This window comes from Schistocerca cancellata, chromosome 6 (genome assembly GCF_023864275.1).
Source record: "Schistocerca cancellata isolate TAMUIC-IGC-003103 chromosome 6, iqSchCanc2.1, whole genome shotgun sequence".
NCBI lineage: Eukaryota > Metazoa > Arthropoda > Insecta > Orthoptera > Acrididae > Schistocerca > Schistocerca cancellata.
Window position 1 is genome coordinate 386,028,452 of NC_064631.1, and position 72,089 is coordinate 386,100,540.

Sequence of the window (72,089 nt, forward strand, 5' to 3'; positions counted from 1 at the left end):
ATCTGGGTCTGATGGGAGGCGTGTTTGGGCAGTCCTTCCAGATGGCTCAGTGGACGCCAGCACGATAGGTCAGTGTGTTCGGTGAGGGAGTTGGCTGACCTCTATAATAAAAAAAAAACTGAGTGAAGGGATCAACAATGAGCTTCAACGGATGTCAAATGACATCCGCTACGACCAAATCCAATGAACAATTAATAATAAAATGCAAAAAAAAAAGTGGTCAGAGCATCTGTCACATGAGCAAGTGACCCAGGTTCCCAGTCTGGCGCAAATCTTCAATTTTACCCACTGACGTGAATCAGTGCCCACCAGCAGTTAAATGTCGTTAATTCCTTCGTGCCTTGATTCATAGTGGCTGCAGCATCAAAATGGTGTCTGTTCTTTCAGACATGCCTGAAAAAACAGACCCACATATAGAACTGTTATACGTAGTTTGAAGATGAATAAATCAAGTTAAACGATTTATTTATTTATTTCCGAAGAATCTGACCAGGCGTTATGGTTAATTTTGTGGTAAACAATTACAGTTACACCACGTACAGTCAGGCTACTGCATCGATTTTTCTAATAAGTTGGCTATCTTACCATACTGTGGGAGACCTGTTACAACTGCGATTGCACAGAAAATCTAAGTTGTAACCTAACTATACTTGGTGTAATTGTAATTGATTACAAGAAAATTAACTATAAGACCTGGTCAGATTCTTCTGAAGTAAAAGATGACATCCTTTGAACTGATTTATTCATCTTCAAACAATGGAAATCGGGTAAGACCCTACAAAGCACAATGGGTACGTTAGAAAGAGCGACCCAACCGCATCCTGAAGAGGACCCAGCCCGTTCCACAAACGTGAGAGGAACTTGCAAAATATAGAACTTTTTCTATGGCTATTGCTACGCATGAAGAGGAACAAGGCAGACACGAAGACGTCTTGCGTCAAACAAGGAAGCTCCGCAAAACTCAACCAGTATGTGAGGGTAATGTCACGAGAAAAATTGGTTTATGCAGTCACTTGAGACTTACACATTAAATGAACAGCGTACATCAAAATGTACACCACGTATGTTCAGAAACGACTGATGTCCGATGACTACTACTAGAACTACTAATAGTGCTACTAACAATGTCATTGCTACTTCAACGGCAACAACCACCCTGCACTGTAAGTACCGAATCACTTAAATATTTCTGTATTCCGTAGATTGCTTTTCTGAATTACGCTGTTAAACCAAAGGGAAAAGCGCGTTAACGATAGGCTGTCGTAGGTAACATAGTTCTTCTACTAGCCTGCTATAAAGGGCAGTCAAATGAAAACGAGACACGTGGGAAAAAAGTAAGAACAAGTTCGCTAAGTTTTCACTACAGGATTTCGCGAGAATCACGTAGCCTGTCTTCCAAAGAGTCGCGTGTAAGTTCCCTAAGCGTTTCTGCTACGCTTTCGTATAGGCTCTACTGACCTTCTACGACCACAGCAGCGTATCTCTGAACTCGTTACAAGTCTGTTGTTATGCCTACCATATAATGACACCAACAGGAACAATACTGTAGCTTCCTGTGTGTGACTTTCTCTACAAATCTAATCTCTCCTGATACTGATTTTACACGGTCCAGTCACGTTAATGTGATCACCGCTAATGTTCGGCCTCAACGTGCAATAAGAGTTCGCAGACGGCAGGTGGCTGCACTGGCAGTGGAGTGTGTATAAAGCCTGTGGGGGGACGCTGAAAATAATCCGTCTCCATGATTTTTACCTCACCATTTACGGTCGTCCCATCCAGTTCACCCCCACCCTGAGATACTTTGGCCTCACCCTCGACCGTCACTTCACCTTGACCCCTCACCTTCTGACCATCCAGCAGCAAGCCCATTCCCACCTTGGCCTCCTGAAACTCCTGTCTGACTGGACATGGGGATTGCATCCTTCCACCATCCTCCACACCTTCAAATCCCTCATCGATCCTATCCACTGATGCTAGTGTTGCCTGGATCTCCGCACCCACCCACTTTTACTAGGCCCTCCAAATCCTCGAACGCCATGCACTCCGCCTCGCATTCCATATCCGCCTTCCTTCCCCCACATGGCTCCTGTATGACCTCATCCCCTCCCCCACCTCATCGTTTTCCTCCAACATCTCTGCATCCTTTACACTGTCTGCAGGCTTGATCTCCCTACCCCCTAGTTTCCTGTTCCTCTACACCCCCCCCCCCCCGCCCTTTTCCGCGCCTCTATCGCTGTATCCCTCCCTCTCTCCACCTCCACAGCCTCCATCTCCTTCATCAGGGCAATTTTCAGCGCCTCCCCCTCCTGGTTGTTGAACTTCGCCGTCACATCTACCCTTCCTTCCAACTGTAACCTAGCCTTGTCTCTCCCCCCCTCCACAGGTCCCCCTTTTCCTTCTCCCTTCCTTCCCCCAGAGCGGATTTTTCTCCTTCCCTCCCTGAGTCCTTGCACCCCCTCCTCGACTGCTTCTCTCCCACGTCCTTCCCTCCCCGGCCCTCTTCAGCGGGCTCCCCGCCCGTCTTGCCCCCTCTCCTCCCCTCTTTCCCTTCTTCCCTTCTCCGCCCCTCTCCTCCCCTCCCTCCCTTCTTCCCTCCTCACCCCCTCTCCTCCCCTCCCTCTTCCCTCCTCCCCCATCTGTATGCCCCTGCCAGATCCCCTTTGTGTTTGGTACTGTTCTTCTGTGCATCCAGAGCTGTGGTTTTAATTGTGTGCTGGACTTGTACATAGTGCTATTGTCAGTGACTGTTCTGTGCTACGCTCTCCATCGATACTTTTATGATCCAGTGTGTGGTTTGGTTTTGTGTGTGCTAATCTTTTACGGTTTTTGTCTCCATTTTACAGTCGTCCCCCTTTTTTGTTCTCTTCCATGATGTTCCCCCTTTTGTATATCGATGTACACCTTATTCTCTCCTTTATGTTATTTTAAATGTCTTCTATTGTATGATTAATGTCTTTTGGCTGAAGAGCAGCGCATATGCTGCTGCCAGCCCGACCCAGATGGGAAATATAATAAAGGAAAAAAAATGCTGAAGACAATCCACTCGTTGTCGTAGTGTGGTTATTTATGTGACGTCAAAAAGGGCTTGATCATTAGCGTTTGGCTATGTTGTTACATTTTTTGCGTGCCGCCATGGTTAAAGTATATGGCGCATGGCAAAATGGCGTTATCCAAAACTGGCGCCAAGGAAACCGTGTTGCACCACCATAGATGGCAAGAGTGAATGACAGCTGTGGAGACGTGTACGAGCGAATTGATCTCTAACTGTTGAACAAATGACCGCCCAGATGAATCAAGCAGCTACTAGCAGTTCAGCGAACGTTGCTGCGTATAGGCCTCCTCTGCAGACGCCTGGTTCATGCCCACTGCTACCCATCTGCGACGAACGCTAGAATTTACAGGGAAATACTACAACTAGCTGTCCACTGAATAGTGGCAGGTGGCCCTTTTGGATGAATCCCGTTTTATGCTGCATCGGACAGATGGCTGTAACGTGTGTGGTGTGAAACGTTTGAAAGAAAAGGGTCCAGGCACTAGGAGGGAGTGTTATGATCTGGGATATGTTGTCGTGGCGTTCCATGTGTAATCTCGTCATTTTAGAAGGACAAAATGGTTCCACAAAAGTATTTTTCTATCCTCTGGGACCATGTCCACCCCTGTACAAAGTTTGTTTTTCTTCGGCACTGCGGCAGGACGACTGAACGTGCCAAACAGCTCTCAATGTACGTACGTGGTTCGAAGAGCACCGGGATCAATTTACCGTACTCCCATGGCCACCAGACTCCTCTGATTTAAACCGCCTGCTTAGCTGGGTGGGAACGTGCTCGCCTCCCATGCAAGCTGGCCCGGGATCGACTCCCAGCGCCGGTCGCTGTGACTGAGCGGTTCTAGGTGCAACCGCTACGGTCGCAGGTTTGAATCCTGCCTCGGGCATGGATGTGTGTGATACCCTTAGGTTAGTTAGGTTTAAGTTGTTCTAAGTTCTAGGGGACTGATGACCTCAAATGTTAAGTCCCAAAGTGCTGAGAGCCATTTGTACCATTTGACTCCCGACCGGGTCGAAGATTTTCTCCGTTCGGGGACTGGGTGTTGTGGTGTCCTCATCATCATTTCATCCTCACCACCGCCGCGCAAGTCGGCCAATGTGGCGTCGACTGAAATAAGACTTGCATTTGGTGGCCGAACTTCCCCGGGTGGGCTTCCAGGCCAACGATGCCGTACGCTGATTTCCATTTTTTCCCCTGATTTAAACGCACTCAAGAATGTATGGAACCACATCGACAGGGCTGTACTCGCCATGGATCCCCAACCGAGTAACCTAGCGCAGCTAGCCAAGGCACTGGAGCTGTCATGGCTCCACATCCCCGTCGGTATCTTCCACGTTCTGAGTAATCCTCTTCCTACACGGCTCGCATCGGTCAGTGCTACAAAAGGTGGTTATTCAGGCTTTTGACAGGTAATCACATTAATGTGACTGGACAGTGTATTTGCTTGGCCGATTTCGCACCACTTTTCAGTATTACTCTCAAATATTTAAAGACTATGAGGTGTTGTAGATGATCGTCACTAATCTTATGAACTCTTTGATATAGACAATATCACGCATTTATCTCTTTTAAAGAGAGCTGCCAATCATTATATCACTTGCACCTTTATTCAAGTCATCCTGAATTCAAGTGTCCTAAGACTATACTTCCCTGAAGACAGCAGCATTGTCAGTAAATAATCTGATCAACATATGTACTCTGGAAGCATTCTCACGCTATGTGGAAAAGGGTACGTCTGCTACCAATCTGTTTTCTATTTTCCCTGTTTCATTGCGAATTTTGTGCGGGAACAACTGTTGTTAAACATCGCGTGAGCTCGTGATGGCTTCCCTGCCGAACCTCTTGTGGGGAAAGTACAGGCGGCTTTCAATAAATAGTGCAACACATTTCTTTCTCACCCAGTTTCGGTTAAAAAATGCGGAATTTCTTGTAGAGAATCGCAGCGTATTCCCGCTTGAGCCTCTATAGTTTCATGAAGTTCCTATACGTGCCGCCACTACACGTAGCCTTCAAAATGGCGTCTGCAACAAAGGTGGATTCCGAGCAGAGAGCTGTTACTGAGCACCTTCCTGCTCAACTGTACGTCTCTGTTGATGGCGCTGACACACTCGTCGACCAGCTGGGGTAAACAAAGATGTGTTCCTAATGCGCTCCTCGCCGCCTAACCGAAGACCATAAAGAGCAACGAAGGACCATCTGTGTAGAGTTGCGTCCGCGTTTCGAGGTTTATAGTGCAATTTTTTGTCCAACATCGTCGAAACAAAAAGGCAATCCGTGAAATGGCGCCACACCACCTCTTCCCCGAAGAAAAAGTTCGAAGCCACACCCTCAGCCGATAAATTCGTCGCAACGGTCTTCTGGGACTCTGAAGAGGCTGTTCTGTTTGACTTCCTTGTGCAGCTATCAATTCTGAAGTGTACTGTGCAATCCTCAGGAAACTGAAGAAACTACTTCTGCGTATTCATCACCGCCACAAAAATGCAAACGAACTCCTCTTTCTCCGTGATAACGCAAGGCTTCACACAAGTCTCTGCAACGGAGAGGAGCTCACAAAACTTCACTGGAATGTTCTTCTTCGTTCACCTTACAGCCCGGAATTCGCACCTTCAGACTTAGTGCAATGAAGGATATTGAACGGACATTTTGTTTGGGTTTTGTAGCCGAAAGTGTGAGAAATAATAAAAAGTTTCATATGGCTCTAAGCACTATGGGTCTTAACATCTGAGGTCATCAATCCCCTAGACTTAGTACTACTTAAACCTAACTAACCTAAGGACATCACACACAACCATGCCCGAGGCAGGATTCGACCCTGCGACCGTAGCAGCAGAGCGGTTCCGGACCGAAGCGCCTAGAACCGCTCGGTCACAGCAGACGGCTGAGAAATAATACGCTGCATTCAAATCCGAAAAAAAAAAAACTTGGTTCTAGGAAACAAAAAGTGGTGCACTACTTGTTGAATGCACCTTGCAATATCTTGCCAGCCACTTCTTGGAACGTAGGCTGTCGATGTTGCAACAGTAGATCTTTCCACGATGCACAGTGTTTCTCTTGCTGCGTCTGATACTAGAGTTCCTTGAGTGTCTCTTTAAAGCTGTCGTGCCGACTAAACAATTCCGTAACGGAATGTAATGCTCTACGTGAGAATTTCAGTCTATCTTCCACTAATTAAACTTCTTAAAGGTTCCACAATGCTCAAGAATAGGTCGAAAACGCCGTCTTTCGTGGATGAACTGCTTTTGCATAAGATTCTCCCAAAGAATTTCATCCCAGCATTTGCTTTCACTACAATTAATCTTTTGTGGTCATTCGCCTTTACGTAGTCCGGGATGCTTACTCCTAGACGCTTTACAGTAATTAGTGTTTCCACTTACTTGTGTAATCGAACAGGAGCGGATCTCTTCGCCTATTTGTGCGCAATACGTTATGTACGTATATGTGCTTTCTGAGTCAACTGAAAGTCCCTGTACTTGTCGGAGATCCAACGCAGGCAATCCTGCAGTTCACTGCAGTCTTCTCCCGTTTTAACCATCAGATAGACAGCATTGTCTGCATACAGCCTCACGGAATCTCTGCCGTTAACATATCGATCGTTAAAATAAGTTGTAAGCAGTAACAGCCCTATAACACCACCCGAGACACTCCCGAAATTATATTTACATCTGTCGGTTTTGTTCCATTCAGAATGGCATGTTCTATCTGCAAGGAACTCCTGAATTCAATAACAAAACGGTTCTGAGACACGGTAAACTCGTATTTTATTCACTGAACAATAGCATGGAACCGTAAGTAAATGCCTTCTTGAAGTCAAGAAACACTGCATCAACGTGGGTGTCCTTGTCCATAGCAGTCTGGATCACGTGGACGATCGTAGGGAAATGAGCTTCGGAAGTTCTTTGTTGAATTTTATACCGAAGATTTTGAGTGCTCCAAAACGGTCACAATGTGTGAACGTGAGAAACGTGTTCTACAATACTACAAGTGGATGCCGGTGACAAAGCCTATAACTCTTTGCATCAGGACGACGGTCTTTCTTGAAATGGGAACGAACTGCGCTTTCGTTCAGTCACTAGGTGTGGTGTACTGGGATACCAGACAAGTACAGTTTGCGACATGTGGTAGCAGAAGTACCGTGGACCTTCGTCCGCAGGAGTGACATCGCTGCACGCAGACCTGTCACCCTGCCAGTGCAAGAACCCGACCACTGCAGCAACAGCGCCATCAGGAAGAGAGACGCGCGCTTAAATAACCGTGCATAAGCAGAAGTCGTCAGTTGTAAATTGTAAGGCAGTCCGAGTCTTTCTAGGGAGTTTCTGTAGAGCGTTTCTCGTGACTTCAAGTCTTCAAGTCGTCGACTGAGATAGAAACAGTGGTTAGTCTTCAGTAGAAACAGAACAGTGAATAGAATTATCGTGTATGGACAGATACCTCCTGCCTAGACATTTAACTGAGTACTGTTAGTTTGGAAGTGTTCTTCGAATAGTACATCGAGAGAGAAGGTTAGTTATCTTCCGAGAACGTTATATAGTCTGTGTTCATGGAGGTCAACGCAGAACAGATAGGCTAAACCTGCAATCTACAATTGACGTAACCAGGATTACCAAAACTGTTCAATAAATTTTACCATTCACTATTCTGTGTTACTTTCATTGTGTGTGTGTGTGTGTGTGTGTGTGTGTGTGTGTGTGTGTGTGTGTGTGTGTGTGCAGCTTCCAGAATCCACGAATCCATCCTAACAGGACACCTTCATTAGTCTTTTTCAGCGGCAGCGAGATTTTCATCAAAGTGGACGCACCCCAGTCCACAACATTAAGTCCAAAGGAGTCTCCTGCGGGACACATGTCTGTGGCAGCCGAATATGATAATAATATTAGCGTAAACTAAAATTAAATTAGTATATTATAAAAGATGCATGTCTCTCATAGACTTTATAATGCGGATCGATGACTGTGCACGACCGCAGAGCCACAGATACTGCCTCTGGTCTGAGATAGTAGTGTTGGAGTAAGAGACAGCTGGGCGCACAGTCGTAGGTAGCTGTGTATGAGCGAAATGAGATAGAGTAGGCAGTTTTTGTGGTGTGCTCTGCGAAGCCACCAAGTGTTAGATTAGTGTAGGAACTACAAGAACATATAAGCAGAAGAGTTCATGCAAATAAGTTATAGATGTTAAACAATTATGACTTTCGTTTTGCCAGCTCGTTAGTGTAGATGAGTTGGCAGACAATTTGTAATTCTTGAATAACCCCAGAATGTACATAAAATGATTGATGAAAAAGGCTAGTTAGATATTTCATTTTTTTAATGTTTCTAAGATTTGTTAACAGAGCTATATGTAATTTGATGATTTGCATAATGCTGGTTTAGTGAGGTTAAATAATACCTGCTGTATAAACCTCATTGCTCGTGAATCAATTAGCAAATATGATTTTTTCTGGCTAATGTAACTTCAATTGTCTTTTTGAAAAGACAAACTTAACTTGCAATATAATTTTGCTTAAAACTCAGTGTTAGTAATTCACCACAATCAGTACCTTCCTATCCAGGTCAAATGTTTTTTAAAGCTGTTGGATTTTTCTTAAATGTTTTCATTTATCAGCCAAAAGAATGTCTTGTGCATTTCAAAGTGGCCAGCATTGCACGCGGCTGTTTTTGTTTTTTCATGAGAGACCAGAATATATCGCGTTCCACCGTAGCTGCTTTAGAGGTAAGACAATTTAATTTATTTCTTATGCGCCCAGGGACTAAGGTTATCAGTTTTGAACAGGGCCAGAGGATCCAGTGCCTAAGGGGCTGAATGTATTTTGCAGAGACTGTATTTCTTCATTGATATTGGGAGTTGCATTGCCCGATCAGTTCGTGTAAAGATTTTCGTAACAATAACACCGAGTAAGCATATACTTGTAGTTACAATACGCTACACGATAATTCTAGTTATATATCCATTTCTCAGTCTCGCATTCATTCAATAATAATTTTTTTAGAGAACGTTACAAGGTACCTTCAGTTGCTCCGGCGATCTGCGATAAACTACTGCTGAGAGGAGAGTTGAAAGTGCTCCTGCTCCTGTCTCACAAATCGTAACGAACATTAAACGTGCTATTACGCTCCTTGAGACAACACAGGCCGAATATTACTTCCGCGTCTGGTGAACTCTCAGCGTCTATGTAGTAAACGCATTATGTTCTATGTGTAAAAAAAATCTGTTGATCATTCAGCATCCATTACAACGCACAGGGTTCTGCTTGCCAAAAAATCATCTTGCCAACGATGTATCTACGCAGACAGCATATATCGTCGTATATTGGTTATTAGCTGACGATGTGATGCACTACCTAAACTTTTCTGAAAGATCTGTGTGTGCGCCAAATATGGACAGATATACTGGGGTTCGACAAAAATGTGGAAACACTGCAAGACATGCACCCTTACCAAGCCTCCAGGTTGTGCCGCTCTATTTGACCACGAATGATACCTGTGCGACGTCCACAATACGTTGCAAATAACAGTCGTGATCAGAATAGTGTTCTGTATAGCTGTTAGTGCATTACGTCGGAGCTAAGCGAATTCTAACGTGGGCAAGTTATTGCTACTTGTATGGTGGATGATTCCATAGAACAAGGGATTCGAAGAATCTAAGATGTAGGCTATACCGCATACAGGGAAAGCAGAAAATCATCATCCGCCAAGTCAAAATGCGGATAAAACTGTATGTTGAGTGACGGGGACAGAAGGTCAATGAAGAGAATTGCAAATAAAAATAAGAGGACAACAGCTGCAAAATTCACTATCTAAATGAATGTCACACTCGTGAACCCAGTCAGTACCGAAACTGCAGTGCTAGGAGCGGAAATGGTAAGATGCTGGGCCGAAATTACTCTACACATTTTACTTACTTACTTACTGCGTTGGCCACACAAGCCGCTGTATTTGTCCTCACCAATCAGCCTCCTCCAGCGTCCTCTGTCCATGTATTCTTCTTCAGACGGTCCCAGTGCACTCGTATTCTCTCTGACCTGATCAATCCATCGGAGTCGTGGTCTTCCCCTTGGTCTTTTGCCTCTAATATCTTCCTCCACTACCTGCCTGATGATCTGGCCTTTTCGACGCATTACGTGTCCATACCACTTCAGTCTTCCTTTTTTGATCACTGCCACGATGTCCATCGACTTGTATAGCTCCTATAGTTCACAGTTCTTTCTTTTCCTCCATTCGTCTCAATCGTTCACTGGCCCAAAAATTTGTCTGAGGATGGCATTCTCAAATGTCAGGAGTTCCCCTTCCATCTTTTGGGTGATAGTCCAGGTCTCTGATCCATATAAGACTACAGGTTGTATTACTGTTTTGTAGATCTTGGTCTTTGAGGATCTCGATAGAAGCCGGGACTTTAACAGCTTGACCTGTTTTCTGCTTGTATTCGTGTGGTAATTTCCTGGTCTATCTCGTTCCTTTCAATGAGTATAGCCCTAAGACATTTAAAGTCTTTTAGCCTTTCAAAGACTTTGTCCTCCATCTTCAGGGATCTGTCATCGTTTTCTCTGCTAACTTATCCATATTCAACTTCAGGCCTGCTCTTATTGCCTCTTTCGTTAATGTTCTTGTCATATGAACCAGGTCTTGCTCTTTCTCTGCTATTAAAACCACATTATCCATATAGGCCAGCGTGTTGAGCCTTCTTGCCAGCTGTATTCCTGTCTCTAGGCTTACTACCTTTCTCATCTGTGATTATCTGTCCTTCTTGACCTCTGATCACGTCAATCATTTGATTGTATCCTTTCTTGAAGAACCTGACTGTCCTGTAAAAGTCTCTTGTATTTTCTACTGTCCGGTCTTCTTCTGCCAGTTTTATTTTACTGTTTATGAACTCTCGCTTTTCTGTTTGGAAGACTTGTCTTGCTTCTCTAGCTGCTTCCATGTATCCCAACCTTGTTCTTTCATCCTGTTTGTTTGTCAGCCATAACAGTTCCGATGCTTTTCTCTTGGTAAGTGCATCTCTACACCTATCATTAAACCATCCTCTGCTCTTCCTCCTTTCTCCATTGGTTTTAGCACCTCACTCGCAGCATCTTTTAAACCTGTCTTGATTTTCGACCAAAACTTTTCAATATCATCTTTGTCTTCTTCTTCTTCTACGGAAGGAAACCTGTTTCCAATTTCAAGAGCATATCTTTCCTTAATGTGGTCCTCTTTCAGTAGGTCTGCATTTATTTTCTGGTCTGCTTCTCTTCTCCTGCTGTTCCGGCTTTCTTTCCTCTCCTGTATGGTTGTCACACCAACGTAATGGTCTGATCCTATTTCTGCACCTGTCTGAGATTTTACATTCTGGGTAGCACTTCTGTGTCTGGCATCCACAAGTATGTGGTCTATTTGGTACTGAGTCTCTTGGTCAGGTGCCTTCCATGTTATCTTTACACATTTTACCAAAAAATATTTTATTACATGACGATTGGATTTTAATATTAAAGCTCAAAACTTAGTTTTGCTTCACAGTTAAATGTCACATACCCTTACCTCACATTACAGTTTCTAATGACACCATGCTACAAGAATAACAGCATAACAGTTTGCTCGCAAGGCACATTAAATCAATTCTGATCACAAGTTTTACACATTTGCTGTGGCTCAGGAAAAGGAAGTTTGAAAATTAACATTTGTTTCATAGAACATAGGTAACAGTTACATAAATTAATGCCCGAGTTTGAAACTTAGTTGCGCATTTTGTAAATTTTGATGAATCCAGTTCCAGAAGAATGAATCTACCAATAAAAATTATTTGAACTTGTAAAAAGCGTCACAGCAAAGTTCACTTCAGTGAACAGATTTTTGAAAGAGCAAAAAAAGTGGTTCAAATGGTTGTAAGCACTATGGTACTTAACATCTGAGGTCATCAGTCCCCTAGACTTAGAACTACTTAAATCTAACTAACCCAAGGACATCACACACAACCATGCCCGAGGCAAGATTCGAACCTGCGACCGTAGCAGCAGCGCTGTTCCGGACTGAAGCGCTTAGAACCGCTCGGCCACAGCGGCCGGCTTTGAAAGAGCAACAATTACATAACTTTAGCTTGTGAACACTTTAAAATCTAGGTATGAATACACAAACTCCAACCTCAGGAACACAGCCTTTCGAAAATCTACCTGTAGGAGCTGACGCACCTCATTAGATGAAGTGGTAGTTCCAAGAAAACGGTAGTGACATCTTAGAATTGAACAGCGATTTTCTGTAGCTAACACCAAGTAATAATTACCACTGACTAGCTTACAACACTCAAATAAAGACCCAGATTAATTAAGAGCCTGCCCCCCAAATGAGTATAAGGGATGGCACTTATACACTTGTTACATGAAGTAGCTATTGAATTGAATGTTAAAACAACGCGATAAACTTGAGGTCAAAGCAATTTTCAAATGTTAGCAAGCGAATAAACATATCTCGGCTTTCAGATGTAACCAGGGAGCAGGAACATTAAAAGAAGAACAAAAATTCTTCCCGCTTTAATAGAGTTGGTAGAAATGAACCACCGGCAGATATCTTAGCCCTCTAGACCAGCTAGAATTAAGACGGTGGCGGTAGAATAATAGAGTAAGAATAATTGATAAAGTGGCCACAATAGTCTCCAACAGTGTCAAATTCATAGCAGGCTCGACAAGATTTCGCTCCAGAGAATTCCAAAATAGGACACAGTCCCCTGATATGCTCTTCAGGATGCTAGTAGAGCCCTTCGAGACACACGTGCCGCTAGCATTGGCAAGCCCGGCCACGCTGCCACACAAGTGACAGCCACCTTAAACTGCAGCAGACTGCCCCGGCGCCTGTCGCCACAGGGAGTGCCGCTCGCTGCACCTCGCTGAGGGCCGCCACACGACGCACGGCACTACTCTCGCAGCGAAAACCACGGCAACGAGCACGAGCCCAAGCAGCCTCCCGCTCACTGCACAAGAAACCCTCCGACGGGGCAAATTTCGAGAGAAAAATCGATTTGTCCGAGACGTCAGAAGGCGCAGCAAAATCACCCCAAAAGAATTTGATAAAAACAAGGCGGACGGCACAGGAACAACCAGAAGGGAGCTCCATAAGCAGAGTATTGTAGGCTAAGCTAGAATTCCAAAAGCACTCATCAGTGATGCAAATACCTGTAACGGAAAAAAGTGGCGCCGAAGCCATTAAACTTGGATAATGGAGCTATGTGAGAAAGGGTGACATGGTGGCATGGTCTTTGTTTCACATCGAATCCAACTTCTGATCGAGCTTACGTCCCAAGAGTATAATATGGCAAGGGTTCGGTGATGATTTTGGCAGTCATATCGTGATATTCCATGGGCCCCATGCTTACTCTCCAAGTTCGCATTACTGCCAAGGATTACATAATAATTTTCGATGCTCAGGTCCATCCCATCGTACAACGTATGTTCCCCAATGCTGATCGTGTTTTAAAAAACGACACGGCTCCTTTTGACACAGCTCGCAAAGTCTAGGACTGGTTTTGTGAAAGTGAATAAGAATTTTCGCATCTCTCCCAGCCACCACAATCACGAAATCTCAATACTATTGAGCCTTTGTTATCTACGGGATAGAAGAGTACTTCAAAGCTATCCATTCCATCATCGTTACCTGAACTTGTCACTACACTGCAGGAAGAATGTCATACGATTCCTTCGAAAACCATACAGGATCTGTAGCTATCCATTCTGTGGCTGTGTTGAATGAAGACGGGCATGTTACACTGTATTAGACATGGTAAGGTGTTGTGTTTTTGGTGTTTCCATATTTTTGTGCAACCCCTGTATCTTAGTACTCTGTCCTAGAACTCTATTCCTCTACTTCGCCCAGATGGGTTATATAAATCTTATAATCTCTCAATTATATAACCCATATTGAACCATTCACATGGTGACCTTGGGATAAGCGATACCTTTCTTTTTAACGATCATATTTCACTTCTTCATAAGAAGTAATTTACTAATATACCGGTCTAAGTGTTCACATGTCTGAGATTCCAGCCTCCGTAACTCTACATTCTTCCACTTGACACACAGCACGTCCACCGCACAACAGAAGCCTTGACCCACAGCAGGCGCTTGCCTGTCCAGTAACAGGTAGCCTACCGTGTAGCACTTGCAGCTTTCCCAGCTACTGACCGGTTCAGAAACACGAAATTCATTTGAAAGTGAAACGGAGTTTCCCGTATCAGTTATAGACTGGTAGGCCTTTTCTTGGAGGCTACCACTTATATGTCGAGACGTTAGTTGGTCACCTTCCGATTAGTCTCTCATGGCACTTATTTAACATACTGTCATACATCCTTTGCAGGTGAAGTGAAGGCTGGAACTATTTCTTAGGTTTGTTCTCATCAAAAATGAGCTTCATTGACCATCTTGTACATATCCAGTGCATAGATGTCAGTATTACGACATCATTAAAAATATGTGGGGCTGCCTTCTTGCGTCATTATATATTTTGCAGATAGACAGCATATCAGTCCTGGTGACATTTACGGGTTTTGTAGCTACAGACTTCTGTATTAATAGTAATGCATATTATACCGTATACACTGATTTATTCCTCTATCGTATATCTGCACTAAGCTTAAGCTCAAAAGTCTTTACAAACCAGGAGTAATCGCATCAAAAGTAATTCATAAAATGGTGTAAATTGCGCCATTATTCTTACTCCATAAGAACATTTCAATTTGTAAATACACAAAGTAGCTCTCCCGATCTTGTTCTAACTTGTCAGTTAAAAAACAACGTCAATAATCTACGAGGGGCGTTCAGTAAGTAATATAACAATTTTTTCTGAAATTTGCATATTTTATTCAGAATTCCAACACATCACTCTTTTGGCTACAAAACCCTATTTTTTCAACATAAACTCCGTTAAATGTTACGGTCTTAAGCCACCGCACTGGGAGAGCCTGCATGCTTGCATGGTACCACTCTACTAGTCGACGTCGGAACCAACGCCTTTTTGCATTAATAAACTTAACATTATCCACGCACTGCTTCCAACGTAGCGCATACATGGTTGGGTCAAATAGATGGAAGTCGAAAGATGCGAGAGCCGGGCATCAGGGTGGTGAGGAACCCAGAAAGCGCAAATCTTCGAGCACGACAACTGGTGGACGAGTGTGTCAGCACTAACAACAGAGATCTCCGTTTGGGCAAGGAGGTGTTTGATTGTGATTGGTCAGTCACCTCGAATGAGAGTGTCCACACGTTCCAACACTGCAGGAGTCAAAAACACGGCCGGCAGGTGGTGATCGGACACTTTTGCGTGACCTTGTTGCGATGAAGACAGACGCCTTGTCCAGTAATTCGCTGTGCTTTTTTATCTGTCAGGTCTCCGTAGACATTTTGCAAGCTCCTATGAATATATCGATGCTCTGATTTTCGGTCAAAAGGAACTTAATAGCAGCTCTCTGCTTGGAATGCAAATCCGTTACAGAAGCCATTTTGAAGACTACGTATATGCGCCGCCAGCTATCGGAACTTCATGAAACTATAGGGGCTGAAGCGGAAATATTCCACGGAGTCCCACAGCTAATTTTTCATTTTTTCAACCGAAAAATGAGTTGTGTTATCTACTGAAAGTCCTTCGTATGTTTACACATTCCAATCCGCTGTCTGGTTTTTTGATCATTCTAATCAGACTATATATATATAGTCTAATTAGAATGATCAACATAGAATGATCAATATATATATATATATATATATATATATATATATATATATATATATATATTGATCATTCTAATTAGACTATATATAGAGAGAGAGAGAGTCTGATTATATATATATATATATATATATATATATCATAAGTACAAATGGAAAGGGCATTCAGTATGACAAAAACCAAGGTACTATCAAACAGTGGTAAGGTCTGAAATGCACTGTTGTCTCTCTTAAACTTTTCAACAAGCCGAAACAGCTTATGAGGATCGTAGTCGTACACATGTTGTTCCTTATGCCTAGAACCCTCGAGGTGTCTGCTTCACCCAAACAGAGATACTCACAGCAGACACTTTACATTGTGCCCTCTGAAGCGCAAGACTGCCGTGTTACCTTTCATGTGGAGTGTCTCAGTGTCTAATGAGGATGATCTGCTTCGAGTGAGGTGACGCATATTTGGAAGGACAGAGGTTCAAATCCCTGTCTCGTAATCCCGATTAGCTTTTCAGTTGTTTCCCTAAATCGCTTAAGGTAAATAACGACACTGTTCGTACGCAAAGGAAACAGCATATTTCCTTTCCTGCTCCTCTCCAACTCCGAGGCAGTACTCCGTTTCTAATGTCTTCGTCGACAGGACGATAAACCTTAACTATCCTTCCTTTCTTACGATCATGTATTTCGGGCCCAATGTTTGTGACTGTCTCTCATTGTTATAAGCTATATGATCTACCGAATAAAATATATTATCAAGTCACTTCTTGCAACGAAATAAATACATGCAGCAGCCAAAATCGTGACATTTCAATTCTTTAATACCTGTTTGTTGTTGTTGTGATAATAGCTGTAACTGTGGTAGCGAATGATACTACAGTATTTCAAATAACAGTTGCAGTTCTCGATCCCCTACCTTGTTCGTGGAGCTCAAGACGGATCATTTATAACACTGGAGTCTCTTCACACAGACTATCTCTACATGTTAAGGGCAGCAGTGTTTCCTTACCACTTGACAACAAACATAGCTCTGAAACTGGTCGTAACAGCGAACATTGCTTGCATACCAGCCGAGGCGGCCCTAACCCTGTACAGACTAAATGGAAGGATAGGAAACCGAGGATAGACCGAAATCGTAAAATTAACAAATTGGGAACTACTAGCACATTTTACACAGCTTCTACAGGCATTGTGTGAACGTAACATTGAAAGAGCAACTGTCTACCGCGTCCAAAGCGCTGCCTGTTTCCGTCGGTAGCGGTGCTGAGCTCCCAGTTCAGTTTACACAGACAGATGTAGGCCTACAAACCCGGGTTCTGCATCGTGTGGTTTCTTTCCCTTCCGTTGCATATGTGATTCATAGTACGTTTCAGATCTTTGGTTCTCCATTTTTAAATCAGCTGAAAGAATTAAGGGTATTCCTCTAGTTTTATTTTAACTTAACAAAATAAAGAATGCAGATTTCCTTGTGTCATTGCGTAAAGGACCGCAGAGCTTGCGGCCCAATAACTATAATTGCTCAAGGGGTACGATTCACAATGTTAGAGATTCACAGATTTCTTCTATACTAGCACGACATAAAGCAAATTAAACTGGTTACGAGTTAGGAAAAATTCACAGTTTTACGAATTTGGTATTTTATGAATACTGGTATGTTGTTAGAGCGTATCGAAGTGAGTCGTGGACAGCTGGTATTATATTAGGAGGTCTCTTCAGAATTAGAGGACAATCGCCACGCAGTGCTTCTGTTGAAAATACACACAGTTGAAGCTGTCCGAAAAATGTCGAACTTACTCAAATTTTTGCAGACTGCAAATCCGGAATATTTCGAGCTTTGAAGAAATTTGGTAATTCTGGCACCAGTCTAACTGATTTATATAATCGCCATTTCATCAGCTAGCGTGTGCTTTTCGTGATTCAGACAGAAATCGTTTCCAATTTCCGTTCTAGGAATACACAATGATTAGTGATTTTATAGTATTCTGAAGGGAGAAGATGGATTAGAAATAGTAATATACCAGCGTCGTTCAATAAATAACGCGCCATATTGTTGTCTAACTGCCTTTAGGTACTTAAGTACCTCATGTTTGGTGCTTCTTCTGCCAATTTCTCAAGATTCAGATTGCAGAGCCGTAGAGAACTTTCATAATGGCATCTACGCAACACATTCGTTACAACCAGCGTGTTGTAACTAAATTCTTGGTTGCGGAAAAAGAAACCACGGTGAAAATCTGTAAAGATTTGTGTACTGTGTGTAAGAGCAGAAACTGTTCTCCGTGATCAACCACGTTCGGGACGCCCTGTCACGGCCATTGCTCTCGACATGGTGCACCACACTAGAGTCATTATTCGTACATCCCGGAGTATCAAAATTCGACTTGCTGCTCTACAGGGTAAGCCTTAGAAATGCGTGTGCAGTAATGAGACTCTTCGACATTCAAACGTCATACGACAGACTACAAGATTCAAACAAATATCACTTCATCTGAACTTTTGGAGCAATTTGAGACCAATGGACCTGCCTTTCTGTAATACATGCATTGAAAGCTTGGCTACGAGAACAGGACAAGAAAAAAATGTTCAAATGGGTGTGAAATCTTATGGGACTTAACTGCTAAGGTCATCAGTCCCTAAGCTTACACACTACTTAACCTAAATTATCCTAAGGACAAACACACACACCCATGCCCGAGGGAGGACTCGAACCTCCGCCGGGACCAGCCTCACAGTCCATGACTGCAGCGCCCTAGACCGCTCGGTTAATCCCGCGCGGCAACAGGACAAGAACTACAGTTAATAAAATGTTCTGGGCTATTATTCCGTGATCAAACAGATTTCACCTTAAACCCCAACGTTTCGTCCCCATCTGCGGAGGACATTTTCAGGGGGGATCGTAGCTTCTTTGAATGTTCGAATCACACTCTGGCTCACAACTGATTAATGCAAAATTCCGCTTCCACATGTTTCCGCGAAGTTGCGTGACTTTGCATTTTTTGAATGCTCGAGCGCAATGGGCCATTGTCGACTATCGTAGTACGCTGTTTTTAACACTCCATGGTGGAAAACTGGTATACATCTTCTTAAGTACCAGACTCCAGATGTCATTCAATTTCACGCCTTCCTCTTTCCCACTGAAATTCTTGGGAAGTTTTAAGAACTTTATCAGTGGGGTCTTTACTCAGTTTCTTATATGACTGCGGATCTAGTAAATCGTTAATATCACTATTTTCAAGTTCTTAGAAATGCTGCGTGGTTGAGCGTTTAGAAAAGTCTGTTCAATTCATTTGCGCTACCACCAAGACCTTATGGACTGCCGAAGATGCACAAAAAACATGTTCCTCTAAGGCCTATAGTGAGTGCTATAGATTCGCTCAACTATTCGATTGGCAAGTTCTTGACAACGTTGTCATGACCGTATGTGGGCCGATCGGATTCGTATGTCAAGAATTCAGCATATTTTATCAGTAAATTAAACGGACTATGGGTACAGCCGAGGGACATATTAATTAGTTTTGATGTGGTATCCCTATTTAATATGGTTCCGCTCAATGAAATGCTGCAATAGCTGGAGCAGACTTTTCCTCCCGATGTTGCAAATCTGTTTAAATATTGCCTCATAACCACGTATTTCGAATGGAACGATGAGTTCTATGAACATACGGATGGTGTCACTACGGAGAGCCCCTTAAACCCAGATACAGCGAACTTTCCAGTGTCTGCTCTCGAACTTTTCTATAAATAAGTTCGAGAGCAGGCATTGGAAATTGTGAACAAGAGACCGAATGTTTGGTTCCAGTACGTGTATGGTACGATTTTTCTGTAGTGGTATGGCTGGGAGGAACTGGGTCGTTTTCACAAACATCTCAAGGGATCAGTCCGAAGATTCAGTTTACCACGGAGAAGAAGGCTGGTGTAAGATTGAATTTTCTTGAAGTGCTTGTTTTCAAGAACACGCACCGTTACCTACACCGGGATTAGAGCCACCACCCACAACAAAAGCGAGGCATCATGAAAATGTTGGCGGATAGAGCAAGGAAATTCTGCGAGCCACAACTGCTTGGCGCAGAACTAAAACATCTCACCAGTGCATTGCCCAGGAATATTTATTCGTTCGCTGAGGTGAAAAGAGCGTTAACGCTATCCCGTAGAAATCAAAGCTATGCTCAAGCGCCGGTGAAATCGAAAGTTTTCCTGCCTTTCATTTGGGTCGTTACTGACAGCATGGAAAAAATCTTAAAAAAACCAAACATCGCGGCAATCTACAAACCCACCCGAAAGATACAATATCATCTAAGTTCGGCCTAGGATGGTCGCCAACCGCTGGAAAAAGCAGAAATTTATTGGATGCCGCGCAGTTGTGGGGAGGTGTACGTGGTTACCAGAAAAAGAACGGTCAAAGAACGACTGGAAGAACACAAGGACAATTGCAGAAGAGGGGAGATTGACAGATTAGCTGTTGCGGAACATCCAGAAGACCACCACATTCATTTTGATAGGACTCAGTTACTGGCGCCCACAAGCGAATACCATAAAAGATTATACAGAGATCCATAGAGATTGTAAAACAACCCTGGAATTTCAATAGGAAGGAAGAGCCCATTGCGCTTGTGCATTCAAAACACGTGAAGTCACGCCACTGCGCGGAAGCACGCGGAAGCAGAATTATTCTGTAGTCAGTAGTGAGCCATGGCATGAATTGGACATTCAAGGAAACTATGCTACCTCTTGAAAATGTCCTCTACAGATGGGGACGAAACTTCGGGTTTTGAGGTGAAATCCATTGGACTGCGGCTTAATATCCGGGAACATTTTATTAATTGCTATATTTCCGACCATGACCGTCTATATTTTACAGGACAAGAGTCTTACCAACAGGGAATACGTGCTCTTAAACAATTATGGTGTTAAGTGTTAATACGTAGAAAGTGATACAGATTATGTAGAAAAACAGTTCATATAAAAGAAATCTTGACTGATTTGCGTTGTCGGTAAATCCGTAATCTTAAGAACAAATATGTCCTGAGAAAATTTTGAGGGGAATTACTTATTGAACGAGCCTCACGTTAACCATTCAAAGTAGCAGTTAGTATATCTTATCGAAAATAATGTCAGAGCAAATATTTCCAAATTTTCGAGATCATTTTTTTTCCGTTGGGGGACTAGTGGTCTCACATTGTACAGGCATTGCTGAAGCATTCTCTCGCTGGCGTCTGCAAGTAACTACCTCTTATTGAGGTATCTATCAGCTACTGTGCACTTGCGACGTGGATTGTCATATTAGACGTACTTATCGTTCCAATGGATCCGTAGTGGTGATACCCTTAGAATGTAGAACATCTCAGGAAAACAAGCTTAGGTCTACATAACAAATATTTACACAAAAAACTGAATATGCTAATGTACCTCTCACAGATCCCAAGTGAAATGTGGCGTTCGTGGACGTGGAATAAGAAAAAAAAAGAAAGGTAATAACAGACTTGTCACAAAAAATGTAAATATTAAATGCACTGAGATGCGGATGAGAATGCTTACGCACCATCAAATAGGAAGATTATTTTACAGAGCTAGTTTACAATGATCGCATTACCGGACTGAACTGGAGCAGAAGACCGTTTGTACTAATGTATTATTTGTTATTATTAGTAACATATACACATCAGTTGGTTCTACGAAGAAATTCATCAATGGAGTAGGAGTTAGTCAGCAAAGTAACCTTTAGGCTTCTCTTAGGATAAGCTAGACATCATAGCTCAAGAAAATTTCTTTTAAATTTAATAAAATCCAGTGATTCTTCCTGAGTCTAAAAATATGTGGTTTACATAGAGCGTCATCAGTTTTGTGTTTAAACGCCTTTTGAGAGCAAACACGACTCGTGTTTTTATAAATGGCTACCGGTCACACTATCACCATACACAAAACGTTGCCTAAAATGTCTCGTTATTTACTTTTGGCGCCGGTATTTACGTAGCAACTCGTTTGTGAAATATTTCTGAAGAACGTAGCGGCTATACTACAAGCAGGGATTTATTGCAATCGACCTTTTTGTCGATGAAAATAGTTTATTTCAATCTATTTCTGTTTTCCGCGCGCGTTTGTGTTGTAAACTTGTTGTTGTGATTGTTTTAGACTTATTTCAAAGATTTTGCATCGCAGAATGCCAAAAACTAGGGAGTTTAATTACAGCCGTAAATTTTACGGTAACCAATGCAAGTGTGTAGTTGGAAATCGCATTAAGAATGAAGAACTTGTTACACCGCAGCGAAATGAGTTTAGGTCAAAATGTTCTCCAGGCTGTGCTTAAAAATGTAAGCTGAAACATGTTTCCGAAAATGAATGAGGTGTAGGTATTGTAAACAGTGAAAATAATGGTTATAAGTTAGTAAGTGCAAGCTTTCAGGATTACTTTTGTCTATTGCGAAATGTAAATACTGTAATAGTGAAAAATCCCTTATGTTTAGTGAGGAAATAACTAAGAGAAGAAGCCTACCTACCTAGCAAAAATTGTAACGGAATTCCAAGTGAGTAAATTTACGAAAAGTAGAATGCCTTCTCCGGCAACATGCACAAAATATTGTGAAGTGAATATTTGCCTTGCTGATGCATGTGATGTATCGGGACGGGAAGAAAAATACCCCAGATGTCCTGTGCTATAATCTGCCACCACCAATTGTCAAATGTGAGGGGTATTGTGAATTTTCGCACAATGCCCCAACAGAAGTCAGTGAACCATCTATGCAGTGGGCAGCAAACGAAACTGTAGGTATTTGTCAGTCTACAGATATTGCTTTCCCTTCAGATAGTTTTATTCCTGTCATGTCCTTGAAGAATTTCCTAAGTCTTGCACCCATTCTTCTCTGTACAGTTCCTGCCAGAAGGTAGGCCATACATCTCTGAATGGAGTTGTCACAATTACCTCTGTAGATAGAGGGTCACAATTACCTCTGTAGATAGAGGAGAGGTAAAGGACTATGAATGTGTGACAAAAAATTGCTGGCATTGTCCCATAAGATAAATGAACACGAATGTCATAAAAACTTTCAAGGTTTCAGTGATGGTATGGAAAGCAAGGGGGCAGTCTCTGTTTTTAATAAGACAGTTGCCAGACGTGGTGTGGAATACACTCAGTACCTTGGTAACTTAAAGGCTTCAGTAGTGTCGGGTTGCTAAGCAATTAAGGTGAAACAGAAAATTAAAAAAATGATTGTGTATTACATGTGCATAAAAATGGGGGCAAGGATTAGGAAACTCTGACATGACGGGAGAAACGCACTCTTAAGGGAAAGCAGTTGATGGACAAGGCAGACTCACCAAAACAGAAATAGAAAACCTCACAGAATGTTATGGTCTAGCCATCAGGATAACATATCAGTGATATGAGAAAAGCTATTTAGACAACTTTGTTTCACAGAATGTATGCTGATGAGCATCCATAGCGTGTCTTCTGCCTAAAAATAAATATTTCATGATGATAGTTATGGTACAACTAAAGCCAGTAAGTAGAAATCTTTCAGATTCTAAACTCCTGGGAAAATATTTACATGACAAAGCGTAGAATCAAAATGAAATTTTCAATAGTTTCATTTGGGAGCGCTTGCTGAAATCTGTTTTTGTTGGTATGTCAGCCTTCAGAGTGGTGTGATGGATGCCGTAATATGTTTTAACGACGAAGTAACAAGCAGATTAAAAATTATGAGCAGACCAGGCATTAAAACTGGGGGGGGGGGGGGATAACATGAAAAATGTGTTTCTACGAGTGAACGAGCAACGTATTGCTGAAGTTGAAGAAACTGCTTGAAGCACGACAAAGAATGCCAAAATAACAAGGAAAAGGAAGAAGCCTAAAGAAGTCGTAAAGGAAACTCAGAATCAACAAGATATGGAGCTTGAACGTTTTGATATGTTCTGTTTGAGAAGAAAATGACAAGCAAATCTTTATTTTGAGTCTCCGGTAATAAACGTTTTTGTTTAGTTAGGTATAATTATCCCATCCAGTAATAAAGTTATAAAAACAAAATTTTACATGAATAATAATACAGAGCTTGCCTGCACAGTGAACCAGATTATTCAACAATGTACTAAACATTTTAAGCAGGGGCATGTCATATGTTCTCAAATTATTAGAAAGCTTCTAAAAAACAATTTTTAAATGCACAAAACAAGATATTGGTAAATATTCGGGTTTTATTCTTTTAACAACTTGATAATTAAAAGAATGAAATTTGTTTTGACGTTTTATTTTGAATAGTGTGGAAGTACAGTGCACATAAATTAAAAACTACAGATATTACAGTATTGAAATAAAATCAATTGTTACAGCATTACGAATTTCACAGTATTTAAATTTTGCCGCATAGAGGTCACAGTATACAAATTAGTACTACTTACAAGACGTCACTAAATTCCATGTGAGCCTAAGCCTGGGACACGCACGGAGCGTTAATTTCGGCAAAAGGCTTTTCCATGAACATTCATTTGATGTAATCCAGATATTTAAGAATCATATTTCTTCCAAAAATAAATAGAAATCTGTTTCTGATTTATTGTTTCAGAAATCCTGTTTCATATTGCACAGAACTTAGCTTGTTTATAGCCTTTTGAAAAGTCGATCTCTTTTTAGTTCTATCGATTGGAACAATCAGTGAAAAGCAAACTGTTGCTTATAGATAATGACACAATAGGTTTGAGTGCGAAAAAGATGTAATTTCACGAATTTAAATATGTGTTGAAATGGTACTAATATTCGATACGGAACTCAAGCTTTTCAGCAGATAGCTTCAGTCTTACATTCGCTAGTTTTTTGTTTCTGCGGCGCTACGTACACTTAGCAAGTACAAGATCATAGCCATCAGAAATGACCAATTTTAGTAATGAATCACAACGATTAATGGACACAGGTGTACAAGTACTCTCTCCTGAAAAATTTATAGATTCTGAATAGTGACTCAAGAATAGCACAGGGACGGCTGCCATAAAGCTAGCGTCCAGTACGTGAAGTAGGTCACAACGGAAGCCACGTGTGAAATCCAAACTGTAGGTATTACTCGGGGGCAGCCACTTGGCGACACATATAGGTGTTGGGTTGCGTGGCAGCTAGCGTGGCTACAGCGGGTTGTGGAGGGGGGGGGGGGAGGAGGCGGTCAACCAGTGGCTCTACGGGTCCAGGCGTTCTTGACAGTCGAAAAGGTGGGGGCGCTGCTTTTTCAATGGACGGCGAAATGGTAGCGTACGTAACGTGGCGCTACGCCTGCTGCTATTCGCCAATTTGGCTCGGCCTTCCACGGGGGTATATATGGCCGCCGGACGTCGTCTTCGTTACAGTGTCTTCCGATCCTCCGACATACGCACGACCGGCACGTTCAACACGATGAACTCACTTGGAATTGAGCTGTTGGCTATCATCGCAGTATTTTCTGTCAACCACGGTGAGTGTCGAAATTTTCTCTTAATGTGTAATACGCCCCGAGATACAACAGTAAACTCAAGTAAGCAAGTCACGCATCGTGAGCTCGACATATGGCACGCTGTAGAAGGTGTATCAAGTATAGCCCTACATATCCAATTATATAATGACAACCACAGATATAGTTCTAATTTCTAAACCAAAGCTGTCCGTTGTGCGATAAATTCTTAACGCCTTTACGAAGTTTTAATTTTTGCAGTTCGTCGCTGCTAGACATATTATATTCCTAAGTAATTAGTGAGCAGTTTTTTCTGCCTAACACCCTAACTGAGAAGGGTAATCAAGATTTAGAGACTTCACATCCTTTTCTTGATCTCTTTCAGTCTTCCTCCGATATTGTTCTCATCAATCGATTATTATTATTTTTGCGACAGAACAAATTCTCTGCATAAGTTATTATCATCAATACTTGCTTGAAAAGTCGTCTGCAGGATAACGGTCAGTATACGAGTCTGTAACTTTGGTTGACTGTGAACTTGTTTGTACCAATGGTACTACGGTATCAAAGACGTAATTTCGTTTCTGAGTTGGATTTCATGATTTCATTTTTGTCTCCTGTTACTCAAAAGTGATCGTCATTCCAAACAACAGAAAAATAGACCGGAAGAAACTACCCACATTCTGCTTGCCTGTTAACAGCGAGGTCTTTTGATTGTTAATGTATTTTATGAGTTTTAATAGGTCACAAAATCTTTAATGAAGCGTATTCGTATCATCAGCTACGTGGTCTCGTTAAAGTCGAATGATTTGTGACAGTAGCTGCCACTTTTTCGTAGCGATGTTTCATTAGAAATCAGCGTCAGCAAATCAACTTTCTGCGTATAGCGTCAGGTTTCATTAATTCTTGAAACGTATCCTGCGCCATACTAATGCAGTGCCTTTGACTAGAGCCATTAGAGCAATGTTACTCATTTCAGTTTTGACCTCCACAAAGCGTCAATGTTCATTTTTATGTCGTATGTATTCTCATATATATCTTTGCATTCTTATCCTCGTTATTTTATTTCTTCTTTGCTCCCTTTATTGCACAATAGCTTTTATATGTTACAGGAGAAGTCTCAGAAAGACTAAGAAACCATTTTACATCTAAATAAATGCTTCGATCAAGTTACGTAAGCGTAATTTTCAGCTCATTCAGCGCTTATCCCCGAATAGGCTATCTTACATGGATAGTTAATACCCAGTAAATGCTAATTACAGCTGCTAATTGCAGAAGTATCTTCACTAGCGCTTACCGCCACAATGTTCAGGCTTTCTTCTCATCGAAGTTAGTATTTCTGTGTAGCTATGTAGCATATAAACATAGACCTTTGTAAGATACAAAACATTCTAACCATTCACTCCGACAATGAAATGCTTTTACGTGCCAGTTTCGAAAGTGCTGACACGGTTTACGTGAACTGAGCACTAACCGATGTCCGTCAATACTTACCAATACTTACCTTTCACTTCTGCCAGGTAGCAACGTAATGAATCTGTTAAGGGCCCAGAAAGCCATGTAATTAGTCTCCGACAAGCATGATAAAAGCAAATTTAAGAGGTGCATCGGCAGTCCGCATGACCCGCCTTCTAATAAGAAACACTGTGTAGGAACTCCATCAATATTCTAATTGGAAAATACAGTGAAGACAGGACCAGCCAGATATCTGAGTCTTACAACTGATCCAATAGTCTGAAAATAAATGCACGTCTCTCACGGATTGCTACGTTTTCGTTCAACATCCTCAGTCAAAATATATTTTGAAATCAGTAGATGAGCAATAGGGACCTTATGGTGACGATTCAAATACGTTATTCCGTAATTTAAAATGAAGATATCGAGCAATGGGAAAATAAAAGCGAAGTCTTTCCCACTGATACAGTTTACTCCTCCTAAGCCATAGTGTTAAAGAGAACACGAAAATGTTCATCTAATGTAGAAAGTTATTGGAGATTTTAGGCCTCATATGTCACCTCATTGGGAAGCATGCGCATTCTACCGGTAGCTGCATTTCTTGGAAAAAAATACGATTGCAAAAAGACTCTCTTTGATCGCAGCCACCGATAATAAGATCCCAAATATGTAAGTAAGAGAATGACATTGATATCTTTTTCGGCAGGGCAGATTGGATCTGCCAAGCTCGACAGCTCCCCAGTGTTGTAGAATTATAATACTACTTTAATCGCAGACAGCGGTAATAATAACCCAGTAAGTAAGTAACTCGGGTTTCATTTCTTAGTCTGCGGAGTTGGATGGGAGCTGCCAACCTTGACAGTTCCCCAGTGTTGTAGAATTATAATAAAGAACTGCTAACGTTTCACTATTTGTCCATCGTAAGCCTCCAAAAATAGTTAATAAATCATATTTTTATTATTCAGGTGAAGCCTGCAAGCTGTCAACTCACTTACTTTGAACCCTATCACACTGCCTAGCAGGTTAGATTGAAAAGTTTCTGTCGAAATTGTGTTTCACATTTTTCTTTTTAACATCACATATACTTCAATACTTTTTCCGTAATTCAGAATACTGTGCTTCCTGACCCCAACAGCCGTTAACTAAGAGATTTTCGCCGGCCGGAGTGGCCGTGCGCTTCTAGGCGCTACAGTCTGGAGGCGAGCGACCGCTACGGTCGCACGTTCGAATCCTGCCTCGGGCATGGATGTGTGTGATGTCCTTAGGTTAGTTAGGTTTAATTAGTTCTAAGTTCTAGGCGACTGATGACCTTAGAAGTTTAGCCGCATAGTGCTCAGAGCCATTTGAACCATTTTTTAAAGAGATTTTCAGCAGTTACCTTCGCTTATGTAGCTTCTGGCGCGCTTTCAGTACGTGGTCCGCCAAGTCGATATGGTGTTCTTTTTTAAATTTGACATACATAGATACAATCATTTCAGACTTGAAGCTGGACAGCTCATTATTCCGTTCGCAAATTACCCAAACATATTTTATTACGTACAATTTGCATGTGTTTAATGACCACCCATACCCCATTTACTACAGCTAAGCGTTAAGAAGACAGTGCTGTTAAATTTTTAAAAACTGGCCAGGTGCTAGTAGGACTCGTGCTCTGAGGCTGTGTATGGCTGTTCATCCATATCGGGAGACGAGAATCTCGGTGACTTTTGCCTGTTAACAACATTGATACAGGCAAGATATCGGTCCCGGGAATTCCAGTGCTTTGAAGTCGGATAACTAATGACAAAAGAAATATTTCTTTCGAGTGATATAATTAAAAATTAACAATTTTTGAATTTTTTCCTTTACTTGTACTGTGAAACCTTGCTTATTGCCAAATTTGATGATTTCAGGTTAACCCGATAAGTTCTAATGAATGAGTTTACAAGTATCAAAATATATATGACACAAATAGCTGTGTATTTTGTTTGCATTGGCTTATAAGCTTACATTTTTTACACCGCCAAGGGACCATAGACCTTAGTAGGTGACGTAAATTTCAACTTAATACATCTACCCGTTATTGAGCAGAAGAGGTCTTAACAAACGGAGAGACAGACAGTCGGATAACGAATGACAAAAAATTATTTTTCGTGTGATGTAATTACAAATTAAGAAGTTTCGGTTTTTGCCTTTACTTTCACTGTGAAAGCTTGCTGCTTGCCAAATTTCATGATTCTAGGTCAGAGGGAAGTACCCTACAGTTTATGATGAATCAGTTTGCAACTATCTAAGTATGTGATATAAATGGCCATATCTTTTGATTGCACTGACTTTGCTGCTGATAAATACTTCTTTCAGTGACATTCTTTAATGTTCTACATTTTCGATTTGCGTTTCCATATGATAAACTCGCAGCTTCTTACAGTCTTACCTGGATTGCGTTTGCACCTTACTGCACAAGAACTGATGATAATGATTAATATTTAAATAGTTCATGAATGTCATAGTTTTGCAATGCTCTGTTTGCAGTGTTGGCCGGCCATCACCCGTGCAATGCTGGGGCACCCGACTTCCAGGAGTGCGTGCGCGCCAACCTGCAACATCTGATTCCACAACTGGCCAATGGTGAGTGCACAACTCTACACTTTCCTCTTGTTTTTCCTATAGAGTCAGACTTTATGAATTTTGCCACTCAAATCATAGTTTTACAAAGCTTTATGCCTAAATATCAGATTATGCATTGTTTCTGTATGCTTCATGATTTAATTTTCCTGTCAGCTCTTTAACTTCCTTACACACTGTCGTTTACAGCGATCTCACTGACTGTATGCTGAAGTTGCCCAGCTGCAGTAGTTACTGTGCAACGGACACTTGTCATAGCAAACCGACAGATTGGTCGCGTTCTAGCAAATAAAAGTAGGCACTTCCAATGGTACACATACTACTAGATTATATTAACAGGAGAATCTATGGTGACAAGATGATCCTATCAATTTTAATTCCTCTTGGGAGACATATCACCACGTATCCATATGTTTGTTGAGAATGACCAGCACAATTCTAAGTGTAGTACCATGAGCTTTTGAAGATTAGATCCTTTGTTACGTTAAAATGCGAGGAGTGTTTTTTAAGTAAGTACCGTTTTGAAATTAAAAAAAGACTTGCTAAGATATCTCAATAATTTTATTTTTACATGAAAGCCTGTACCTTAATCTACTTTTCTACATAATTTCCGTCAATATTGAGGCACTTGTCATAACGTTGTACCAGTTTCTGAATACCCTCCCCATAGAAGTCTGCCACCTGACTTGTTAACCACTGCATCACCACTGTTTTGACTTCGTCATCGACTTGAAGACGCTGACCGCCCAGGTGTTTCTTCAGTACGAGAAACATTAGGAAAGTCATCCCGCAAGGAGTAAATCGTAAAGCATCTGTTTTCTCTCACCTTTTTGTCCACTTCCTGCACCAAACTTTCATTAACGACTGAAGGACGCCCACTCCGTTGTTCATCATGCACATTTATGTGGCCATCTTTAAATGCTCTCACCCACTTTCTTACCATTCCATCACTCATAATGTTTTCTTCGTAAACTGCACAGATCTCACATATCGCTTTTCGGCCTTTAGCAGTAAGAAATCTTATAACAGACCGTACTTCACAGTCGGTGGGACTCACGATTATCGGAGGCACCTTAAACACTCAGTACGCAACGTAAACAATGACGAATCAGACTGTAATGGCATCAGTGCGTAGATTAAGGTACAGGTTTTCTTGTAAAAATAAAATTATTGAGATATCTTAGCACATCTTTTTTTAATTTCAAAACGGTACTTACTTAAAAAACACGCCTCGTATATACACAATTTTTCTATAACCATAAATTAATCACAGCGAAACAGAAACTACGTCTTTCTATGATCAGATGCCAATACTGGTGATTCAATATTTATCTAACACCGTGAAGTTATCTGAGCAAAACTCGAACACCTATGATACACGCGTTTGCGCAGACATACCCGTAACCACGGATACACTCTAAACTAGGCTCCACAAAAACGAATAATGTGACAGGACATATTCTTCTCCATATAAAGTATTGCAAATATTCCAACACGTCCATGTAATCCATTCGCCATACACCTTAAGGCGGCTTATGAAATAGTAGAAACGAAGTTTGACTTTTGCTTTGTCAGAAGCTGAACGTATATGGCCGTGCCATTTAAGCAACACTGTTTCTTCATGGTATTACGACCCTTAGTTGAGGTTTGGTCATGTAGTCATACCTCACTTACTGTTGATGTATCCGTGTACTTCTGAGACACATATGAAGTTACTGTTGGACCTTTTGGTGAATCTCCGTCAAAATTAATTATCCGCTTTTGGCGAATATTTGTCTTGTCAAACATCGGGTGGGTGAAGTGAACTTCTGTTTCAGTAAGTCTGTTGTTTGTCTTCAGAAAGTTGAGAAACACAAAGTAAAACAATTCAGTTACAAAAATTACGCGAACCTTCACATATTATTAAAGCATGATTGTCAACCAACACAATCTAAATTCTTCTGGAGCGTTTGCATATATTACAAATAAGAATCCTATGAACGTGTATGTTTAGGTTCTGGATAAACTGAAGAAGTCTATTTTGTGGATATCGATTACACCGTGCACCTCTACTAGTTTCCTGAGGATGGAGTCGTATAGCTCTTGCTAATCGGTGAACTTTTAAGCACAGAGAAACTAGGCGTTTTTCACGTATACCAGTCATTCATACAGTGGAAGGGCTGACTGACACAGGGCCTCTGGGTTCATAGACTGGTACTTATATAATGTCTACATGACACTAAAATCCACCAATTTAAAGACATAGCAGCTTCTATTACGTCACCATCGTACTCATAAACCAACATAAAACAATTTCAGAGGCTCAGACGAGCCGGCACGATATCTCAGCGTGTCTATCAGCCACACCCTATATTTAAAAAAAAAGTGAAGTTTTCATCGGTGGAATTAGGGAGATGTCATGGGACATCCGGACACAACTAGCCTAGTAAAGCACTGTGGTATTCAAACCATCTTTCATGTTCACGGGACCTTTACTTAAGAATTTTCCAGCGCTAGGAAGCTCAAAATCCTGCTTAGAGCAGCAGTGTATCAGGGAATGAATATCATCTTTTCAGATGGTTTTTAAACCTTCCCAGTGATCTTCTCTGTATGCTGATGTTCTCTCACTTCCAGTAACTAATTCTTGTATGTGAAAATCATATTGACTTTTTTTAGTTCGTGATTGTTGTGGTTGAATTAATTTTCCTTTTGCTTTACTTTTCCTTTTGTTCACAACTACGTCCCTCTTTTAGGTTTTGGATTTCTCTCTTGAAGAAATAACATTATTTGTTTTCTTTGCAATGTCTCTTCAAATGTAACATGAAAAGGTACTGGCTATATAGTATCGTTGAGAGCTTGAAAAGATATGTATCATATTCCTGTTCCCAACTCATCTCGACTTCAGGAAAACCAAGATATGATAAGACAATTATGAAGATAGACATACAAGTCCTAAAAATAACAACATATTGCTGGAATCAAGAATGAATAGAGTAAAACGTATGTAACATATATACTAAGTGATCAAAGATATCCAGACACCAATTAGTAGACATTAATGGGATGTCTTCACCCTTCTTGTTTACGGCGGCTTGACCTCTACTGGGGTCTTTTTGAGTGAGATGTCTGAATGTCCGTTGAAGGGTGACAGAACTTTCTTCATCAACAGTCGAAGCCAGAGAATGTACAGATGTTGGCCGCCGAAGTCTAGAGTGAAGTCGACGTTGTAACTCAATCCAAATGTGTTGTATTAGATTCAGATTGGGACTCTTGGCGTTTCAGAAATGTTATTAACCATAAATAATTGCCTCACAGATGCTGCTTTGTGACAGGCTGCACTGAACAGTCATCGTCTCCCAATTGTTCTTCCCCTTTACACCGCAACATGTGCTCATATCCTTCCGCGTTTGGCGTTAAGTGCAATAAGGCAGCCACAACCTAACCACGGAAAACACCCACATACCGTTAACACCATCTCCTCCTCACTTCACTGTTGACACTACTACTTTACTGTTAGCACTACAAGTGACGACAGGTAACTTTCTCGAGGTATTCTCCAAATCCAAAATCACTCCTTTCCAGTCACTGCCCTCCACCTCACCTCATGTGTCGCTTAACATTGAATACAGAAACATGTGTCTTATGAGGAGCCGCTCAACCTCTGCACACTTATTGTGCTAGCTTGACTGCTCGTGGCACTTTTGAACCCACGAGTGATTCCTTGCGATATTTTTATATGTACCCTCCGCAATGTTCGATCGTCCCTGTTCTTCAGTACACGAGGTCTGCATGGTCTCGGTTCCATTTCACAGTCACATCACCAGGAGTCGGCTTGGGCCCTGTAGAAGGGTTGAAATGTCTCTGATTGATTTTTTACTCAGGTGCTACCCAATGAATAATCCACGTTCAAAATCACTGAGATGTCCAAAGCTACGCAATCTGCTGCTACTGCTCCTCTGTTGACAGCACAGTGCTCCCCGCGTCTTTATAGAGGCTTGTCAGCGTCTTGTGACATGTGGCGATCAGTTCCGTATTACACAGGGTGTTCGAATACTTTGATCAGACAGTGTGCGTTGACAATACAAAGGGTCGCTAGAGACTAAAGAGGAAAAATGACTACTTTGTATGGTATACATTTTATAGCCACATATTTGTATGTTGAAATAATGTAGTACGTCCAGATGTGAGAAGTTTGTCAAGGACAAAAAATCATCTTCGTACTATTAGCGGATGACATAGCAATGGTCACCGAAACTAAATACGAGATGAGACGTGTGTTTAATGAAGACGTGGATAATTTTTTATGTCTTGAAAGTAGATTCGAATAATAGATAAAGAAGGAAGATGAGAGGAGGGCACAGCAGCAAAGACTGCACTGCCCAATGGAGCTTCTATAAAACAAACACCTGCTAACATCCCAAAATATAAATGTACATGGAAGAAAATATTTGGAGCGTATCTCTGTTCTCTGTATTAGTACGAAACGGGGACAATAGGGAAGACAGAAATGGAACGATTAGAAGCCCTTCAAGTGTACTGACCTGTAGGCTCCAGAAGATTGTTCGAGTACGTAATATACTATAAAAAGTATACCCAAAAAAACATGATGAGTCGAATAGACAGAATGACTGGGACTTAAGTCGTTGGAAAAAATTCTAGTTGTAGAGGTGATGAGAGGAAAGAATCCCGAGGACAGGTCTATACATAAGTCAGATCGATGATGACGCAAGGGAGAGCTGCAGCATCTCAACTTTATGGTTAATGACTGAGTGAACAATAATATACCGAAGTAAAAACAAAAAAAAACATTGCTCTAAACTGCTGCTAACTTGTAATGCGCGCCTTCTGGTCGACGCAGCACCTGAAAACTGTAGTAACCGTCCAATCCTCTTGCTTTGCAGGTCTGCCCAACATCGGCGCTGAATCCATAGAGCCGCTGCGGGACCTGCCCAGCCTCATCCACAGCTCCCCCAGCCTCAAGACGCAGTTCGACGATGTTTCCCTCAGTGGACTCTCCAGTGTCATCGTCAAAGACATGCAGTAAGTAGACACCAACCCTCAGCATCTCTTACTCTCGCGAAGCATTCCTGTGCGATTGCGGCAAGAAATCCACGCACTGTTACCATAATTCTTGATAACTAAGTACATCACTCGATTTTGAACGTACGAAGGGAGTTCGATAAATAATACAACACATTTTTTTCTCGGCCAGTTTCGGTCGAAAAAATTAAGAATTTGTTAAGAGACATCATGGAATATTCCCTCTTCGGCTTCTATAGTTTCATGGAGTTCCTCTAGGTGGCGGCGCTATACGTAGCCTTCAAAATGGTGTTTCCAACGGAGATGCGTTCCAAGCAGAGAGCTCTCATTGAGTTTCTTTTTGAGAAAAACCATAGCATCGCAGATACAGATAGGCGTTTGCAGAATGTCTGCGGAGACCTGGCAGTGAACAAATACACGGTGAATCGTTGGGCGAGGCGTCAGCCATCGTAAAAATATCGCGCAAACCTCTCCGATCCCCAGCGAGCCGGCCGGCTACACACAGCTGCGACTCTTACAGTGTTGGAAAATGCGGACACACTCATTCGAGGTGATCGACGGATCACAATCTAACGCCTCCTTGCACAGATGGACGTCTGTTTTGGTAGTCTGACACACTCGTTCGCCAGGTGTGTGCCGCTGGATTTCAGGGGTAACAGAAGACCATAAAGAACAACCATGAACCATCTGTGCAGAACTGCTTGCTCGTTACGAAGCTGATCGTGATAATATTTTGTCGAACGTCGTCACAGACGATGGGGTCATTACTTCGAAGCGGAAACGAAACGCTAATCCATGGTGTGGTGCCACAGCACCTCTTCTCCGAAGAAAAAGTTCAAAGAACCACCCTCAGCGATAAAGTCATGGCGACAATCTCTTAGGACTCTGAAGGAGGTATTCTGTTCGATGTCCTCCCTCGTGGTGCAACGATCAGTTCTGAAGTCTATTGTGTCACCCTCAGGAAAATGAAGAAACGACTTCAGCGTGTTCGTCGTCACAAAAATGCAATCGAACCTCTCCTTCTCCACTACGAAGCAAGGTCTCACAGAAGTCTGCACACACGAGAGAAGCTTACAAAACCTCATTGGTCTGTTCTTCCTCATCCACCATAAAGTTCGGAGCTCGCACATTCAGACTTCCAGCTGTTTGGCCCAATGAAGGGTGCACTCCGCGAGCAGCACTGCATGAATAATGAAGAGGTTACATGTGTAGCAGGACGTTGCCTCCAACGTCGACCAGTAACGTGATACCACGCGTGCCTACAGGCCCTCCAAGCTAGGATGCGTAGGGCTGTCGTACTGAACGGAAATTATGTTGAAAAATAGGGTTTCGTAGCCAAAAGAGTGGGGAATAATATGGTGTAATGGAATCCTGAATAAAACAGATCTGCGTTCAGAAAAAAATGTGTAGCATTACTTATTGAATGCCTCTCGTACTTTTACACTGAGAAATTACCCGTATCGCTAGTTCGTAGTGAATTCTTACTTTTAATATTTTTATGTACAGATTCAATCTACAATACTGAACATTTTATTTACTGTGCCATATTGCCCTTACACCTCCACAGAGTCATATTCAAGATAATTTATTTGGTTATAATATTATCTTATTCCCACTTAGCTTACTAAATAATCTTATTTCTCTATCTCAAGTGCTTTGTTTTACCAATGAAGCGTCTGTTAAGCTACGTCTCTATTGTCAGAGACCACGTTACAATTCTCATGTTTAGGTCGCATACATGAAAAATATAAATATCGAAGTTATTTCATATTCATGGGTAGCTTGCTGCTGCAAATGAGATTTTACGCTTAGTGGTAAACAGAAGAGCACCTCGGTATTATGTTTAAAAATTATTTGTTGATAGAATTGTCCTAGCAACTAAGCTGTGGCTGCTGCTAATATTCTGCTAAAGCGAAGATTACTTTTCAATCGTTTGTTACGATTAATGAGTTCGATTCACTTATCCAAAGATCAAACCGTGAAATCTCGGTGATTAGCTGAGTTTATTTCAAAGACAAAAAATTGGTAACATAAAAGCTGAAAGTTAAATTTTGGTCATATGCGCTTTCGTAATCGGAGCTCTCAGCAGTTATGGATAAATAAACGTTAGTTACAGTTTAGAGCCCTGACCAAATGATGCTTCTACAAACAAAAGAACGTTTAAAATAACATCGAATAAACTTCATTAAGTTGCGAATTTCCTTTCTTTATTCTATTCCTTAATGGGATACTTGTTAGATCCGTTACTATGTATGCAGAAGCTTTCACTCACCAATAATCACCTATGAACTACAGTGAGTATAAAAATGCTAAATTCTCATTCTCTCTTCTTTCTCTCTGAGAAGCTGTAAGCATATAAAATTGAAGCTGTATGGGCTGTCTGCAGTTACGGAGTTTTGTGTCATACATTCGTGCTCCACAAAGCCTTCATCAGGTCGCTACAAACGATTCAGAACTTGAACAAATGGTTCAAATGGCTCTGATCACTATGGGACTTAACATCGGAGGTCATCAGTCCCCTAGAACTTAGAACTACTTAAACCTCACTAACCTAAGGACATCATACACATCCATGCCCGAGGCAGGATTCGAACCTGCGACCGTAACGGTCGCGCGGTTCCAGACTGAAGCGCCTACAACCGCTCGGTCACACTGGCCGGCACTTGAATTACATGTGTTTGATAGAGTTCAAATGTGAGGGCGATCTACAGTAACGGGAAATATAGAATTAAAAATGTCAACAGCAAAGATAGTTGATTATAGTTTTTTATTTATTTTTTTATTTTTAACGGTTTCAGTAAATCTAGGTTCTCATCATCAGATCTGTAAAGCATATAGGTCCCAAATTACAATCATAATCAGGTCAGATACAATTAGGTGGGGTACATATTGTCACAAAATAGATATACACAAAATACCTTACGCAAATGTATCTCAGAACATCTCCATCATACGTATAATATATCGTGACAAGTCGCTACAAGTCGTGAAAAGTGGTACCAACTCACGTCATTTCAGGAGCAGTGAAGTGATGCAACCGCAAGTCAATAATAAAACAAGATTTACATAAAATATCAAGCATATCGCACACAACAGATGAAAGCAGACTGAGGATTACAAGTCAAAGCAAAGATGTAACGAACTACCAGCAGGTGGCACTGTACGCGTAAACATAAAGAAATACGATCATAAGTTTTAAGCGTAAGGGAAGAGTTACATCCAAGGAGTCAAACAAAGTCTGCCGTTTATACATTTCAGTGTGTAATTACATAGTACAAGTAGTGCAAACAAGAGTATATTGGAATAACAAAATTCCTTTTTTAATTTTTTCATAAAAAATTCTTAAACATTTTTTAAATAAAAGTTCTTTCAAAATTCTAAAACGTGTATCAATTGCACTACCTACTGCCTATATAGTCAAGTAGATACAAGGCAAGTACAATGTGGAAAATATATCGTCTGTGAATAAGCCTACATATGGTCGCTCAAAGTGTTGGTGATAAGAGTACAAACGCAATGCATGAGGTACAAGCATGTAGGTAACAAGGGCCACAAGACCTACATCTACATCTACATCTATACTCCGCGAGCCACCTTACGGTGTGTGGCGGAGGGTACTTATTGTACCACTATCTGATCCCCCCTTCCCTGTTCCATTCACGAATTGTGCGTGGGAAGAACGACTGCTTGTAAGTCTCCGTATTTGCTCTAATTTCTCGGATCTTTTCGTTGTGATCATTACGCGAGATATATGTGGGCGGTAGTAATATGTTGCCCATCTCTTCCCGGAATGTGCTCTCTCGTAATTTCGATAATAAACCTCTCCGTATTGCGTAACGCCTTTCTTGAAGTGACCGCCACTGGAGCTTGTTCAGCATCTCCGTAACGCTCTCGCGCTGACTAAATGTCCCCATGACGAATCGCGCTGCTTTTCGCTGGATCATGTCTATCTCTTCTATTAATCCAACCTGGTAAGGGTCCCATACTGATGAGCAATACTCAAGAATCGGACGAACAAGCGTTTTGTAAGCTACTTCTTTCGTCGATGAGTCACATTTTCTTAGAATTCTTCCTATGAATCTCAACCTGGCGCCTGCTTTTCCCACTATTTGTTTTATGTGATCATTCCACTTCAGATCGCTCCGGATAGTAACTCCTAAGTATTTTACGGTCGTTACCGCTTCCAATGATTTACCACCTATGGCATAATCGTACTGGAATGGATTTCTGCCCCTATGTATGCGCATTATATTACATTTATCTACGTTTAGGGAAAGCTGCCAGCTGTCGCACCATGCATTAATCCTCTGCAGGTCTTCCTGGAGTACGTACGAGTCTTCTGATGTTGCTACTTTCTTGTAGACAACCGTGTCATCTGCAAATAGCCTCACGGAGCTACCGATGTTGTCAACTAAGTCATTTATGTATATTGTAAACAATAAAGGTCCTATCACGCTTCCTTGCGGTACTCCCGAAATTACCTCTACATCTGCAGATTTTGAACCGTTAAGAATGACATGTTGTGTTCTTTCTTCTAGGAAATCCTGAATCCAATCACAAACCTGGTCCGATATTCCGTAAGCTCGTATTTTTTTCATTAAACGTAAGTGCGGAACCGTATCAAATGCCTTCCTGAAGTCCAGGAATACGGCATCAATCTGCTCGCCAGTGTCTACGGCACTGTGAATTTCTTGGGCAAATAGGGCGAGCTGAGTTTCACATGATCTCTGTTTGCGGAATCCATGTTGGTTATGATGAAGGAGATTTGTATTATCTAAGAACGTCATAATACGAGAACACAAAACATGTTCCATTATTCTACAACAGATTGACGTAAGCGAAATAGGCCTATAATTATTCGCATCTGATTTATGACCCTTCTTGAAAATGGGAACGACCTGCGCTTTCTTCCAGTCGCTAGGTACTTTACGTTCTTCCAGCGATCTACGATAAATTGCTGATAGAAAGGGGGCAAGTTCTTTAGCATAATCACTGTAGAATCTTAAGGGTATCTCGTCTGGTCCGGATGCTTTTCCGCTACTAAGTGATAGCAGTTGTTTTTCAATTCCGATATCGTTTATTTCAATATTTTCCATTTTGGCATCCGTGCGACGGCTGAAGTCAGGGACCGTGTTACGATTTTCCGCAGTGAAACAGTTTCGGAACACTGAATTCAGTATTTCTGCCTTTCTTCGGTCGTCCTCTGTTTCGGTGCCATCGTGGTCAACGAGTGACTGAATAGGGGATTTAGATCCGCTTACCGATTTTACATATGACCAAAACTTTTTAGGGTTCTTATTTAGATTGTTTGCCAATGTTTTATGTTCGAATTCGTTGAATGCTTCTCTCATTGCTCTCTTTACGCTCTTTTTCGCTTCGTTCAGCTTTTCCTTATCAGCTATGATTCGACTACTCTTAAACCTATGATGAAGCTTTCTTTGTTTCCGTAGTACCTTTCGTACATGATTGTTATACCACGGTGGATCTTTCCCCTCGCTTTGGACCTTAGTCGGTACGAACTTATCTAAGGCGTACTGGACGATGTTTCTGAATTTTTTCCATTTTTGTTCCACATCCTCTTCCTCAGAAATGAACGTTTGATGGTGGTCACTCAGATATTCTGCGATTTGTGCCCTATCACTCTTGTTAAGCAAATATATTTTCCTTCCTTTCTTGGCATTTCTTATTACACTTGTAGTCATTGATGCAACCACTGACTTATGATCACTGATACCCTCTTCTACATTCACGGAGTCGAAAAGTTCCGGTCTATTTGTTGCTATGAGGTCTAAAACGTTAGCTTCACGAGTTGGTTCTCTAACTATCTGCTCGAAGTAATTCTCGGACAAGGCAGTCAGGATAATGTCACAAGAGTCTCTGTCCCTGGCTCCAGTTCTGATTGTGTGACTATCCCATTCTATACCTGGTAGATTGAAGTCTCCCCCTATTACAATAGTATGATCACGAAACTTCTTCACGACGTTCTGCAGGTTCTCTCTGAGGCGCTCAACTACTACGGTTGCTGATGCAGGTGGTCTATAGAAGCATCCGACTATCATATCTGACCCACCTTTGATACTTAGCTTAACCCAGATTATTTCACATTCGCATTCGCTAATAACTTCACTGGATATTATTGAATTCTTTACTGCTATAAATACTCCTCCACCATTGGCGTTTATCCTATCCTTGCGGTATATATTCCATTCTGTGTCTAGAATTTCGTTACTGTTCACTTCCGGTTTTAACCAACTTTCCGTTCCTAATACTATATGCGCACTATTTCCTTCAATAAGAGATACTAATTCAGGAACCTTGCCCTGGATACTCCTGCAGTTTACCAATATTACGTTAACTTTTCCTGTTTTTGGTCTCTGAGGACGGACGTTCTTTATCAACGATGATAATGTGCTAACATGATCTTTTATGGTGTTTAGCGACATCTGTATAGAATGTAATCGCAGTTACTTTAATACTGTACTTATATCACTACATTACAAATTATTTGTATTCACTTATTTGTCAACTAATTTCTAATCTTGCACTAGATGCAAGACTTCGAGTACCACGTTATGTTATCACCTAGTCGGTAAGCTATATTGGTGTTGGCCTATAGTTCAGTGATTTGTATGATGTTTTTAGAATGCAATATTTTAGTAGTTCCCTTTGTTACCAATATAGATTATGACATGTACTTCACGCATTGTTTCTGTATTCTTATCACCTAGACATGCAAGTGATCTGTAGTCTTATCCAATGGAGACGTATTTTCCACATTACACTTGAAATAACTAATGTGACTATATAGGCAATAGGTAGTACAGTTGATATACAATACGTTCTTTTGTAATTTTATAAGTATTTTAATTTTTAAAAAAATTTTAAGAACTTTTTAAACAAGGAATTTTGCTATCGGTACGCATCCGACAGCATGCGCTGCCTAATACGTTCCAAAACGCCGCGCGTAAAAACTGGATTCTTCTGGGGCTCCTGCCTCCCATTCTGTTGGTAACAGAAAGGTAGGGTCAAGTGTTTTGGATAGCACTCGGGTTAACGACTATTTGTAAACACACAGACGGATCGTCTTAGTGTCACCATCCTACAGTACAGTGTCAAAGTCTGAATATGACCCACTTCCTCCTGCTTAAGCAATTGGAGCAAATCGCTTGGTTCTGTTTGCATTTGATACAATCTACAGTGAACCTTAAGACGCTTTTTGAGGCATTATTAGTTCATGGGCGGTTCCTTTGAAAACACCAAAAAACTTTTTTTTCTTTTTTTACGTACCAGAACCAAGATGCGGATTCCAAGTTGGCTATGCACAGAAAGTGGCTGAAATTCTTACGATATATTCCTAAGATCCCAATCTCGAAATCTTTCAGAACGTTTATTGATATTTCTATCCGTTTCCAAAATACATAAGTTCAAAGTTACGGTACAGGTCCACGTAAAATACGCAAGGTAAATCCGGTGAGTAGCGAGATCTAAATCATGAACAACCGAAAATTACTCAAATTGTAGCGTTATATACTGTAAACATTTGTCTACAATTAGCCTCTTCCCGTTTGCAAAGACTATCCGTTACGAGAAACACCCAAAAAACGCGTGTTTTTGGCATCAAAACAAAGCCGTAGTTTCCAAGACGGCTATGCACAACAAACGGGTTTCATTTTTACGATATGTTCTAAAGATCTCGATCTTAAATAACCTTAAAACTTTTCTTGATATCTTTATCCATTTTCGCGATACAGAGGTTTCAAATATTCAAAGTTACCCTAATTATACACGTAAAATACGCACCTAACATTCAGTTTGAGGCAAAAATGTAGTTTATAAAATGACTTAGCACGAAGAAATACGCTTTAAAATGTCTCAGATGGGTTCTGGAAAACCCATTTTGTTGTACTGGAGCACATTCAGAATTTTTTTGCACGTAAAATCTGGTCTCAGGTGTAAAAAAGTTTTACGTTATTTCAATTTCACACAAGTAAACTATCAAAATTTGAAATTCTTTTCATATAGTGACATGCCCTGCTGTGTTAGGGAAAAGAAGGGAACTTACAGAAAAATACTCCTATCGGAGCACAAAATAGGCGAATATGTGCCTCTTTATTAAAACATTCTGCCTCATTCTACGTTCCTCAGCATCATCAAGAATATTCCCAAAAATTTGGCAAGTGCAAATATTCGCGCTTTTTTGTGCCTAAACAAAAGGAGACAGTGGCAGTAGGGAAGAGGTGGAAAAGTAACAAACACTGGAAGACAGTAGATAGTGGTTGTAAAAGCGATGGAGACAATGACTGTGTGAAAGAAAGAAACATAGTGGCAGTCGAACGCAGTTGACAATGACAGCACATCATTCGGAAAAGAGTGTAGGTGACAGTGCCTCTGGGACAGAAATAAAGAGAAGGATTAAGTGAAAAGGTGTGGGGGCCAGTGATAATGAGAGAAAGAGTCTACGACGATGACAACCAGAAAGAGGGAAATAGTGACAGTGAGAAGAGACAGCAGCAATAGGAAGGAATAAATGAGATAGTCGCAGTAAGAGAGAACAAGAGGAAGACAATAAAAGTGAGATAAGTCGATAATAGTAAGACAGAACGAAGAAGACTATAGCTGTGAGGCGGTAGACAATGGCAGAGAGACACAAAGATATAAAGAGAATGAGTTGGGCTGAACGACTGAGTGCGAATGGGTTGTGGGAGTAGATGGGTACAGCTAGGGGAGTTTGCGGGAGCGAGAGGTGAGTTACATTTTACAGAAAGCGCCAGTACATTCGCATGCCAAAATTCTTGGGCAAATTTGTAAAGGTGCTGCGGAAGGTAGAATGAGACAGCCGGTACCGCACTTTTCAGTAAGTCTTATAAACAAGAGCTTATTCGCCTTTTTTGTGCTCCGATGTATCATTCTTCAGCTGGTTTTAATATTTTCTGGTCTTATGTCAATCGAACACTGTAATGCTGTATATTTTATCGATATGCTTCACATTACTGACATCTTTTTTGTGCTAATGGTTCAACCATAGTTCACATCTAGACCTTGAGCTACCATGGTTGTTGTTATAATACCTGAATATAAATTAATCGCAGTAAATTTTGATATTATGCTCGTATCATTACAATTACTTGTGTACGCTTAATCATTACTTAATTCTGATCTTATACTGTTTGCTTATTACACCAAACATTCGAGCACCATGTTACGTTTGCACCTAGATCTTACATTGCAGTAGTCCAGATCTAACACACAGTGATTTGTATATAGCAATTTAAGAATGTAATTTGAGTTGTCACCCTTGTTAGCTATATACATTTACTTGGTGCATTGTCTCTGCCCTCTTATCACCTAGACTTCGAGTGACCATCTGTAAGCTAACTCAATGGCGATATATGAGGAGCGTTAGATAAGTAACGCAACAAATTTTTTTTCTAAAAGCAGGCTGATTTTATTCAGAATTCCAATACATCATATTATTCTCCTCTCTTTTGACTGTAAAACCCTAGTTTTCAACATAATTTATGTTCAATGCGACGGCCTTACGCGTCCGAACCGAAAGGGCCTCCATGCACGCATGGTACCACTCTACTGGTCTTCGTCCTCATTTTTGTGGCGACGAACACACTAATGTCGTATCTTCAGCTTCCTAACAATAGCACAATGCACTTCAGAACTGAGCATTGCACTGCGAGGGAAGACACCAAACAGAATAACCTCTTCAGGGACCCAGAAGACTGTCGCCTTGGCTTTATCGGTTGAGGGTGCGGCTTCGAATTTTTTCTTCGGAGGAGAGGTGGTGTAGCACCGCTCCATGGACTGCCGTTTTGTTTCCGATTCGACGTGGAAATGTTCGACAAAAACTGTCACGATCAGCCTCGTAAAGCGCAAGCAATTCCACACCGAAGGGCCTCCATTGCTCTTTACTGTCTTCTGTTAGGCGGCTAGGAATCCAGCAGGCACACATCTGTGTGTACCCCAACTGGTGGACGAGCGTGTCAGCACTAATAACGAGTGGGACAGTAGCGACTGTCATGCAGGATACACAAAACCGCGCTTTGACGTACACCTTGTTGGCGGGCCACTTCCCTGGAGCTTGTACTACGGTTCCTCCCAATATCCTGTATAACCCGGTCCTCCAGACGTGGTTTATTCGCAGTCCGCCACTTCCCTGCCCGTTCGTCTTTCTCAAAGAACCCATGATCACACAAACGCCCAAAAAAGGGCTTGAAATGTTGTGTGATGTCATTGTTGCCAGTGAGGGTACTTGTTTTGTTATACCCGTGCTGGCTCTCGACCGTTTCCATCCGGTTGGCCGTACCTAGACACCATCTCTGCTTGTTAACAACATGAATACTGGACCATTCTGCTGCTTACAGTATGCTACGTCAATTAAACACCGTGCAACACACAAGGAACATACGGTACATGGTAAGAGAAACTTTCATTCGTCAGTGCCATCTATCGTGGCAACGATGCATATGTTCATAGGACTTTTTTCCTCCATTTCCAGTCAGGAATCGTCCCTACAATTTGTCAGTTTTATTAATGTTCACCCTGTACACGAAGTAGGTAGTACAATCGATGTACAATACGTTTTATAATTTCGTAAGAAATTTTATATTGAATTTTTTTTTAAAATTAGGATTCGAATACACTCTGGTTTTGATTACTTGTGTTATATAATTTCATGCTAAAATGTACATATTGCATCCTTTGGTCGACTACTTGGATGTAACTACTTCCTTAAGCTTAAAAATTACGATCGTATTTCTGTATGCTTATTACTATAGTGCACCTGCTCCTAATTCGTAATATCTTTGCTTAGACTTGTGATCTTCAGTCTCCTTTCATCTGTTGTGTGAACATGAACTTCTGCGGTCGGTGCAGTAATAGTGATATTTTATGTAAATCTTGTTTTATTATAAACGTGTATTACATTCTGCATGTTCCTGAAATGACGTGTCACGATTTGATACGTTATATTGTAATCGCGATGGAGATGAATCTGCATAAGATCCTTTTGTGGAAATATGTTCCCTACCTTATTGTATCTCACCTGATTATGATTCATCATGTTCGATTCCGTGAGAAAGATTGTGCCCCAAGACCGTGATGTAATCCAGGAAAAGAAGGTCAGTGTAGGTCTTAATAGCTCTTGCCTTTTTTATTGCGGACCTAGATTTCAGCTAACAGTGCATCTATCATTAGAGCTATAAATGCATGTAATGCAAGGATCAGAAATTGAAAGTGCATGCCGATCAAAAGCCGTGTCGTAGTTGTACACAATTCGCATTAATGCAACTGAGGCTACTGTTTACAGATCCGTACATCATACTGGATAGCCAAATATATTTAAATAGGTGCTGGCTATCTAGTATAATGTAAACCGAAGTTAGCTGTATGGAGCTGTAAACAGTAGGCTCAGTTGGACTAACGCTTGCAAATGTCTAAGTTATATTGAATTGTGTGTTGTTATAATTACGCTGAGTCCACATGACTAACTGTAACGGTATGTAATTATGGAATTTTAATAATGTACAATATGCTGTTTCTATATCTGGTTCTTGTTTTATTTATATTTGTAACACTGATGACAGCTGCACTGCTAACTGAAATCTAGATCTGCAATAAAAAACACAGATCATATTACGATAGATGCTGACTTTTCTGTCCTTGTTATGATGGTAGTTTGCAGTCCATATGCTTTACAGAACGGATGAGGGCAACCTAGTTTTCCCGAAACTAGTGACCAAAAAATAAAATTTTAATTAGCGATCTTGACTGTTGAAATTTTATTCTAATGTTTCACATTTATGAACGAAAATATGATGTTCAAAATGCCTTACACTAGCATCAGTCTCAGTGCAGCCTTCCGGGATGTCTGATGAAATGACAAGACAAAGGCACGGTCTGTTACACAGTGTAATTTTTTTAAACCCCTCCCGCCGGTGGTTCGAGTCCTCCCTTGGGCATGGGTGTGTGTGTGTGTTGTTCTTAACATAAGTTAGTTTAAGTGGTGTGTAAGTCTAGGGACCAATGAACTCAGCAGTTTGGTCCCTTAGGAATTCACATACATTTGAAACTCATTTTTCTTACAGCCTGACATAATCACAGTACAAGCACTACAAGTACCTTATTATAAATAAGCACGATAAATAAGGACAATAAATATGAGGCCTTTTAACTGCTTATTTATGGCAAGTGAAGCAAAATATAGGTTACTTGGAAGTGGTAAAGTCTGGTTACCCAGAATAAAATCTTTAATATTTATAAAACATTTATTTTAATCCAGAGACGTAGTAGAAAGATACTTGGCACTTTAACACCACTAAAATTGAAAAACATAAAAGTTATAGGCAACTTTTTTTCTTTTGAATCAGATGCACTGCTACTACATAAGCTTTAAAGAGGAAATAAGGCTCAAAACGATACTACGTGTATTGTCCAGAAAGTAAGTTCCCATCGGTCGCTAAACGGAAACCACAGTGAAAAATCAGAAACATTTTATTTTCAAGCGTTAGCTACACTTTCCAGATACTTCTCTACATAATCGCCACTCCGAATTAGACATTTGTTGGAGCGTTATACCAAATTTCCAACACCATCGTCATAGAAGGCAGTCGCCTGTGCTTTCCGATAACTCTCTACGCTGGTCCGTAGCGCGTAGCCTGCACCCAAGTGTTCTCTTTGTGGTGTCGCCGCCAGACACCACACTTGCCAGGTGGTAGCTTTTAAATCGGCCGCGGTCCGCTAGTATACGACGGACCCGCGTGTCGCCACTGTCAGTAATTGCAGACCGAGCGCCACCACACGGCAGGTCTAGAGAGACGTACTAGCACTCGCCCCAGTTGTACAGCCGACGTTGCTAGCCATGGTTCACTGAGAATTACGCTCTCATTTGCCGAGACGACAGTTAGCATAGCCTTCAGCTACAGTTGCTACGACCTAGCAAGGCGCCGTATTCTATTTATATTGAGATTCCATGAATGTATCAAGAGCAATGTTCTACAAATGTGGATTAAAGTTAAGTATTCCAGAAGCTACGTACTTTTCTTTATAGCATTCATTACGTATCCTGTTTCAGACCTCACGCCAGCCTGCGTGAGCTTATAGCGTCCATTTCGGCCTCCTCTAAAAACAGTGTTGGCAATTCTGCCGACACTTCACTCTTCGTATCCAGCGTTTCATGTGAACAGAGATGATACTCAGGACGAGCCAATTAGGGCTGTCTTGTGGGTGATCGAACACTTCCTATCGAAAAGGCTGCAGGAGCCTCTGCACCTGCAGAGTGCAGCTGATAATTGCCATGAAGAAGGAAGGTGGGCTGCATTCATTAAGGCGAAGCCACTCAGCGGGCCCTCCTACTTGGCGGGAGACATCGTTGTTCTAGGCGCCTTTACTCGATCGCAGTGCGTTCACTACTGAAAAGAGCATCTTGATGCAATCTACGTTCACACTAGAGCCACTACCCAACACATATGTGCAAAGCTTCATCGGGTTTTCACTGTGGTGTCCATTTCGCGACCGATAGGAACTTACTTTCTGGACAACCCTCGTATTTCGAATTTACAGGCACAGAATTTAAAAATCCTGAACGACCTGACGCTTTGCGAGGATTTAATTTTAAGGGAAAATTTGTTACAGCAACTATGAAGTAGCAAGTTTCAAAAAACGGCGCTCATACCAGATCTTAATCTCTACGTTAAATTCAGTCACTATAAAAAGGGAACCAAGCTAACCCCTAATGAAATAAAAATTGACATGGTTAGATGTATGTTTTGCTGTGCCAAAATTCTGTGGTTTGACTAACTTAAAGGAAAAAGAATAATAGAAGGCAGAATCAGTTTCTACAGAATACAATGAAAGATGCTTCTCGCCGGTACCACATAAACCGCCCTGTCTCAGTTAACGGGAACAGCAGTTTGACAGTGATAATGACATTAACGGTCCTTAGTGCTAAGACACACCAAAAATCCAATTATATCACACGATGAACAGATCTCTGTAACATACCAACTGAATTTAATAAGATAACCTCCAATAACACTTTAACAAGGACCTTGAAAACTAGTAAGTACAATCAAGCACAACTCTGTCAAACCCGGCTCACAGAGACACGGAGCAGATTAACGGCAGTATAAGAACGTAGGCTTCCGCGGCCGGTGTCACAGTGATTAAAATTCTTCTGGGTACTATGCCGACTCATTGCTAAAAACTAACAACAATAATAAACTAAAACCGACGTTTCGCCCGAATTGCAACGGCCTTCCTCAGGGCCCTGTTTATTATTGTTGTTAGTTTTTAGTAATGACGCGGCATAATACCCAGAAGAATTTTAATCAAATGGTTCAAATGGCTCTGAGCACTATGGGACTCAACTGCAGTGGTCATCAGTCCCCTAGAACTTAGAACTACTTAAACCTAACTAACCTAAGGACATCACACACATCCATGCCCGAGGCAGGATTCGAACCTGCGACCGTAGCGGTCGCGCGGTTCTAGACTGTAGCGCCTAGAACCGCTCGGCCACCCCGGCCGACGCACAATTTTAATCACTAACGGCAGTAGTTATGTCATGATAATGCGACAACGACTATCAGTTAACTGCGAATAATCGGCCGACATCGTTATGAGCTTTAAAGATGTAGTGACCGTAGTGCAATTCACCGGCACTGTTCCAAGCCTCTGGTTTAGCAGCGTTCTTATGCAGACTACAGGACAGACTCCAAGACTCTCAGGGGCGTCTTCAGCAGTAAATATTGTTTGCAGAACTCCACAGCCAAAATATTGGTCCACACTAAGCGACTGGTGGCCACCCATGCGTTATCGTGTCGAGTCACTCGCGTCCTGACTCTCAGAACACAATACTGGATGGTCGAATACTCTCTCTTGCGCACTCGTGGCAGGCGCCTTAGTTCCTGCCGACCAACTGACTGCCGTCACGCGGTGAGCACATTGAGCCCTATGCAAATATCTTCGATGTTGAAAGATCGATTCGAGGCGACCACGGCTCAAAATAATATGCATAATGCTGTAGTCTCCTCGACGTAATGTACTGCTTTGTAAAACTAAATCTACTAATAATTTTATTTTAGCACACTCCAGTTCGAATTGTTAGATTTTTTACTGCTACCACACTGGGTGGAAGAGCTAACTGAATCGACTACAATGTGTGTTTGCAGTGTGGATCTGACAACAAATACCATCCGTGTCGAGTCTACGTTCCCTTCGCAGCTCGTAGGCACTGGAGTCCAGACGACAGAAGCTGAAATCATGGGAATCCCACTGAGGGGAAATGGGCCCTTCAAGGTCACTATTGGTAAGTAACGCAGGAACGGTCATTACTTCAGATCCAATTACATGTCTAATATCTTCACACCTGAATGGTCTAGGGTACCGTCCCTCAGAATTTTAATTTCTCATTCAGCTGCTGTCACGTAGCAGGGACCACTTATCACTCCATATTGTTCTGTGGCATATGTTCAAGACGGAATATGTCGTTTTTCTTGAAGCCCATAAAATGTAGTAACGGTAATTACAGTAAGGATACTGAATAGTGAAGCGAGTGTAGCGCCACTTCCCACGTTGCAGTCCGACCGACGCTGGACCTGACGCTGCGCGGAGCGCCGTCCGTGGGTCGTGACGGCCAGACCTACCTGCAGCTCAGCTCATCCGAGGCGCACCTGGAGCCCGGCACCCTCTCCATCGAAGTGGGCGGACTCTTCAGCCAGTTCCCGCCGCTCGGTAAGAACCTGCATGATTTAAAAACTGTTGTCACGTTACTTACAGTTCCAAAGTCGACGACAAGCACATTGGGCAACACCTTGGCCACTCCCAGGTGGCCTCTTGCTTTGATAATGCCATCAATTCGCCAGGGAAGAGAATCTACAATGCCTTCAGTCTTGCATATCCAGCCGACTACACTCATTGATGATTGGGTTCGGTAGAGCTGCCAAACTACGGAGATGCTTACTGCTACATCCCACTCGCTGTTCCAAATAGTCCCAGACAGTTCCTATGTGGTAATAAACCATGTGATAATGACTTACAAGTTCGTGGCGCCCTCTATCGGCAACGCTGGAATTCAGTACGGTGTTGGCCCACCCTTTAGCCTTGATGACAGCTTCCACTCTCGCAGGTGCTGGAATTTTTCTTGGGAATGGCAGCCCATTCCTCACGGAGTGCTGCTCTGAGGAGAGGTATCGATGTCAGTTGGTGAGGCCTTACACGAAGTAGGCGTTCCAAAACATCCCAAACGTGTTCTATAGGATTCAGGTCGGGACTCTGTGCAGGCCAGTACACTACTGGGATGTTATTGTCGTGTAACCATTCCGTCTTAGGCCGTGCATTTTGAACAGGTGCTCGATCGTGTTGAAAAATGCAATCACCATCCCCTAACTGCTCTTCAACAATGGGAATCAAGAAGGTGCTTGAAACATCAGTGTAGGCCCTGTGCTCTGATTGTACCACGCAAGCATCCTCCATGAAAAACACGACCACACCATAACACCACCGCATGCGAATTTTACTGTTGGCACTACACACGCTGGCAGATGACGTTCACCAGGCATTCGCCATACCCACAGTCTGCCACCGGATTGCCACATCCTATACCGTGATTCGTTACTCCACAAAACGTTTTTCCACTGTTCATTCGCCCAATGTTTATTCATATGATAACACCTTACATCGATAGAGGATACATTCTTTTTATCTTGTACTTTTTCATCATGCCTCTTCGAATTCTGTGTCCCACCTAAGTCCTCTGAGGATCCTGCCCGTCAGATGAAAGCGCATTCCTTAATTGTTCGTCACACATGACATGTCTTTGCTTTCTCCACTAAGTGCAACATGGATATCTGTAACAACTGTGCGTCCAACCTGAAACCCAACCTTGCAGCTGACAATAGTCATCTGCAAACGCTAACACGACATCCACTGCCTTATCTGAAATGGGGCTAACCAAACTAACAGTAACAGAATCTAATAAGGGAGCGATGAAGCTGGATGAGGCCGCATCCTCTGTTACGGAATCCCATCAATCAAGCATTTCCATATAATCGGCTTTCAACTGAGCTAGCTCTAATACCAAAGATCGCACCATCTTTTGTGTGGTTCTGTCCTGCGTTCCTAACTCTGACATTGTGGACTCTGTATCCGTAAATACAATAGGTAAACAGAAACAACAACAACAATATAGCCAGCTACAATATTAAAACACTACTTCTAATCCTTACAAATAATCATGACCCATTTTCACTCGGTATACTGTCTCGCATAATGGCCATACCTGCGACATGTGTAACTTTTAACTGATGCTGACTCTGGATCTGGTGCATTGTGGTCTTGCAATTTACGCTGGGCGCACCATACTGGGGGGGGGGGGGGGGCGCATGAAAGCGGAATCCTCTTTGGTATCTCTAGAAACTGGAAATATGTGGCTTCCCACATTTAACAAATTTCACCTTCGAGTTCCTAAGGTAGTGTTATCGCCTAGTCGTAACTGTTTCACACGAAACACAAAGGAGATGAAAAAACAATCAGTCCACTCACAGCAATGCGATCTTGATGCTATTCACTGTGGCTACCAACAACGTCCTTGATGTAGCTCTCCATGGCAGGTACACTTCTAACACTACTTGTAGAGGTCATGGGTGTATCACCTCTTGGGTGGGTGCTGGAGTCAGGCTGTTAGTGGTTAGTAAAGCCTTCAACTCTTCCCCAGATCTCGTTGCATCGCTGTAGGTGGTTGTCCGACATCCAAACACAAAAACATCAGGTTGACATCCAAAAAATTCCGGGAACATGAAGTCCATGCATGGCTGTAAATGGTGACCAAGAATCCAAACATCCAGAGGACCCAGTTTATTCCATGTAAACACAGCCCACATCTTCATGGAACCACCACCAGCTTGTACAATGCCTTGTTGACAGCTTGGGTCCATGGCTTTGTAGGAAATGCGCCACACTCGAACCCCACCGTCAGCTCATACCCGTCCAAGGTCCAGCCAATGTGGTCACGAGGCTATGTCGTGCTGTTAGCAAAGGCACTTACGTTGGTCGTCTGCTGCCATAGCCCTTTAACTCCAAATTTTGTACCATTGTTTTAACTGCTATGTTAGCAGTACCTCCCACATTGGTTTATGCGGTTTTTCACGCAGTGTTGCTTGTCTATTAGCTTTGACAACTCTATGTAAACTCAGCTGAGCCTGGTCGTTAAGTGAAGGCTGTTGGCCCCTGCAATGCCCATGGTGAGAGGTGATACCTGCTGAAATGTGGTGTTCTCGGCACGCAGACCGCGGAATACTGGATTCCCTAACGATTTCCGAAATAGAAGTCCCATGTATCTAGCTTCAACTACCATTCTATGTTCAAAGTCTGTTAATTCCCGTCGTGCAGCCATAATCATGTCGGAAACATTTTCACATGAATCACCTGTGTACAAACGACAGGTCACAGGAGAATTCGTCGCCGTTCTAAACAGACAATGTATAAATCCATCGAGTTCGCCACAACAGCTGGAGACAAGAATAACCGCATACCAGTTAAGAGTGTTGCTGCTAGCGCACTTGTCGACGGACCTTGTGTTTTCTGTGGTTGCAGACTTAATTTTAGTATTGATATTAATGATACATTTTCACATGGTAATGGTTGGCTCACTGTTGCCTTTGTACGTGGAGGTACAGGAGTACCTACTGTTCCAGGACTTGAAAGTTTTGTTGATAGAGACATTATTGCCTATCGTACCTACCATATGGCAGAACTTGCAAATAAAGACTGCCCTTTTACACCTTGTGTATGCGATACTTCCGTCATCCGTATAATCGCTGTCACCTCAGTGCATAATTATGGTTGTGTTTTTACAGAGAGAGCGGCTAATGCGTTCGCCAACAGCGTGGCTGGACCAGTGCTTGAGGAGCTGCGCCCGAGCCTGGAGAAGTGGCTGGCCGGCATAATGCTGCAGCGTGCCCAGGCGGTCTTCAGCACGGTGCCCTACGACGCGCTCTTCCCGGGTCGCACGCCCGCCGTCGCAGGCCTGTTCAGGGCCTTCCCGTCGCTGCCGCTGCCGCTGGTGCCCCGCTACTACAAGTAGGCGCCGGGCCCCACCCACCACGTCTCCACAGCTGCCGGGCGGGCAGCAGTGCTACACACGTGGCAGACTGACAGATAGCACCCACTCATTGAGAGTGCTCTACGTTTCTGTAAACAGCGTCGATTCTTTCGAACTAACACGTCAACATCGCAATAAAAAAACTCTATACAAAAAACATTACGCCGCATAATGTTTCGTAATAGAGTGCAACTTCAAAGACAATGCCGTGGCTATATGAGTGTGTATTCATATTCTTTTGTCATTTGTGTCTAATGTATCTAGTTCAGCTGTGTAATTTTTAGTTGCCACCACTAAATAAACGATTTAACGTCAGAAACCGAGTTTTACTACATATCCTAAATGTCCTTACCTCCAACAGAAAAATAATACAGTATCATGTTTTCAATTATATAAAAGATGTGCAGAAGGGGTAGCCAAGATTTTGGCTCATGAGTCACGCCGGGGCACGAGTGTCACAGCGTTGACCCTCTTTGCATATTGCCCTCAACGCTCTTTGAGCACGAGCAGGGGTAAGAGACGAAAACTACTAATGCGCCACATTGAAATGGCAATACAGGCGCACTGCATATGACTTTGTTTTATATTCCACATTTCTCAACAACACAGGTCACAAACAAACAAATTTTGAGTGTTATTTGGTTATTTTTGCGCGCTGAAAGCAAAACCCAACTTTCGTCTAGTACAGACTGTCGGCATATGGGCATACGCAGACAATTTCACAGATTTTCGCACTCAGGTTGGCACGTAGTCGTGATTTATTTAGTTTTGTAGTCGAAAAAAGGTCTTTTACACAAATATGTCGATCGAAATGTTGTAGCTCTTTTGCAACCTGTGATTGCTGTGTACAGATGTGAGCTGAGTTGCTGACCCTTCGCTCACAGCTCCAGGATGTGTTGGCTTCTGACACACAGCTTGAGGCTGCTGCCAAGGAGCATCGCTGTGGGGAACCGGACGCGGGTATGCGAGAGACGTGGAGCACGTCCCACGTGTCCCCTGATCGGTCCACTGCTGTGGCCGACCCTGGTACTGCGTGCACTGCGGTTGATACCTCACCTGTGGTCGAGCAGGAAATCATTCCAAAGTCTGCCAGTCAGTGAAAGACTTTCCGAGAGGCCGATCGCAGGACCTCACCGGTTCGTTTGAAGAAAAGGTTTCGGGTGTTATCTGTGGCTGACGATGTCTCTGACCCAGATGCAGTCGTCCACCCTGTTCCAGAGGAAGCTTCTCGGCTCGCAAGGTCTGGGCATTCACAGAGGGTGGGTTCGCTCGTAGTTGGGAGCTCCAACGTTATGCGCGTAATGGGGCCACTTAGGAACACGGCTGACAAGGAGACGAAGGAAGTCAGTGTGCAATCCACGTGCATACCGGGGGGAGTCATTCCGGATGTGGAAAGGGTGCTTCCGGATGCCATGAAGAGTACAGGGTGCAGCCAACTGCAGGTAGTGGCCCATGTCGGTACCAACGACGTGTGGCGCTTTGGAGTGGAGGAGATTCTTTCTGGTTTCGGGCGGTTGGCGGAAATGGTAAAGATTGCCAGTCGTGCTTGCGAGAATAAGATGGGGCTCACCATCTGCAGCATCGTCGACAGAACCGACTGTGGTTCTTTGGTGCAGAGCCGAGTGGAGGGTCTGAATCATAGGCTCAGGCGGTTCTGTGACAGTGTAGGCTGCACATGCCTTGACTTGCGCCATCGGGTGGTGGGCTTCCGGGTTCCGCTTAATAGGTCAGGAATCCATTGTTCACAGGAAACGGCTACACGGCTGGCGGGAGCTGTGTGGAAAGGACTGGGAGGTTTTTTAGGTTAGAGGGTCTCAGGAAAAAACAGAATGGGCGTCCGTCTAAAAGGAGGCAGGTAAAACACAGTGAGATAGTTGTACAAACGATCGGTATTGTAGCTGTAAATTGTCGTAGCTGTGTTGGGAAAGAACCACAGCTCCAAGCCCTAATAGAAAGCACTGAAGCTCAAATAGTTATAGGTACGGAAAGCTGGCTAAAGCCAGAAATAAGTTCAGACGAATTTTTTTCAAACGACCTAACAGTGTTCAGAAAGGATAGATTAAATAGAGTTGGTGTTGCAGTATTTATTGCTGTCTGAAGTAGTTTACCTTGTACTGAAATTGAAGTAGATACTTCCTGTGAAATAGTGTAAGTAGAGGTTATACTTGACAGTCGGACTAAATTATTAATTGGATCGTTTTATCGACCCCCCGACTCAGAAGATATAGTTGCTGAACAGTTCAAAGAAAACTTGAGTCTCATTTCAAATAGTTACCCCATTCATACAATTATAGTCAGTTGTGAATTCAATCTACCCTCTATATGCTGGCGGCAGGCATAAAACGTCATCCGAAATTGTACTAAATACTTTCTCAGAAAATTATTTTGAACAATTAGTTCATGAGCACACTCGAAGCGTAAATGGTTGCGAAAGCATTCTTGAGCTCTTAGCAACAAATTATACTGGACAAATAAGGAGTATCATGGCGAATACAGTATTAGCGAGCACAAGGCAGTTACTGCTAGGCTGAATACCGTAACACCCAAAACCACCAAAACGAAACGCAAAGTACATCTATTCAAGAAAGCTGATAAAAATGCTCTTAACGCCTTTCTAAGAGACAGTTTCCACTCCGTCCGATCTGATCATGTAAGCGTAGAAAAGATGTGAAATAGTTTCAAAGAGATAGTATCGACGGCAATTGAGAGGTATATACCACATAAAGTAACAAGTTATGGTACTGACCCCCATGGTACACAAAACGGTTCATATCGCTGCTGCAAAAGCAACGAAAAAAGCATGCCAAAGTTAAAAGAACGCAAAATCCCCAAGATTGGCAAAGTTTTGCAGAAGTTCGAAATATAGCGCGTACTTCAATGCGAGATGCTTTTAATAATTTCCACAACGCAACTCTGTCTCGGAATCTGGCAGAAAAACCAAAGAGATTTTGGTCATACATAAAACACACCAGTGGCAAGACGCAATCAATAACTTCACTGTGCGGTAACAACGGTGAAGCCACTGATGACAGTGTCACTAAAGCAGAGTTATTAAACACGGTTTCCGAAACTACTTCACCAAAGAAGACGAAGTAACTATTTCTGAATTCCAATAAAGAACAATTGCCAAGATGAGTAACATTGAAGTAGATATCCTCGGTGTAGCAAAGCAGCTTAAATCACTTAATAAAGCCAAGGTCTCCGGTCCAGATTGTATACCAGTGTGGTTCCTTTCAGAGTATGCTGATAAAATAGCTCCATATTTAGCAATTATATACAACCACTCGCTCACAGAAAGATACGTACCTAAAGACTGGAAAATTGCTCAAGTCACACCAATACCCAAAAATGGAAGTAGGAGTAATCCACTGAATTACAGGCCTATATCACTAACTACGATTTGCAGTAGGGTTTTAGAACATGTACTGTATTCGAACATTATGAAGTACCTCGACGAAAACGATAGTGACACAGACACATAGTCCGCACGGATTCAGAAAACATCGTTCTTGTGAAACACAACTAGCTCTTTGTACTCATGAAGCAATGAGTGCTATCGATGGGAGTGTCAAATTGATTACATATATTTAGATTTTCAGAAAGCTTTCGACACCGTTCCTCACAAGTATCTTTTAACCAAACTGCGTGCCTATGGAATATCGCCTCAGTTGTGCAACTAGATTCGTGATTTCTTGTCAGAAAGGTCACAGTTCGTAGTTATAGAAGGAAAGTCATCGAGTAAAACAGAAGTAATATCCGGCGTTCCCCAAGGAAGTGTTATAGGCCCTCTATTGTTCCCGTTCTGTATTAACGACATAGGAGACAATCTGAGTAGCCCTGTTAGATTGTTTGCATATAATGCGTCATTTACCGTCTTGTAAAGTCATCAGATGACCAAACCGAATTGCAAAATGATTTAGATACGATATATGTTTGGTGCGAAAAGTGGCAATTGACCCCGAATAAAGAAAAATGTGAAGTTATTCACATGAGTACTAAAATAAAACCTCTAAATTTCGGTTACGCGATAAGTCACACAAATCTGAAAGCAGTAAATTCAACTAAATACTTAGGAATTACAATTACAAGTAACCTAAACTGGAACGATCACATAGATAATGTTGTAAAGTAGAGCAAACCAAAGACTTAGATTCATTGGCAGAACACTAAGAAGGTGCAACAGGTCTACTAAAGAGACTGCTTACACCACACTTGTCCGCCCTATTCTGGAGTATTGCAGTGCGGTATGGGATCCTCATCAGGTGGGACTGACCGATGACGTCGAAAAAATACAAAGGAAGGTAGCTCGTTCCATGTTATAGCGAAATAGGAGAGATAGTGACACAGACATTATACGTGAATTGGAGTGGCAATCATTAATACAAAGGCGTTTTTCGTAGCGACAGGATCTTCTCATGAAATTTCAATCACGTCTTCTCCTCCGATTGCGAAAATATTCTGTTGGCACTCACCTACAAAGGGAAAAATGATCATTACCATAAAATAAGAGAAATCAGGGCTCGCACAGAAAAATTTTAATGCTTGTTTTTCCCACGCGCCGTTCGAGAGTAGAACTGTAGAGAGACAGCTTAAAGGTGGCTCACTGAACCCTCTGCCAGGCACTTTATTGTGAATAGCAGAGTAATCACGTTGATGTGGATGGAGACATCGAAACTCTGTCTGAGGGATTCAATGTAGACGTTCTGGACAGTTCTAATGTAAAAGAAGTCATCTTTAAAACGGGAATTACCTTACAGGTCAGTCAGTTTCATCTACACAAGTACAGGGCGCTTTCAACTGAAATGTCAAACCGTCTCGTTGACAGTCTCCCTTAAACTTTTAGGAGTCTATCCTTGTGATTCTCTGAAGTTCACAATTAATTTTTCAAATCTCATGTTTTCTTTGACGTCTGGGAGCTAAGGGAACTAGACTGTGTTTGTCAGAATGTGTCCCTCTTATAACACGATTTTGTTTTTAAATGCGTCCTATTGAAAAAGAAGGAAATCGTTTTTCACCTTGCAATATCGTAATGTGGATAGTGTGCAGCCAAGTCTTCTTAAAACGCGAGGTCTGCAATTCATTCCGGATGTTCTAATTGTCGTTCCTCCACCTCTTTTTGCTTCATAAATTCAACAATAACTAGTTTCAAATCGAAAAATCTTTCTGGGCATGCCCCTTAACACAACCAACGCACTTTGCAGTACTAAGAAATCTGTTCAAAAAATACCGGAACATTCGTAATTTCACTCCAATGGTATGTTGGAGTGAAATTCGGCTGGTATATCTGGACAGGCCTGTGTTTAATTTGTAACTGCCGGGAGTTTCATTGTTATGTCTGTTAGCTATTGTTCGAAGTTGTACTGAGTAGAACGTTGTGTCGCACTGTTAGCGAATTTCGAGATGGCAGGATTAGAAGTCTGCATTAAATTTTGTGTGAAACTCAAGAAAACTCAAGAAAACAAAGACACACCAAATGATTCAGGAGACCTACGGCGATGAATGTTTATCCCGTACTTGTTATTACGAATGGTTCATAGGATTTAAAAATGCCCGGACGCAAGTTAAAGATGACTCGTTCAGGACGCTCTTCAACGTCACTGACAACGCTCATGTCTGATACGTCAACACGTTAACGACATTGTGCGTGCCAATCGAAGACTGACTGTTCGAGAGATTGCAGGAGAATGTAACATTTCAGTTGGATCAGTTGAGAAGGAAACAGCCTGAAATGTGGCGAGAGGGTTCATGGCTATTCCGTCACGACAACGCACCCGACCATTTATCACTGTTAATGCGTGACTATTGCATAAAAACGAAATCATTGTGTTGCCTAATCCTCCGTACTCTTCAGACATATTTTATTTCCAAAATTGAAAACCCCGTTGAAAGGAAGGAGATTTTCAACGATAGACGAGACAAAAGAAATTCACAGACTGCGCTTCGCGTGATCGAGCAAAAAGCCTACCAAGACTGCTTCGGGATATTGTAACTGAGTTGGGAGCGGTGTATCAATTGTGGAAGAGAGTATTTCGAAGGAAAGCATGCACAACAAGTAAAAGGTAAGCGCAGAAAAATTTTGTGGACAGAGTTCTGCAATTTTTGGAACAGACCTCGTACATGAAGTCTCCATACCATTCGTTCCGTTCCATTGAGAACTGTTGCAACTGACAGTGGAAAAATGCATGCGAGCCCATTAATTTTACTGTTCATTCCACCAATTTCTTCACGTGCTGAATGCCTAGTGAACGATGAATCCCAAGCCGGCCGCTGTGGCCGAGCGGTTCTAGGCGCTTCAGTTCGCAACCGCACTCCTGCTACGGTCGAAGGTTCGAATCCTGCCTCTGGCATGGATGTGTCTGATGCCCTTAGGTTAGTTAGGTTTAAGTAGTTCTAAGTCTAGGGGACTGATGACCTCAGATGTTAAGTCCCATAGTGCTTAGAGACATTTTTAATGAATCCCATGTGTAGAGTGTTGTAAATTCTTGTTCTTATGTCAACTAAATCATTAAATTCTTTCTGTATGGTATTGGAATATAGTTTCATAGCAAATTTTTAGTAGCCAGAGCTCTCTTCCGTTATTCCCAATCATTATTCAACGCTTGTGACTGTAGATCGCCAAATTGTCTCTCTTTGTCCAAACATATACTGAACCTGTAAACTTTTTTTATACCACGAGCAAATAGCGAATGTTAAACAGCGCTGCCACAAAGATTCTGCCGAAGTGGTGAGAGTTGGGCCGCCACATCGCAAAACCAACAGCAAAACCAACTACATGATACACTACTGGCCATTCAAATTGCTACACCACGAAGATGACGTGCTACAGACGCAAAATTTAACTGACAGGAAGAAGATGCTGTGATATGCAAATGATTAGCTTTTCAGAGAATTCACACAAGGTTGGCGCTGGTGGCGGCACCTACAACGTCCTGACATGAGGAAAGTTTCCAACCGATTTCTCGCACACAAACAGCAGTTGACCGGCGTTGCCTGGTGAAATGTTGTTGTGATGACTCGTGTAAGGAGGCGAAATGCGTACCATCACGTTTCCGACTTTGATAAAGATCGGATTGTAGCCTCTAGCCTATCGTGATTACGGTTTATCGTATTGCGACATTGCTGCTCGCGTTGGTGTAGATCCAATGACTGTTACCAGAAAATGGAATCGGTGGGTTCAGGAGGGTAATACGGAACGCCGTGCTGGATCCCAACGGCCTCGTATCACTAGCAGTCGAGATGACAGGCATCTTATCCGCATGGCTGTAACGGATCGTGCAGCCACGTCTCGATCTCTGAGTCAACAAATGGGGACGTTTGCAAGACAACAGCCATCTGCACGAACAGTTCGACGACGTTTGCAGCAGCATGGACTATCAGCTCGGAGAGCATGGCTGCGGTTACCCTTGACGCTGCATCACAGACAGGAGCGCCTGCGATGGTGTACTCAATGACGAACCTGGGTGCACGAATGGCAAAACGTCATTTTTTCGGATGAATCCAGGTTCTGTTTACAGCATCATGATGGTCGCATCCGTGTTTGGCGACATCGCGGTGAAAGCACATTGGAAGCGAGTATTCGTCATCGCCATACTCGCGTATCACTCGGCGTGATGGTATGGGGTGCCATTGGTTACACATCTCGGTCACCTTTTGTTCGTATTGACCGCATTTTGAACAGTGGACGTTACATTTCAAATGTGTTAAGACCCGTGCTCTACCCTTCACTCGATCCCTGCGAAACCCTACATTTCAGCAGGATGATGCACGAACTCATGTTGCAGGTCCTGTAATGGCCTTTCTGGGTACAGAAAATGTTCGACTGCTGCCCTGGCAAGCACATTCTCCATATCTCTCACCAATTGAAAACGTCTGGTCAATGGTGGCCGAGCATTTGGCTCGTCACAATACGCCAGTCACTATTCTTGATGAACTGTGGTATCGTGTTGAAACTGCATGGGCAGCTGTACCTGTACACGCCATCCAAGCTCTGTTTGACTTAGTGCCCAGGCGTACCAAGGCCGTTATTACTGCCAGAGGTAGTTGTTCTGTGTACTGATTCCTCAGGATCAGTGCATCCAAATTGCGTGAAATGTAATCACATGTCCGCAAGACCGCTATGGTCGCAGGTTCGAATCCTGCCTCGGGCATGGATGTTTGTGATGTCCTTAGGTTAGTTAGGTTTAACTAGTTCTAAGTTCTAGGGGACTAATGACCTCAGCAGTTGAGTCCCATAGTGCTCAGAGCCATTTGAACCATTTTTTTTTTTTTTTTTTTGTAATCTCATTTCAGTTCTAGTATAATATATTTGTCCAATGAATACCCGTTTACCATCTGCATTTCTTCTTGGTGTAGCAATTTTAATGGCCAGTAGTGTATGTCGCTCTGTACCGAGTATTTCCGAGAGGTTACGAGCTACGCTGACCGGGCGGGCCTCGGCCCCACCCGGCTCGCACACCAATGACCGCGTGAAGTTTGGAACGCCGTGGCCGGTCCTGCTGTACAGAGTTGGCAAAATAAAACTGGCTCGGAGAATATTTGTAAAACTGATGCGGAAATGACCCTTGTTAATGTACAGCAGAACTCCCCATCACAGAAAACTCTGGGAACCATGATTTTGATGCACCAACCGGTTACTGACACATTTCTGTGTATGCACATCTCTCCCATGCTCTCTCCCAAGTATTTCGTTATGTCATTATGCTTAAGTGAATTGAGAGGAGCACACGTGTTAAGTGACCAGTTAAATGCAACACGAAATGGTGTTCACAATCGTTTTCGAGTGTCAACGCGAAGCACAGTTCGTGGAAGCGTGTGCGGAAGTATTTGTGCAATAGTTCACGACCGGAAATTTTTGACAAAACCTCCAAAAAAGCCTACAATGCAAACTTTACTCAGAAAAAGACCCGAAACGGTGGCCATTTCCAAATGGTTCAAATGGTTCTAAGCACCATGGGACTTAATATCTGAGGTCAGCAGTCTCCTAGACTTAGAAATACTTAAACATAACTAACCTAAGGACACCACACACATCCATGCCCGAGGCAGGATTCGAAAATACGTCCGTAGCAGCAGCGCGGTTCCGGACTGAAGCGCCTAGAATCGCTCGGCCACAATGGACGACTGGCCATTTCCAGCATCTTTTGTGACGTTCACTAACAAGTTACAGGCCGGCATCAGTCACATTGTAATTACGAGGACGTGATGAAAAGCAATGCCTCCGATTTTTCTATGAAAACTCTTAAATTCTTTTAAATAAAACAAATGTTATTAACATTCTACACTGCTGGCCATTAACATTGCTACGCCAAGAAGAAATGCAGATGATAAACGGGTATTCATTGGACAAATATATTATACTAGAATTGACATGTGCTTACATTTTCACGCAATTTGGGTGCATAGATCCTCAGAAATCAGTACCCAGAACAACCACCTCTGGTCGTAATAACGGCCTTGATACGCCTGGGCATTGAGTGAAACAGAGCTTGGATGGCGTGTACAGGTACAGCTACGCATGCAGTTTCAACACGATACCACGGTTCATCAACAGTAGTGACTGGCGTATTGTGACGAGCCAGTTGCTCGGCCACCATTGGCCAGACGTTTTGAGTTGGTGAGAGATCTGGAGAATGTGCTGGCCAGGGCAGCAGTCGAACATTTTCTGTATCCAGAAACGCCCGTACAGGACAGCAACATGTGGTCGTACATTATCCTGCTGAAATGTAGGGTTTCGCGGGGATCGAATGAAGGGTAGAGCCACGGATCGTAACACATTTGAAATGTAACGTCCACTGATCATAGTGCCGTCAATATGAACAAGAGGTGACCAAGACGTGTAACCAATGGCACCCCATACCATCCGAAAAAATGACGTTTTGCCATTCGTGCACCCAGGTTCGTCGTTGAGTACACCATCGCAGGCGCTCCTGTCTGTGATGCAGCGTCAAGGGTAACCGCAGCCATGCTCTCCGTGCTGATAGTCCATGCTGCTGCAAACGACGTCGAACTATTCGTGCAGATGGTTGTTGTCTTGCAAACGTCCCCATCTGTTGACTCATGGATCGAGACGTGGCTGCACGATCCGTTCCAGCCATGCGGATAAGATGTCTGTCATCTCGACTGTTAGTGATAAGAGGCCGTTGGGATCCAGCACGGCGTTCCTGAACCCACCGATTCCATATTCTGCTAACAGTCATTGGATCTCGACCAACGTGAGCAGCAACGTCGCGATACGATAAACCACAATCGCGAAAGGCTACAATCCGACCCTTATCAAAGTCAGAAACGTGATGGTACGCATTTCTCCTCCTTACACGAGGCATCACAACAACGTTTCGCCAGGCACCGCCGGTCGACTGCTGTTTGTGTATGAGAAATCGGTTGGAAACGTTCCTGATGTCAGCACGTTGTAGGTGTCGCCACCGGCGCCAACCTTGTGTGAATGCTCTGAAAAGCTAATCATTTGCATATCACAGCGTCTTCTTCCTGTCGGTTAAATTTTGCGTCTGTAGCACGTCATCTTCGTGGTGTAGCAATTTTAATGGCCAGTAGTGTAATTCTCTATTTATGTCGCATATTTATTTTTCAACGTAGTCATCTTGACGATGGACACATTACTCCCAACGAGAGACAGTTTGTTGATAGCGTCCACACGCCCTACCCTGTCTGTGAGCCGACCTATGACCGATCGCCCACTAATGTACGACGACCCTGAACTGTTGCAGGGACGCAGCAACTGCAGCAAGCCCCGCAACGAGCTTCCGCAATGACAAAGGTAACGATGCACGATACCTCGCACTAACATAACCACACCTTGCATGAACTGTAGCACATAGCAAGCCGCTACTGCCCTTGCTACCCGTCCTACTGTCGCAGAGGTTTTTTTCCCCATGGCGCTTGCCTTGGCACTTTTTTTCCTTTTCCCTTACAACCGCTACCCTTCGATCGCTTTCGTCCACCTTCTATCTCCTGATGGACCATGTTAATGAGTAATCTTACCCAGACGCATGGATAACATCAAAGCCCGCATCCTGTGACTCCTGATTCAAAAACTAACATGTTATACGGTGGTGACAGTAAAAGTTTTGGTTTGGTCACCACGTTGGTGTGGGCGTGGAGGGGCCCCATCCTTTGTGATAGCGTCACTGTAAAATGTTTGACTCTGTTCATGCAGCCACAACCTCTCCTCTCCTTACACTGCTTCATCATTACCAGAGTGAAGTCCACGAACGTGTTCTTTAAGTTTAGGAAAGGGATGAAAATCGGGTAGGGTCAAGTCGGGACTGTGTAGAGGATGATCGACGACAGCGAACCCAAGGCGCTGGATTCTTGCAGACGCCTCAGCAATCGTGTGTGGTCTAGCATTATCATGCTGAAGGAGATGGTCCTGCAAGTGTAGACGAACTCTTGAAATTTGAAACTCGATTACAGCGTGCTCTTTCTCATGCACTGACATGCTTACATTACACCCCGCCATGTTACCCGCTACAATTAGGGACCCTTCAGAGGCAGAAGGTTGCAAATAAGTTGATATGAAGAATAAAATTGTAGAATGTTAACAACGTTTGTTTTATTTATAAAGGTTTAAAAATTTCATATAAAATATTTGGAGCCATTACCTTTCAGCACGTCCTCGTATTTTCCAGGCCAGGTTTATTTTGCCCGCCCTGAATCCCAAAGTCTTTCGCGATGGATTTCTTGTATTAACTTTTCTCGATACAGCTGCCGCCTTACGATCATGTTTGAGCAGGTGCCGATTCTAACCGACAAATCAAATTATCGTGACTCAATAATGAGAGATTCGCTCTCAATAATGCGTGGAAGAAGGTTTCTCACAGCCCGTATGTTTTTCTTCTTAGGTCTTTCATTTCTAATCGTGGGGCCTGGTGATCTTGCGATAAAGCGCTGATGGCTGGAAACCGAATCACAGTTGGATAGTGGGAATTTCCAGTCAGTATTTAATCTAGCCCTTACCTCTTGTTGGGAATTGACGCGAACAGAGAAATAAATAACTTTGATTTGATTTAATGCTGATATCTATCATTTGTCTTATTGTAAAACTTCTGTTAATATAAGTTCTCTGACTGTAACTAAGGATTATGTTGTATTGGAATCAGTGCCTACTTCTGACATCACGACGAACTGGTGCCAAAACTCCGGACTTTTCCACGATAGCTTCTGTGACATCACGAATTTTGTATATACTTCACGAAGCAATGCCAGGAGAAATTAGTGCAGTGGTTTCTTACGCCAGTCGACAACTGTTTCGACGAGGACCGAATGCATAGATAAGTCCGCATACTCACGTACCTTCTTTGTAGTTTCCATTTGTAAACACAGTTGGAATTCATTATTATGTACTACTCTGCCATCGCAGCTGTTCTGTTGACCCTTCAACGGATTATAAGAATCTGATTGTTACACTACGGCTGTCGCTTGCTTATGACATGCTGCCATATTTAGTTGTCTACCAAACTACGTACTGCCTTGACCGACTCACAAGTCAGACATTGCAAATCGCCTCACGATGTCTGACACAGAAAACGCCGATAGCAACAACCAGTAACGGCGCCTGAAAAGGGTACAGACGAGAGCAAGAGCTAATATGTAGCGCATTTTGAATGCACATTTAATGACACAACCCCACTGAAGATTAAGAACGGTCCAAAGAATAACTACAGGAATTACTGTGTACACTAAAAGACCTGATGACGAAATCCACGATTCTCTCGATGACGCTGTTTACGCTGCAGACGCTTGCTACGTTCGTCACTTCAGTTGTTCCACCAGCTCTAGTAACAGACTGCCAACTACAAAACTTGCGATGGTTTCTAGAGATGTCGAGATCTGGACTCGTTTTTGAGAATAGTTCCAGAAGCCATTGATTCCCACGATATTCACCATTCACAAACACTCATCTTTGACAGGCGGCTTAGAAGGAGAACCAAATAATTTACTTGATGATATCTGTGATACGACACATCTGAGGAAAATTCTCACCGCATGCAATGGCGATAAAAATAGAATTATACAGACTCACATACATTACTTGGAATTTTTGGTCTTCTTTTGTGTAAAATTATGTCAATACTTTTGACACGATAAAAAATAGTAAATTACTTGGAATATATTAAGACCAGCTACTTTCCAAATCCAGAATACTTAATTTTGCATTTACAGATATTAATCGTCGCAGTCGAGCTTTTCGCGTGCTCGGCGAGGACATCAATGGTTAAAATCGTGTATACAGCATCAAAAATTCTCAGAACTTTTTCTGACGATATTCGTCGACTCTAACTTATTCATGTAATGCAAACTGATCTTTCAGAAGGGGATATACTTCAGTTGACGGAATTTTCAGGAGCGAAATAGACGCAGCACTTACATAGCAGAAGATCCGCTGTGACAATAAATGTCTACTTACATTCCCATGGCAGCAGCCCTTCGTGTCCATGCGAATAAGAAACAAAAATTACCCCAAAGGTGATAAAAGCTGCGGTCCATTTCTCTTCTTTTGTGAAGCATGTGGGCATTGTGGGCATTGGGCCCAAGAATGTAATAAAACTACTGACGTCACTGAACGAAAGCAGAAATTGAAAAGAATGTCATATTACCGCCTTGAGCTGCTGGTAAAATATTTCAAAATACTCTGTTTATACAACCGTTCCAATCTCCTGACCATTATCACGTTCATAGAAGTGTTCACTCCTTCATGTCGGGTAAAATATAACGTCGTTACCGTGGGGTGATTACCACAAATGCGTATGCTCCCTACCACAGTTTTTTTGTAGTTTGACGACGCAATTTATATTACGATATGATAACGGTGTGCTATCCTATGATTTTATCGCCTGACGGTAAGGATTTTATATTTCATCTGACATGATGCTGTGAATACTTTTACAAACCTGATGATGGCTGAACGACTGAAACTAGTTATATAAATAAAGTATTATATCTGCAGTTCAAGACGCTAATATAATATGTTTCCAATGTATAAGAACTGTGGGGCACTATCTCCTGAAGATATATTAAAAATTGAGAAGAACGAATACTAATCGATGTTTCTTACTCTAAAACAGCGGATATGAAGTGTCAAATTGTGGGAAGAGTGGTAGGGCATTTTTTGCTAACCTTAAAAAATCGAATTCCAAGCCGATATGCGTGGTAGGTACGACGTGTGAGATCACAGTAGCAGAGAGCAAGTCACATCTGTTAGTAAAATGGACGCAGCTACGCCAAGCTTCACATTTTCGCAGACAGATCAGGTTTGCATCGTAGGACCAACAGGATTAAGTATGCTTATTTGTGTATGCTAGACACCGAAAGCCAAGCACGCTTCATAAGTCATTAACAGAAGTTTTGATACCCTCAACTTCTGATCAAAGACCATTCAATGTTTGCACGAATTTCATACTAGTCTCTCGTGATGGCGCGGCATTCTCAGTTTCGAAGTTAGGGTCTGGACTAATTCTAAGACTTTCGGCAATGCAATGGTTCACGCCCCATTCCTGAGTTCCAGACGATATTGAGAATATGGCACACATACCACCGTCTTATGTTCGTCAACATTACAAAGAACCATGTACGGTTCCTGAAAACCAAAGTAACACCATGTTTTACCGTGGGTGTCTGGAAGAAAGAGAAACGCACCCTTTCTGACAACAACGCGTTAGTAACCGGACTAAATCTTCTGCCAGAAAAAGTTGCTGCTCTAGTACCGTTCCGATTACATCCCGTGACCTTTATCAACGACCTTAAGCAAGCACTTCTTCAACTCGTCTTACACGAAGACGAAACAGATTTGACAAGATTCTGTGGAACAAACGATTTTCATCATACGAAAACTACCATACCACGAACGAAGTAACGACTTACCGTTTCGCTAGATTTACATTAGATTTGACTTGTGGTGCATTCCTGCATTCGGCAAAGCTGAAGGAACACATGAGGCCGCATTGCCCATCACCACACAGGTACTAGGCAACTTTATTTCATGAATGAGTTCGCGCTCGGTGCAGATAACGTCAATCAGGCTATTACTATGTATCACGAACTACTTCAGAGCTATTCACGAGAAACTGTGTGTTCATCCTCAACAGGGCCGCACGCGACTACTTATGGTCGCGCTTCGTTCGTGAAGGTCCCCCCCCCCCACCGATTACGACGACCACCACGCCCAGCCGGTCGACCTCCCCACCCACCGTCGATTTGTCTGGTCTACAGAAAATCAGTCCTGCTGATCGCATCCTGTGTGAACTAACGGCCCTCATGAGATTATTGAACTTCCGTCTACATCAACATGGATGATCTTACAGAAAAATTATGTGATTGACATACTATAAAACCACCTACTATAGACCGTAGTATTATTTTCTGTCGAGTAAATCGTGGCGAGACTATCATTCCAGGAAACTTGGAGTAGAGGAATTGACTAGAATGAATTGCTACCCAAGGATCTGGAACAGTATGTGGTACTTGAGCGTCCTCTTTAACTTCATTATCTCGCCTTCGTATGACGGCAACTCTGTTCATACACAGTGTTTTACATGGAAATACAATGATTCAATTAGCCTCTAGCATAAACAGGCTTGCACCTGTTAATGAGATAACACTGCCACGTCTCGAACAAAAAATTGTTCAAATGGCTCTGAGCACTACGGGACTTAACTTCTGAGGTCATCAGTCCCCTAGAACTTAGAACTACCTAAACCTGACTAACCTGAGGACATCACACACATCCATGCCCGAGGCAGGATTCGAACCTGCGACCGTAGCGATCGCGCGGTTCCAGACTGCAGCGCCTACAACCGCTCGGTCACTCCGGCCGGCCGTCTCGAACAGTTTACAAGCACTTGTGGGAGCACGGTTATTAAATTATTTGTGCACAGCTACAGGGTACGACATTACTCACGCAGTGCTGTATATAGATGCTGCAGTGGCCTTAAGTTGGATACGCAGTGATTGTAATCCACTGATCATCAAGGTTTTTTTGCTCAAGAGCCAATACTGACATTTTGGAGCGGTACATTGGGCTACAAAATATATGTAACCATCTTATTATTAATTGGTAACCTACTTACGAGAATTAGAACGTTACAAGCCTCCAACAGACTAGCTACAGTAAGGGTGCGATAAGTTGGCTGTCGGGCCCCGAGTACTGATTGTTAATAGTCGGCACCATTCGGAACACTTCCTGGCGACTGTTCGTTGTTGCAGATTGTTGCCACTCAGAGCTACTCCAAGGTTATGACACTCTTATTACCTGCCGAGGTTTTGTTATGTTATCTGTGTGAACTAGTAACTGACTAATAATAATAACACTTATATTTATATGCGCTATTGAATATGACACATAATTACAAAAGTTTGATAAATGATTTAAATTCCGTATTTCTTCTACCAGCTGTGTTGTATTACAACAGCCGTAATTAATTTAGTGTTTCTGTTTACAAATAAATTCCACATTTGAAGATGATCGTCACTGTAATGTGAGTCATGAATCCAGGTTACTTCTGTACCAAATGTATACCACAGGAGCTGATCGGTACTAGTCGCACACGTCCGTTAGTTGTCAGTACTGGAAAACAAAATATTCCCTCTCGCACATCCTCTAACCTCGCAGTTCCCGCGCATCATACCACCTGCCCCACGCGGTAGCGGTCAACTTAGCTCATGGTCAAATTCACTAAAGTCTGTTAAAATAAAGCACATTTTAAAGTACTGTTGTCTCTGTAGATATTTTTGTTTATTACTGAGCAGGGAAACTATTCTGTTAAGAAATTCTTAATGTTAGTTGACGCTCGTAGGCTGTTGCTGCTAGATGCATCTACCTCCCATACAACCAATTGTCGCACGAATGAAAGGTCTATCACCTGAGCACAGTTTGATCGATTTTTTTTTCGTGATTGTCATGACAAAGTTTTTTATGACAAAAATCTTTTAGGAAATCCAACGGAAAAGTCATAAATTAACAGCAATCGCCGCATGTATGAATTATCATCAATTAAGAAGGCTCGACAGATTTGGTGTTCGTAATTGTCAGCGCAAGGTTTGTATGAAAACAAATTTTTGAAAAATACACCAGAAAAGCCGGAAATTAAAAGGAATTGTGAAAGATCATCACTAGACAACGATTTGATCTATTTGATTGATTTATTTTTGTTTTATTCGTAATTGTCACGTGAAAGAGAAAATTTAAAAAAAAAAGTTGCGTTCAGTTTGACAGTTCTGCTTTCACATGTTTTCATAACTAAAAATGAGTTTGAAAGTTATGTATATAATATATAAATACATGAGTATTATATGAAGGGAAAAAGTTGTTACCGAAAATCTCGAAACGTTATTGACCGATTTACTAGAAATTTTCACACCACACTCTAATGAACGTTCGGACGGACACAGGTTATATTCTTTTGTAATATATATATATGAGTGTAATATATAAAGTGGAAGCTTAATTGTCACAAATGTCAGCAAGTTCTTGGCCGATTTACTTTAATTTTCACATGATACTCTAACATTAGAAGGGACATAGGCAGAAGCATTGTTACCACAAATCTCGAAAAGTTCTTGACCAATTTACTTCCAATTTTACACGATCCTCTAATGAACATTTGGGCGGGTATAAACTATACATTTTTATAACACATAAAGGGGAAACGTTGTTACCAAAAATCTTGATAAGATGTTGACGGATTTACCTCAAATACGTGATACTCTACTGAAGAAATGGACACGAGGCGGGGGGGGGGGGCGAAGAAGAGATGGTGAGAGACAGGTGGGAGGATGATATGCGCAGAGAGATGGGGGGACGGGAGATGTATGTAGCTACTGAAAATTCAGACGGAAATAGGCACAGTGAGGGGGAACGGAGGAGATGGTCAGAGAGAGGGGGTGGGTGTTATGCGCAAAGAGATGGGGGAGGAGATGTACGGAGAGACAGGGAGAATGAGAAGACGGGCAGAGAGAGGGCGGAAATGAATTTAGAATGTATAAGCAGTTCCCAAGCAGCTGCGAAGAATTGCTGGGTTCGCTAGTATTGTAAAATATGGCTGAGAACCGTGAAAGAATGCTTGATTGTGACCACAATTTAACGATCACTGTTCAAATCGGTCGAAGGATTTCGTCTGTAACAGACAGACAGAAATTAATACATATGCGTGTCCTAGCAAATTAAGACATGGCTCTGGACATGATAACCCAGCGGATCACCTAAACGAAGACTTCTTGGCAATCAAATCGCAATCTGTGCATGTATGATGAAAATGATCACCGTGGCTTGCACGTCCCCAAGAGTGTTGGCCATCTAGTACTACAAATACGCATCATGACCTGCCGGAAGTGAAAAGAAACATAAAACACTTACTGTACTCCTGCCTTTTGACCATATCCACATTCATTTCCTACTGGAGACTAATTCCAAGAACGGCTAAATATTTGTCTGCTACAATCAAATAATGCCCTAAAAACACTGCAGTGTTCAACGTACTTTCGGCGAGACGTAATCGGAACTCCTGAAACGCGTCACCGGTTGGCCTCTGGCGCCTGTCGAGCGTGCACCTCAGTCCCGGCTCCAGCCAGCCGTTCTAACAGCAGCTGGCCGCAAACGAGCGGATTTCTGCGATGAGCCAGAATCACTGTCCGGCTCCACGGACTTTTCTGACGGATCCGGCCCACCGATCTCAGGCCTGCCGTTTCCCACTAACATGTAGGTCCCGCCCTTCGGATCTAGTCTGTCAGAACTGCCCAGAGTCCAGGTCCCTTCGTTAGCGGCGTAAATCAGCAGGTTT

At 42.4% G+C, this 72,089-nt stretch overlaps 1 protein-coding gene across 1 annotated transcript; it reads left to right on the top strand.

Moving 5' to 3' along the window:
• The first annotated feature begins 24,979 nt into the window (after nt 1-24,979).
• Nucleotides 24,980-53,617, top strand: LOC126190911 (putative beta-carotene-binding protein). The gene is made up of 6 exons (XM_049931541.1): nt 24,980-25,136; nt 29,079-29,174; nt 34,052-34,190; nt 49,370-49,506; nt 49,779-49,931; nt 53,054-53,617. The coding sequence occupies exons 1-6, from the start codon at nt 25,004-25,006 to the stop codon at nt 53,278-53,280; spliced, it is 885 nt and encodes a 294-aa protein (XP_049787498.1). The 5' UTR covers nt 24,980-25,003; the 3' UTR covers nt 53,281-53,617.
• The last annotated feature ends 18,472 nt before the right edge of the window (nt 53,618-72,089 follow it).

What these genes read in the sequence shown, in the direction of transcription:
- LOC126190911 (XM_049931541.1), top strand. Translation starts at nt 25,004, where the DNA reads ATGGCCGCCGGACGTCGTCTTCGTTACAGTGTCTTCCGATCCTCCGAC. An exon ending in GATTCCACAACTGGCCAATG is followed by an intron (nt 29,175 to 34,051) that starts GTGAGTGCACAA and finishes CTTGCTTTGCAG; the next exon opens with GTCTGCCCAACATCGGCGCT. An exon ending in CAGCCAGTTCCCGCCGCTCG is followed by an intron (nt 49,932 to 53,053) that starts GTAAGAACCTGC and finishes GTGTTTTTACAG; the next exon opens with AGAGAGCGGCTAATGCGTTC.